General features: G+C 38.5%; 2 protein-coding genes across 2 annotated transcripts; one reads left to right on the top strand and one right to left on the bottom strand.

The window, feature by feature from the left end:
• Positions 1-9,797: 9,797 nt before the first annotated feature.
• On the bottom strand, positions 9,798-17,281 carry LOC114622504 (zinc finger protein 431-like). The gene is given in 5 exon segments (XM_028768922.1): positions 9,798-10,125; positions 10,128-11,401; positions 12,482-12,542; positions 12,733-12,859; positions 15,519-17,281. Coding segments are annotated over 5 exon segments (1,710 nt in total). The 5' UTR covers positions 15,612-17,281; the 3' UTR covers positions 9,798-9,970.
• Positions 17,282-50,260: 32,979 nt separating this feature from the next.
• Positions 50,261-70,362, top strand: LOC114622505 (zinc finger protein 431-like). The gene is given in 5 exon segments (XM_028768923.1): positions 50,261-50,387; positions 65,268-65,394; positions 65,586-65,646; positions 67,026-68,375; positions 68,377-70,362. Coding segments are annotated over 5 exon segments (1,659 nt in total). The 5' UTR covers positions 50,261-50,384; the 3' UTR covers positions 68,495-70,362.
• Positions 70,363-72,089: the final 1,727 nt, after the last annotated feature.

The following is a 72,089-nucleotide window of genomic DNA, read 5'->3' as shown; positions in this document are numbered from 1 at the left end:
TTCTTCACATAGTCATAGAGCCTTTTGCCATCTCAAATAAATTTCGCCTATCCCCCCCCTTTGGAAAGGGTTTTATATTTATATTCTTAATACAATTTCCCAGTATCACTATATCTATAATTTAGTTAATGTACTTAAATTTAATTTTCTGATAATGAACAAATCTTTAGATCAAGATGACTAGATGGAAGTTTTCTTTTTTCTTTTTCTCTTTTCTTTTCTTTCTTTCTTTCTTTTTTTTTTGTTTTGTTTGTTTTTCGAGACAGGATTTCTCTGTATAGCCCTGGCTGTCCTGGAACTCACTCAGAAATCCACCTGCCTCTGCCTCCCAAGTGCTGGAATTAAATGTGTGCGCCACCACCACGCGCCTGACAACAGTTTTCAAAAGCAGACTCCGTTAACTGTGAATGTGTGCATCTGAAAACTACTCTCCTAATTTGCTGATACAAAATTGCTGAGCACACTTCAGAGAAATAACACTTTCTAATTTAATGCTTACAAGTGAAAAATTTCATGAAATAACATATCGAAAAGTGGTTTTCCTGTATAATGTGCTTCCTGTGAGTTAGATAGTCAGGAAGTAATACTGAGTAGCCAGAACAACATAGTTGAGTTAAACTACACTCAATGTACGTAAAATTGTGTAGTAATAGAATAGTTGAATGAATAGTAATAGTAATAGAATAGTAATAGAATGGTTGTGTAGAACCCAGACACATTCTCCTTACACTGTAAATCACTTTAGATGTTTTAAAAAATTCTTAGGTAGATGGATGGAACTAGAAAATGTCATCCTGAGTGAGGTAAGCCAATCACAAAAGAACACACATGATATTCACTCACTGATTATTGGATATTAGCCCAGAACCTTGAAATACCCAAGATTCAACTCACAGGCCACATTAAGCTCATGAAAAAGGAAGAACCAGTGGGGGTGCTTCAGTCCTTCTTAGAAGGAGTAACAAAATACTCAAGAAAGCAAATATGGAGATAAAATGAGGGACAGAAACTGAAAGAGGGGCCATATGGAGACCATTCCACCTGGGTATCCATCCCATGTCCAGTCACCAAAGGTAGATGCTGATGTGGAAGTCAGGAAGTGCATGTTGACAAGAGCCTGATATAGATGTCTCCTCAGAGGTCTGCAAGAGTCAGACATATTCAGAGGCAGATGCTCACAGCTAACCATTGAACTGATCATGGGGTTCCCAATGAAGGAGTTAGAGTGAAGACTGTAGGAGCTGAAAGGGTTTGCAGCCTCATGAAGAGAGCAACAATACCAACCAACCAGAGTTCCCAGGGTCTAAATCACCAGCCTGTGAGCACTTAGGGAGGGATCCATGTCTCCAGCTGTAAGGGAGGATAGCCCTGTCGGGCATAGGTGGGAGAAGAGATCATTGATCTCATGAAGGCTGGACATTCCAGTGGGTAGGAATTTGAGGGTGGTGAGGTGGGACTAAGGGGTAGGTAGAGGCACATCCGCAGAGAAGCAGGAGGAGGGGTGATGGGATAGGGGGTTCCTGGGTGGTGGCGGGGAATGGGGTACGGGGATAACATATGAAATGTAAATAAAACATCCAATAAAAAAAGAGCAGAAAAAAATCAATATAATATTGATTCTAAGAAAACACATTGAATTATTAGGAAACCAGGTTAGCTGTTATTCTTCCCTTAGGTGTCCCATTATATTCTGCTTTCCATATTTTGTAATAGATATACTGAAGGGTTAATAGAAATTTTACTTCTAGCAGACTAACAATAAAAAGAGCCAGAAGAGCAGCTCGGCTAGTTCTAGGGCTTTGTGCTCCAAGAACAAGAACTTGGCTGACCACAGAGTAGATGACGTAAATGATATGGTTGAATAAGATTGAGCCTTGAGAAAAAAAAACCTATACTTCCCCATAATTGTTCCTCGAACACTGTCATATGCTGAGGAATGGGCTGGCACTTCCCCCATGATTGTTCCATGAACCCTTGCGCTTTTCACAGTTACCCCTCCCCACTACCCCTGGGTTGTGTTTTTTTCCTTTAAATACCCTAATCTCCCCAAGCTGAGGGTCGAGCTCCTCTGCCCTTGCGTGGGTTATGGGGTCTTGGCCTCAGCGTGCTGATTGAAATATACCTCTTGCTGTTCCATCAAGATCAGTGTCTCTGAGTCTTTTGAGTGGTCATGAGTTCTTGTGGCTTGAGTGGGGGTCTCCCCTCCCTGGGAGCCTTTCAATACGTACTTGGAGCCTTTTTAGAAAGAAGCTGTCTCTTTTTCCTAATCTGAAGCTCCTGGAAGTTTCTTTGAATTTGATGTTTTGTTATTTCTCTGATAAAAGCAGCTCACTTTGCACTTTATTTTAGTTTTGTTTATATATGACTCATGATTTGTTTGCAGTCTGAACTATTAAGACATAGTTTCTTCAAACATTGCTTTTACCATTCTTTGCTTTCCTTGCTAGTCTCTTTTCATGTTGAATCTTCTCTTTATTTTATGCGTTTTGTTATCCATTTCATTTTTCTATGGATCTATGCTCCATTTTAATTGCACTTGTGTGTGCATACAGGTGTGACTCTCTCTCTCTCTCTCTCTCTCTCTCTCTCTCTCTCTCTCTCTCTCTCTCTCTCTCCCTCTTTCTCTCTCCCCCCCCTCTCTGTGTGTGTGTAAACCTCAGAAGTGCATGTAGAGAGCAGATGAGTTGAGGAAGTTAGTCCTCTCTTTTCACCATATGATCCCAGGAATTGAACTCGGGTCATTAAATTGGGTGGCAAATGGCTTTAACTGACCTAGCTTGCTGTCCCTGATTAAACACTTTATTGCACCTGATATTTTTTTCAAGACAGGATTTCATTGTGTAGTCTTGATTTCCTGGAACTCGCTTTGGTGAACATGGTGGCCTCCAACTCAGACAGATCCACCTGCCTTTGCTTCTGGAATGCTGGGATTAAAGATGTGCGCCACATCACCTGGCTACAACAGGATTCTTAATTCTTAATTCTTTTGCTTACTTTACAGCCAAAACATGACTCAGCTGCAAATACTTACCAGATAATGACATACACTTTATCACTAGAATATATTTTTATGTAGACAGGTACTATAAAATCCTGACATAAATCTATGAGCCTATGACTTTAATGGGACTACCCATTTCTTAGGGAACATTCACTGAAGTCCATCAGAGTCTTTCCTTGGAATATGTTAATCACTTCTAAACTAAAGCTCTAAGTTGTAGTATTAAAAACAATTTGAAAGGTATGAGTCTCCTTTTCTCTTGCCTTGAAGTCTGTTGAATACAGTCATCTCTAGAACTTCAGTTCAAAAACTTTATCCACTATAACTTTCATGGAAGTAAAAACATCCTTTCTTCTTTTAAACAGGGCAGCATAAGACATGCACAAGCAGCTTAATAACATAAGCAGTTGTTATTAAATGGCTTCACAACTGTTTAAGTTTTGAAAGCAAGTGTTGTTTTACCGTGTAATTATAGGGTGGATTCATTAAGAAACATTATCAAGGGCTGGAGAAATGGCTCAGGGGTTAGGAGCACTGACTTCTCTTCCAGAGATCTGAGTTCTATTCCCATATACATCATGGCTCACAACCATCTGTAATGTGATCCAATGCTCTCTTCTGGTATGTCTGAAAACAACAGTGTACTCATATGCATAAAATAAATAAGTGAATCTTTTAAAATTGTTCTTTAAAAAAAGAAGCATTATCGGACCTATTCTCAAAGCTATTTGGTGTCTAATAATGACACCAAATAGTGCAGCTCTTTCTGTTCAAAAACACTGTACCCCTAAACTTCAAAAGGAAAAAAAACCTGCACTAAAACTTTGCGATTGGTAAGCCACTGATGTGATATGCAGCAGGGCAGAGTAGAATACGATAGGGGTGAATGAACTTTCCCCTCTGCCCTCTGAAGGTTTGATGGAATAAGATGTCTAAGATAATTTAAATGGGAGAAAAGTGTGTAAATGCGTTATTGTCCTTAAGTACAACCCAACATGATTCAGAAGCTTTGGGCCCCACTCGTTCTAGGGGAAGTGAAATATAGGAAATGTCAGAAAGCAACATGCTGCGTTTTTCTCTTGTTGTTGTTGAGCTTTTTGTTTTGTTTTTATTGTCAACCTTACACTAGTGAGGGTAATCTTCAAAGAGGACTTATTAATTGAGGAAAGGCCTCCATCACACTGGCTTGTGGGCAAATATACTGGGCACTTTCTTGATTAATTATTAATGTGAGAAAGCCCAATGAATTGTGGGTAATGAGACCCCTGGGTAGGTAGTCCTTGGTCATATGAAAAAACAAGCTGAGCCAACCAAGAGGAGCAAGCAAGTAAACAGCATTCTTCTGTGGTCTCTGCTATAATTCCTGCTTCCAGGTTCCTGCTTGCCAGTGTTATTACCCTGATCTCCCTTCACAATAGACTATAAGTTGTAAGACAGAATAAATAAAACTTTTAAGTTGGTATGTTGTGATGTTTATCACAGCATAGAAAACAAATTAGAACAAACAATAAAAATCATTTAGGGACAGTCACAGGCTTAAAGAATATACAATAGTTTGGGACAACACGTATTTGCTATGCAAACTTGGTGGGCAATATTGTGCTCAATCTTTGACAACATTCCACCTGAGGGATGGCTCCATTACTACATCTGATGAAAATCTGACAGAGGGCTGAGGACAGAGGGGTACCTTGTTGCACTGTGCATGTCTTCTAGCTCTTAATTGCTAGATCACAAACTGTATTTTTTTTTAAGCAGCATCTGTTGTTTTTGATACAATTTTAAAACATGCATTCCTTTATTCACTAAAAGAAGCAGTTTTGAGGCTGGAGAGATGGCTCATTGGTTAAGAGCACAGACTGCCATTGAAGAAGACCAAGACCTGGTTCCCAGCACCCACGTTGGAATGTTCACAACTGCTTCTAACTGCTGCAGGGGACCAGACACTTCTTGTCTCTGAGGATGCCCCCATACTCCCACACACATACTAAAAATAAATAATTTAAAAAGAAAAAACAGTTCTCAGCTTGCCTTAATGTTGCATTTATATGATATTTTTGCTTTTAAAAACGGTTAAAAAGATGGGTTGAATATTAGCAAAGTTCAGAGTTAGCAAGACCAAGTGAAAATGATGTTATTGAAATCAATCCAATTGAAACAGATGGCTATAAGCTAATGTCAACAGGCAGCTTTTGTGGAAATTTATAAGCCTGAGTAGTCATAGACCTTGTAAATAGGTAGCCTTGGCAGACAATATCAACTTAGATAAGGACAAGCGAGTCATAGGCAGAGTCATAGTGAATTGTCCCCTGAAACTTCACCTAACCGATACCCGGTTCTGAAGATATCTGTATTCCCCCTGAACACCCACAATCCAGTGTCATTCCCTTCCCCACATCCTGCCTTTCTGTGTTTATAACCCCTGTGTGAATTAATTACGATTTGAGAAAAAAGAAAAAAAGAAAAAAAAAGAAATACATTTTATATCAAAACCTAAAAAAAAAAAAAGAAACTGTGTATCCATCTTAAACACCACTTGCTGTTAATAGGAACCCTCAAAGTTTGAGGTTGGGGCAAGTGCCTGTACTCAGATGTGTTCTGATTCTATCTTAATTTCCCCAATTAATCCTCAGTTGTGAAATCTAACTTTGACACTCCACTCCCTCCTGTCTCAGGACAGTTACCCCAGCCAGTCCCATATAAACATCTCTCAGAACCATTTCTGAATCCAAGGGAACATGGGTGGCAGGATATATATATATATATATAGTGAGTGTGTGTAAGTCTTAGCATTATTATAGCTTACCTTCCCTGACTTTAAATAAATTGCCTGCATCCTTCAGAAAAAAAAGTCAAAATTAAGTTGCTTTTAATTTGCTCTAATAAATTTTATATCAATCATGAAAAAAAAAGAAATCAATCCAAAATGCTAATTGCTAGAGTTGTCTTAGTTTCAACCTCTCATTATTCCTAATGATGTGGGGAAAGAAAAACAAAAACAGTTTACCAGTGTGCACTTACTGTTGTCACCTATAGGCTCTCTAATACACTAATACCAGTGATAGAAATAGTAACTAATGTTTATTTAGTGTCTGTTAGGTGACAGGGCCTGCACAGTTTAACACATTTCACCCTTAATTTTGCAGAAATCATGAAAGGTATGTGCTATTTAGTCAGTTTTATAGATGAAGGTTCTAGGATGCTGTCTAGCACTTCATTGGTCTGGGACTCAGAGCTAGAATTTGAGTCACTCAATTTTGAATGCTAAGCGTTGTGTTGGTTACTGCTTATCCTGTCTTGAGGTTGCTTGCTATTCTAGGAGTAATAAACTGATGTTTGTTACATGAAACTTTAGTCTAAATATCTTAAGAAGCACTGAGCATATTCTTATGTTAGCATGAATTTAAACATCTCTCCACCACCAAAGATGACACAAACATTTAGTGAAGAAAAAAAATCCTTGCATGTTGCAGGTCACCACCAGTGCAGCTAGGGGTTTCACACACCCTAGCCTCAGTGACATACTTAAAAAAAAAAAAAAGACATTTGAGGACAGAAGAAGCATCTAATGGTGGACTTCTTGTGGAAGTACATGGGATTAATCAACCCAAACAGATAGCCATAAAATTTCATTCTGTAAAGCTTTAGAAAGGAAAATAAACTAATTAAGTACTGCCTGGGAGTTACTGCTGTGCAGAGCACTCAGGCTTCACTATGATTCTGCCTTCTTCTCAGCACTTCAGAGACAACAGCTGCCTCTATTACACTAAGTCACTCAAAGGAGTGTCCTTTGAGATTTCAACAGATACCTTAGAAAAGACCTTGGCATACATTTTAATGTTACTTTATTGTTAAGATACAAATATATAAATGCAGTGAAACAGTTAAGAAACTGACCAAAGTAGACGAACATTGGTGTTACTGAGTTGCAGCTATACGGGGACTAGCCTCCCTATCACTTTATGGTGAGGGGGGACCTTTTATTTATTATTCTTGTAAAATATACATAATATGAAAACTATCATTTTTATCTTTTTAAGTTGATAGTTGAATGGCACCTTATTGTGGGATTATGATTCCCATTGATCACCAGAATTCTTTTACCATTTTAAACTGAACTTAGCCAATAAATACTAACTCTTCACTTCTCCTTCTCATAGCCCTTGGCAATCACCATGCTACTTTCCGTTGCTACCAACTTGATGTCACTAGGCTCCTTGTATAAATAAAATCATATAATATTGGTCTCTTGGCCACTGGGTTATTTCTTTTTGTGTAAAATTCTTGGGGCATCTATGTTTTGGCATGTGCCACAGCTTTTAGTCTGAATTATGCTCTATTTGTATATAGTGTGTGTTCATGTATGTTTGCATGCATCTCTTGACCTTGGGTATTGTTCCTCAGGTAATATCCACCTTGTTTTTGAAGCTGGGTCTCTCACTTGAGATCAATAATTTAGGCTAGGCTGTCTTGACAATGAATCCCAGAGTTCCACCTGTTTCCACCTCACCAGAGCTGGGATTACTGGCAGAACATCATATGCCTGACTAGTGTTTTGGAGTTTTGTTCGTATGTGTGTGTATGTGATTGTATATGCTTCTAAAAACAGCTTGGATCTAAAGTTTTCAAAAATGTTTTAATAAATATTCATTATATAGAATAATTGATTTTATTATTGTGTTTTATGCATGTATGTAATCTATTTTGACAATATTTCTCAACCCCCTTAATTTCTCTTGGAATTGCACTGAATCTGTAGATTGATTTTGGAAGTATGGCTATCCCATGAGCCTGTAAGGTCTTTCCATCTTCTAGTGTCATAATTTCTTTCTTTGGTATTTAAAGTTTTCATTATAGAGGTCTTTCACTTCCTTGATCAGGTTTAATTCAAGAGATTTTTTTTTTTTTTGCTTAGATTTTTAACATGTTATGAATGGGACTGTTTCCAGATTTCTTTCTCAGTATATTTTTCATTGGTTTACAAAAAGGCTACTGACTTTTATATATCATTTTTGTGTTCTGCCATTTTGTTGAAATTATTGATTCTTTTGGTTTTCTGGTGGAATCATTAGTCTTTAATGTATAGAATTATATTAACTGCAAATAGAGGTACTTTGACTTCTTCCTTTCCATATCATACTCCTTTTATTTGCTTTATATTGTTCTAAGATTTTTTTCAGTACCATCTTGAATGAGAGTCAGGAAAGAGGGAACCCATGGTTTCTGCATTTAATACGTCATCTATAGGCTTGCCATATATATTATTATGGTGAGATATGTTTCTTATATTCTGACTTTCTTAGGGATGTTTGACATGATTGATGTTGGTTTTGTCAAAAGTCTTCCTTGTCTATCAAGATGTCATATAATTTCTATTCCATCAAAAACCAGAGATCATTTATGAAATTTATAAAATTTATTGACATACAGAACCAGCACTACAACTCTGGAATAAACCAGCTTGATCGTGATGATATTTTGATATATTATTGAGTTTGCAAATATTTTAAAAGAAAGTTTGCATATATATACATATACATATATATATGAGATTGATCAGTAATTTTTTATTATCTGGTTTAGTATAAGACTAATACCAGCTTTATATAGAGTTTGGTAATGTACCCTTACTTAGTATTTAATAAAATAGTTTGAGAAGTATTTGGATTAGCATTTCATTGAACGTCTGGTAATTTTTGTTATTGGCAAATATTTGACTTCTGCTTCAGTTTTATTGCTTTCTAGCAAGCTGTTCAATTTATATATATATATATATATATATCTATATATATATATATATCTTCATGATTTACTTTTGGTAGGTCAAATACATCTAGAAATCTATGTATTCTATTTTAGAGTTTTCCAATTCATTGGAATATATAAGTTTTATATATGAGAATATATAAGGTAAGACCTAACAATTTTTCTGAATTTCATTAATGTGTGTGGTAATAGCTCTCCTTGACCTCTGATTTACTTTGAGATTATTCACTTTGATTTTTTTCTATTTGTTTTGAGAATGTGTGAACACTATATTTATATCATTTTCATCCCTCCCTTTCCCCAACCTCCCATTTATACTCTAAAATGCCTGCTTTCTCTCTCTCTCTTTCTCTATTTTGTCTTTATTACCCTAACGGTAAAATTAGCCCTAAACCAAACCCTAAAAGGAATCACTGCTGGGATTTCGTTTTTTCTTTTCCCCATAACCCTAACCATAACCCTTAACCCTAACTGCCCCCTAACCACAACACCCCTAGCCCTAATCCTGCTAATGCTAACCCCTAACCTTAACCCTCCTAAATCCTAACCCCTATACCCTTACCCCACAACCCTAACCCTCTAATCCTAAACCATACCCCTAACCCTCAATCCTAACTCCTTAACCTTTAACCCCAATGCCTAATCCTAACACCTAACCTTTTAACCCAAACAGCTTGATTACAATAACTCCTGGCATTTACTTTGACTAGGTGTTTGAATTGTTATGGATCTATGGAGATTTTAAAACAGACTTTGTCACACTCTGCATTCATAAGGCTTTTCTCTAGTATGTGTTATTTTCTACATTGAGAGATAACTGTGAAAGGCAAAGGCTGAACATTGCTTCCATTCACAAGGTTTCAGTGAATGGAACTATAAATACTTCTATTGTAATAAGAATTATAGAAATGTACAAAGGCTTCACCATATTCAACACATTCACAGTATTTCTCTCCAGTGTGATATCTTTTATGCCTTTTGTCTTAGTTTGGGTTTTATTGCTGTGAAAAAGATACCATGACCAAGACAATTCTTATAAAGGACAACATTTATTTGGAGGTCCTGTACAGATTCAGAGGTTCAGTCTATTATCACCAAGGTAGAAAGAATAGCAGTGTCCAAACAGACATGGTGCTGGAGAAGCTGAGACTTCTACATCATGATCAGAAGGCAGCCAGAAGACTCTTCTGCCCTGGGTGGAGCTTAAGCACAGGATCTCAAAGCCCACTGCCACACTTCCTCAATAAAGGCCACAGCTCCTAATAGTGTCACTTGCCATGGGCCAAGCATATTCAAACCACCAAACCTTTGAAGATCACTGTGACCTGTAAAGGCTCTATCACATTGGTTACATTCATAGTATGTGTTCTTTTATGTCTTTGGAGATGACTGTGTCGTGAATAGGCTTTATCACATCCATTACATTTGTAGGGTTTCTCTCCAGTATGAATTATTTCATGACTTTGAAGTTGGCCATGAGAGGCAAAGGATTTACTACATTGCTTACATTCATAAGGCTTCACTCCAGTATGTGTTGCTTTATGTATTTGGAGACTAGTGCTACACACAAAGGCTTTACCACATTCATTACATTTGTAAGGTTTCTCTCCAGTGTGAATTCTTTCATGTCTTTTAAGAACATTCTGACCTGCAAAGGCTTTACCACATTGACTGCATTCATAGGGTTTTTCTCCAGTATGTGTTCTTTTATGTACTTGGAGATAACCAGGATATGCAAAAGCTTTACCACATTGATTACATTCATAAGGTTTCTCTCCAGTATGTATTCTTTTATGTACTTGGAGATAACTATGAGATGCAAAGGCTTTACCACATTGATTACATTCATAGGGTTTCTCTCCAGTATGTGTTCTTTTATGTACTTGGAGATAACGATGAGCTGCAAAGGTTTTACCACACTGTTTACATTCATAGGGTTTCTCTCCAGTATGTGTTCTTTTATGGATTTGAAGATGATCATGATAAACAAAGGCTTTACCACACTGATTACATTCATGGGGTTTCTCTCCAGTATGTGTTCTTTTATGTACTTGGAGATAACGATGAGATGCAAAGGCTTTACCACATAGATTACATTTGTAGGGTTTCTCTCCAGTATGTGTTGTCTTATGTCTTTGAAGATGACCATAATATACAAAGGCTTTACCACACTGATTACATTTATACGATTTCTCTCCAGTATGTGTACTTCTATGTATTTGGAGATTACAGTGTTGTGAATAGGCTTTATCACATTGATTGCACTTGTAGGGCTTCTCTCCAGTATGTATTATTTTATGCACTCGAAGATTACAATGATGTGCAAAGGCTTTCCCACACTGATTACATTTGTAGGGTTTCTCTCCAGTATGAATTCTTTCATGATTCTGAAGTTCAGAATGGTATGCAAAGGCTTTACCACACTGCTTACATTCATAAGGTTTCTCTCCAGTGTGTGTTCTTTTATGTCTTTGGAGATGACTATGTTGTGAATAGGCTTTATCACATCGATTGCATTTGTAGGGTTTCTCTCTAGTATGTCTTTTATGTATTTGGAGATTATGGTGATATACAAAGGCTTCATCATATTGAGTACCTTCAGAGGGTTTCTCTCCAATACAACTTCTTTCATGCCTGCAAAGATAATTGGCATATGTGAAAAAGGAATCACATCTTAAGATTTTTCGCTTTGTTTGCATTCATGGTTTCCCTTTCATTATGGTTTGTTTTGCATCTTTGGAGATACCTGAAATGGTAAGAGTGTTATTACAGTGCTCACATTTGTAGCATCTGTTTTCTCTATGAGATTTTTCACATATTTGAAGAAAAATGGAAGATCTCAGAGCTTTACCACACTGAGTACATTCATAAATTTTCTTATATTGTGAAATACACTACATTTGCATACTACATTGGCAATGTGAACCAGGACAAATAGAAAAGAATTTCCACATTTCTAGTATTAATAGGGATTTTTTGCAGTGTGAGTTTATGGATATATTCCCAATGAAGTTGGAAAACCAACTTATTATAAACTTGTATCACACTGAGAAAGTCTACTCGAATAGGGACTACTACATATATTTTAATTATTCTGGGAGAGAGAGGTACACTGCTTCTTTCAATATCCCTACATTCACATGGCTTGTATCCATTGTGACACATGGTATATCTTTTAAAAGAAAAATAACAAATGAAAGATTTCCACATTGCATTCTCAAAGTTTGACTTTTTGTTCATCATAGACATGTGGTATAGGGATGAAGGTTTCTCCCCAACAACATTCTTGATTCTTATAAACTGCCCCTCACACTTAAACTTAGCAATATTATACTATGTAATATTTGATTATTAGAAACATATACTTATCACTTATTCTGTCTATCTATCTATCTATCTATCTATTGAAATATGTGAGTGGTATGAAACTAAATATAGATTGGCAGTTCTACAGAGTAGCTGTAATGTGGCTATGATTCAAATGGTAATATCTGTTAAGGCATTTTTTTCCTTGTCTTCCTTCACAGAGGAATCCCTTGCAAACACAAATCAAACACCTGACATTGCGGTACATGATTTGTGAGAATTTAATCATCATCAATACACTTAAACAAGTACTTTTTTTTACACTGTTGTTGTCTTTCTTTAAAACTTCTGGGACATGTTAACATTTCTTCTGAGGCACATTCAAACTAACTTGCACATGAAAATTACCTTCCACGTCTTCTAGAACTGTGACAATGTTCTTCAATATTATGGTATCCCCAATTGTATCCTAAAAACAGTACCAGAAAATAGATGATATATTATTGGAAATTAGGCAAAATTTAAGTTACTATCTTTAGTGAACCTGATTTATTCACCTCATTCTTCCTCATTCTCAATTGAACTTACAGAAAAGCATCAGTAACAAAGAAACAGTTGTTCGCGTATTTTAAAAAGTGAAAGAAAATACACTATCTTACCTATAGCAGTGAGGTTCTTGTAGGTCTCCAACATCACATCTTTGTAAAGACTCTTCTGTGAAGGATCCAGCAAATCCCATTCTTCTTGAGTCAAGTTCACATGCACATCATCATAGGTCACTACATCCTAAAATATCCCATTTATTTGTACAACAGAAACCATTATTCCAACATCACTGTAAATGAATGCATCATTGATAATATATTTGTAAGATTCTGGTGCCTCCTCCACTTATTTCTTGACCCAGAAGTTCTAATGTAATTACCAAGTCATCTTAGAAGGAAACTGAATAATAATAAGGTTCACCTTTATCATGTCTTTGCCCTTTGAATAGGATATAAACTTGCAAGAGAAATGTTAATTAACAGAGAGAGGGAGAGAGTGAGTGGGAGAGAGAAACAAGCAGTACTGAGCACACATCAGAGAAATTATGTGAACAATTATTAACTAGAAAAAATGATGGGCAAGCTCAGTGTACTGGTTCATGGCTTTAATCCTAGCATTCCGAAGGCAGAGGCAGGTGTATCTCATTGAGTTGGTTGCCAGGCTGGTCTATTCAGGACAGCCAGAGGTACATGTTAAGACCCTCTCTCCCCTGTAAAATCAAACAAACAAGAAAGACAGAAAGAACTTTGAGGTTTTTACTGAAGTTCCTACAAATATTTACACATTCACTCCAGTTCTGTATTCATCTTCCAGAATCCCAAAGTGCCCCAGTTTAAACTGTAACAGTAACGAGCTTACTAAAATAGGATGCATCTTTAAACAGTTACAAATGAACAGATGAAAATATTGGCAATGTAAATTTTGAACCTAACTAGGACAGGAGAGATGGCTCAGTAATGAAGAGCTCTTACTGGTCTTGCAAATAATTAGGCTCAATTGCCAGTTGCTTCACAACTATCCATTACTCCAAGTTCAGGAATTCTGAAGCCATCTTCTGACAACTATGGGGACCAGTCATACATGATGTGCATATTCATGCACACAAGCAAAATACTCATATTCATTTAAAAAAGTCAAAACAAACACAACTGGACAAATGAATGTTATGCACCTGCAACTCAGTGTCTCAGAAAGCTCATGCAGTATTAATATCATGAATTCATGTCATCCTGAGAAATAGAATATCCTCTCTGCCAAATTTCAAAATTCACAATGTGGATGAAGATAAACACAACAGCATATGCTTGACATGTATCAAAACCTACATTCCAGGCCCATCAGCCAATGATATAAAAACAAACAAAGAAAAAGCCAGGCATGCTGGCCCACATTTAATTCCAGCTCTCTGGAGCCAGTGTCAGGTGGATCTGCATGCTCTACACACCTACTTTCAGGATGGCTAGAGCTACAAAGAGAAACTTTGTCTTTAAAAACAAAAACAACAAAATTAAAAATATAAAAACACCAGGCTCGCAAAATAGCATAGCACTGAATAACAAATTCTTCAACTGCATCTTATGCGTTTTAGGGATAGTCTATAATGGTGAAGGCAAAACAACATGAGAAGGAAGCTGACTGATCAGGTCCAACCACAGTAGATAGACACACCATACACACACACACACACACACACACACACACACACACACAAACAGGAAATGAGTGTATAGACACTCAAATCTCATCTCCAACAAAGAATCTAGAAAGGTTCCTCTTACAAAAGTTTCTACTGAGAGGACTGAGTTGGCCAGATCCAGGCTGACTCCATGACAGGCTGCAAACTGGCAGTTTGGGAGACTATTCCTACGTTTCTGTTTCCCAGAATGGAAGAAGTCCAAAACAAGTGAATTCCAGAAAAACCACCCCTCACTCAGCCAATCAGGAGCTGCTCCTGTCATCAGACCTGACCCAAGCCTGAGCCAAGAAGAGTTAATCAGCATTGGTTCTGGAAATTCCCTCAAATTCCCTAGATCCTTGACCAATCCCAAAGACACTCATACCCCTGGAAATTGAGCCAACCAATCAGGACAAAGGTCACTTACTCCTCCCTGGAACTCTCCTAACTGGCGTTAAACTGAACTTGCAAAGCTCACATGTCTGATACATCCTAAGTGAATGGTAGACCCCCTACATGCTAGAATTCTGCAGAATAAAATGTACTTAGCTTTTGCATACTATTCGAGTCTGGGGGTCTTTCTTCAAAGATTCTTGGACCCTAACATTACAAGCTCTCTCATAGAAAGCTAAAAAGGAGAGACAAGTGTTCAAAAACATCACTCTATCTGGCAGCTTTCTGATTCAATCAACAAGATTCTGACCCTGGTCACTATAGGTTCAACCATGATGAAAATGCATTTACTTTAACTTCAATGATCCTAAGAGTCTGCAGCAGCCTGCATGCTCTTCATATATCCAAAGTCTGTTCTAACACTTAAGACAATCTCTTGATTGACACATCTTATAAAATCAGAAAGCAAGTTATATCATTCCAATACACAATGGCACAGAATACTCCTTCCCATTCTAATAGATAGGGAATATATAATGTGTATATAGGGAGGGAATATTGGATCAAAGCAAGAAACCCAGCAGGAAAAAAAAAAAACAAATCCTGTAGCTCTGCCTCAGACACACAGGGCCTCAGTTTCAAAAGGTTTAGATGATGGCACTATCCCTGTAACCTCTCATACACCTCTCAGTATAGTTACTTCCACTCCCTATATGCAGCTCTCCATGGCAGGTGTCTCATAGCTTAGGTATCTCAACATCTTGTGGTCTCAGAATGCAACTCAGGCTTCATTCTCACAAGTTCATGCAATGCACTCTCACAGTATCCTACCTCACTGGGGCTCTGACTCTGCCAAACTCGGATGGCTGTAACAGTGCTGAAATGAAACCACAGAGGAAGAATCCATGACCTTAAACTTTGCATCTTCCCTATTTCCGGAACTTGGGTGACCCTATCAAGTTTGGACTCTAAATTGGGATGGACCTTGCTAAGCTTGGACCACAGCTGTAGCAAGTTTTATATGAAGTTCCTTCCTGAGTCTAGGAATCACTTTGCCTACTCCTTCCATTCATTGAAGGCTTAGGAGGAGGGAGTGTTTCCCTTAGAGCCCCTTCTTAGGCTTTCAATCCTGACTAATTCCTTCCCCCACCCCTTCTCTCTCTCTGTCTTCTTTTCTTTCAGTTTTTGTGGTTTTATTTTAACACAAAAACCGTGCATACAAGTCATTGATTCATTTTCTTTGCCTGGTGTTGGGATTGGTCACTCTTATTACCAGCTGTGCTGCTCTTTCTACAATGGCTTTTCAGTTCTTAAAACAAACATTGTGAGTGATCTCAGCTTAGTAAGATTTGTTGAACACCAACAGCACTCCAGCTCCTTGAGATCGTAGACCAAAAATTTCTGGAAGCTGCTCAACAGCATGTGACTGGTTTTCTTCTTGCTCCCATATCCAGTGTTGGGCATAAGGGCCTGCCCCTTGAATCTTCTTCACACTGTTGTCAATACCTCTGAGTTTGTCTAATTTTGACATATCGGTGTGACTGGTGCCTGATGAAGTTCTTGGTCCTCTGATAATCTTATGCTTCACCTGAGGGTGAAGAGCAGCCATGATGCTACAAAACAGATAACAGGTACCTCGCAGGTAGTGCTGAGGAAGAAGGAAGGGGCTAGGACCTTCTCTTTAGTGGTAGTAAATAATCTCTTTGAAAAGTCATGATTCTGTTTCAGCATTTGACAGCTATCTGAAACTTCCCCCGTGCTGTTTTCTCTATAAGCCACAGACTTTGCATTTATTTCTGCCCCATGTATTGCTTTTTTCCACCGTTGTCTTGAATGAGTTACTAGCAATAATCATCTAACAGATTCAATATTCCATCTAAGAATACAGCCAATTATTTTTTAAATTCTGCCTTACTCAATTTCTCGGGGCATGGGCAGAATAAGAAAGATTTTGGGTAAATAAACAACACAAATTACCTCTAGCTAAACTTTTCATGGAGTCTATTTTCCACTGATATCCTATGACCTCAACTTCTGTCTTCATTACTAGCAATGCTCTGATCTTCGGGTGCTACAAGAACAGCTGATTAAGCTCTGAGTATAACTTTCTATGCTGTTGGCCATCTCAAGTCCTGATATTTCCCACATTCCTCCAAAAGAGAACATTTCCAGGTTCTGTTTAGCAACAATATTATTTTTTTGTTGTTGTTGTTTTAACTTGCTACTCTGCTGCTTTGATTCAATCCTCTAACCAAAAGCATCTCAGGTAATGACCGGTTCACTTGTTTGGTCCTGTCAGATCACAAACCATCATTTTTGGGAGCTTAGGATAGAAACTCAAGCTTCAAGAAAATAAGGCAAATCCCATGGCCAAAATATTGTTTCTTAGCTTGTCCTCTTGCCTAGTCACTGTATCATACTCAGCCAGCTTTCTTTACCAGCCCAAGCACAGTTGCTTAGGGATACTGCTACCCTCTGTGGAAGAACCTTCTCACATCAATCATCACTGAACATAATCTCTCACTAATACAGCATCCAGCCATTTTGATGTGGGCATGCCCTCAAGTGAGGCTCCCTCAGATGACAGTAGGCTCTAAAATGTTCATGACTGAAGCTAATTAGGACACAGAGACAATAATATATCAGAAAAATTTAAAAAACTAATAAATGTGTTAACCATATCAATCATTTAAGTAGCAAAAACCCAAAAATTGATGATTGTAACAACTGGACAACTCAGAGTAGCCAAGAAATGAGGAGAGGCAAGCCTTCAGGATCAAGAAGAGGAAACTAAAACTGTTTCCCAAACTATCAAAAACTCAAGAAACTCATTAACATAATAAATTATGAAAAGACAAAAATAGGTGAAGGCTTATCATGTTCCAAAGAAAGAATATAATTAGATTATAATGAATAAAATAACACAACATAGATGGCACCACAAATAAAAGGAGACAGAAAGACAGATGTGTAAGTCTTTAAACATGAACTACAAGACTATAATAAAAAAAAAATCAAAGAAATTACAGGCCAACACTCATCCTGTGCACTCTGTTTCTCTTCTTTGCCAATAATAGAAAGTGGATTAAAAGTGGCAAAAATCCAGTCATTTGGACAAAGAGGCAGCCTAAAGAATGGAAAAAGATTTATTTTTCCAAATCCACATCTCATAGAGGCCTAATATACCAAATATATAAAGATCTCAAGAAACTAGACTTTCCAAAGCAAAAAATTCAATTAAAAAATGGGGTATAGATATAAACAGTCTCAGCAGAAGAATCTGAAATAGCTAAGAAATGCTTAAAGAAATCATCACCATCTTAGCCATTAAGGAAATGTAAATCAAAACTACTATGAGAATCTATCTTGCACCTGTCAGAATGGCTAAGATCAATAATACAAGTTACTGCTCATGCTGGCAAGGATGTGGAGAAAGGGGAGCAACCCTAAATTGCTTGTGAGTGCATACTAATACTGTCACTATAGAAATCAGTATTTCCTCAAAATCATGGTTCCTCAGAACACTGAGAATCCATCTACCTCAAAACTGAACTATACCACTCTTAGGCATCTATCCAAAATCTGTTCCATCCTACCATAAGGACATTTGCTCAACTATGTTCATAGTATATTTATTCATACTAGCCAGAAACTGAAAACAACCTAGAGGTACCTCAACTTAAGAATGAGCAAACAAAAACAAACAAACAAACAAACAAACAAAAAATGTGATACATTTACACAGTGGAGTATCTATCACTCAGCTGTTTAAAAAAAAATGACATCATGAACTTTCAGGCAAGAGAACGCACCTAAAAAAAAAAAATTGAGGTAACCCACACCCAGAATGACAGATACGGTATGCATTCACTTATAAGTGGATATTTACCTATTACTTAAATAATAATCAAGCTGTATTCCACAAACTTGGAGGAAGGAACAGGGAGGTGCCTCTGGATAAGAACAGATGTTCTGTGTATATTTCAGGAAACTGTTTCTGTTAGTTTTTGTCTTTGCTTCCCATGGTACTGTGAAATATAAAAAGGCTATGAAAAATTAACTCAAGGCTGCTGGTTGTTGTTGCTGCAGTATTAACCAGCAGTCTTCCTAAATCTAACTCTTGGCTTTGCATCTTCTTTCTGCCTTTCCTTTCTTTAATCCTTGCTCCTCCCTCAGAGACTGCTCAACTCATAACGACAGCTCCAGTACTAGGAAAAAAATTAGATTCAAGGATCTTTCTCCACTATTCTTGCTTCTTTCCTATCTAACGATAGGGGATGAAACCAGGGGAGGGGGAGGAACATGGAAAGATAAAGGGTAAGAAAAAGAAGAAATCGCAAAACAGCAAAGACCATCTACACTGGTTAATGTGAAAAGAAGCCAGCCTAGGATGAATTTTGCATTCCACATATGCTGTCACCCTTCAGTCTATTTTAGGTTCAGGTTCCAGGTTGTTTTGAACAATTTAAATATGGACTGGAGACTGCAAGTTTAGCCACTGAGACAAGTGGGAAATTTACACAGCAAAGATATCCCCAAGATTATTTCTTAAGTACACCAGTGCACTAAAACAGCAGGCTAGTGACAGTGTCCTAAGGGGAAGGTCCCAGACAATGAAAAACATAGGAAAAGGATAAGATAGAAAGTATAAAAGCTGGAGTGGGGAGGTCTTGCACAAGCTATTTTTCTTATGCTAAGTAAGCTTCTTATGAAGAATACCATCTTGTATACTACTTACATGAGGGAAATGGAAGGAAACAGGAGACTTCTATGAAGTCAGCAGAAACATATGAAGAAACAATGAAGTTAGCATAAAAATCTCAAAAATATCACTCACCAAGCCTATAATGGGCCTTGGAACTGATAACCATAGTCCTATATGGTAGAAACTTGTGTTCTCAGAATCTGAGGCAACTCCTCCCAAAGGCCCTGGCCCCAGACAATTACCAGCTCTCCCAAGCATATTCCTGGTTTTAGAGAAGGAGCTGTGTTTTATCTCTACACCTCAGGACCTTAGGAAAAGCTCCCAAGGCCTAGGCCCTGCTACTGGCTCTGAAAGCACATTCCTGGGTTTGTGGTAGAACCAATTCATGCTTTTCCCGACTAGCTTACAAATAAATGAGACTCAGACTATGGTTATCTTATTTGGCTTTGACAATTACTCGGGAGTAATACATAATCTGCTTTTCTAATCGCTGGCCTGGCTATCTCCCCAGTGATGTGTCCCAAAACCTTGCTGTTTCTCCTGGCTAAGTGCCCATGGTACCTCTGCTCTCCTGGCATTTTCTTCTCTCTCCTCATCCTCTTGCTCTCCACCCAACCAGGTAACTCAAAACCCACCTTCTGGTAATCTCCCCACTAACTGGTTGTGGCCAGTTTTTTTTTTTTAACCAATAGTATACATTTATATATAAATCAATAATATAATATATAGTTAGTAAAATATTAACTATTTTATTTAACCAATAGTTTTACATTAAAAACAAGATTTGTACATCAAAAGCTTGTAATGGTGAGAATTCACTTATAGGCTTAGATCTTCCTATACAGAATTTAGCTTTACAACACATAGCAACAGACCAAACCTCAATGGGGTTGCAGAAGAAGCTATGCCAATCTCTATACGTGGGGACCTCTAGGAAAGACTTGCTTGTTCAGGCCAGCACTCAACACAACAGTGTTTTGTTTACCTTTTCAAATGGTTGTCACCTGGTATCATCTTGCCCATGTGGCAGAACTATGCTTTTCTCAAAAAGAAAACGGAACCTTTATGGCACACCAGGACTTAATGTTGATTGTGATCCTGTAATGCCCTAGCAAGCAGCTTGTTAGAGGCCTGCTCTTTAATATGGGGATGGGCCTAGTGGCTGGCTGTAAATCAGAGTTGTTTCCTTTGTTATGGTTTACAGCCATATTTCTGGACAATCTTTGTGAACAAACATACCCTAACATTCTAATCTCTAACAGGCCTGGTTAGCATACTACTTATCTGTGGGGTGTTTTACAGGCACTCCTCCTCCAGCTAAATTATACTTGATTGACTTACTGTATTATATCCTAACCATTAGTAAATCCTTTATATCATTAATTCTACTCTTCTACATCACAGCTTGATGTTAGATTGCTACCCCAACATATGAGATACCTTTTACAACCTCCACAAAATTAACTCCAAATGGATCGTGCACCTTAATGCTAAGTGCTAAAAACAGAACTTGTAGAAACTAGGGCTCTCCGAGTTTGGCATCATGCCAAAGATGTTTCTACACAGACGCTTGAAGTTATTCACAGGCTATCCCTGGATCCAGCGAGTGGTTAGGACAAGGGACCTCATAGGTAGCCGCATCTGGCCGCCGGTTCCCGCCCAGCCCCAGGAAGCCTGCTCCTCCCGGTCGTTGGCAGTGACCCTGTGCTCACCATATCGCAACTTCGGAGCTTGCTTGAGCGCGCTTCACAGCATCAGGACAGAAAGCACTTCACACAAGAGCTCTCAAGTCGACTCAGCGACTAAGCGGAACCTGCAGCACAGAACCCGGAAGAAACTGCCTCATCTTCTGACTGGCAGGTCCTCCTGCAGGCTCTGATTGGTCAGTGAGTCTTGAGTGACATGAGCACTTACCTTAGAGTTAGAGTGTGTAGAAACCGCACAGTGTAGAGATTCTCAGACCAGGCTGCCAGTTCAGGGCCAGACCTTTCCCAGATCCGCAAGGATTTGGGTTTCAGTAGCATTTGTGCTTGTTCTCTAATAGCCTACCCATCCGTCTCCTCACCCAGCTCCAGGGAGGACCCATCACCCCAGCTACCACAGCTCAGCCGCCGCCTGCTCCTCCCCTTTGTGGGCAGTGACCCAGTGCTCACCAGGTCCTGACTTCAGGTCCTCTCCTCACAACACTCAATAGGCACTTTCCCTTCTTCCTCCTGCAATCAGGGTAAATAGCTTGCATAGCCCATCACTCAACTTACAGTAGAGTTATCAATCTGTCCCACAAGTGGAAGAGTGCCCAGGATATTAACAATTAAAGAGAGATTTGGGGAAAAAAGAGTTTTGTTTCGTGGCTGTTGGGATTCAGACTTGGGACAAGCAGCTGATGTGCACATTGCACACACCAAAGCTGGCAGGACCTGCAGATTCTCCCAGCACTCCTCAGTCCCCACCTGTTAGAGGGTTTGTCTGGCATACCCTGCCTTGTATCCTGAACTTTCCAGCCCAGGGGCTGGGCTTTCCCTCCCCCAAAAGCTCTTCCTATATAATTTAGACATTTTGTGCTCTTTGTCTCTCTGTTTCTCTGTCTTTGTGTCTCTATCTCCCTCTCTCTTTTCCTCTCCTTCCCCCTCCACTTTCTCTGTCCCTCCCTTCCCCCACCCTGCATTTTTCTCTCCCTGCTTACTTTGCTCATTCTTTTCTCTCTTTCCCCTGCCACCCCCCAATTCTCTCTCCCCATAGCAAATTTTCTGACCTCCTTGGGACTACTGAACTCTCTGGTTTATAGGGATCAGTGAACCCAGTAGAGAGCTGCCCCCAGTAAACTGGCAAATACTCTAATTTGGCTTGGATTGAGTCCTTCATGCTGGGCTTAGGTAAACTGCTGCTAGTTTTCACTGATAGGTATGAGAACCTTGGGAGAAAAACAGGAAACAGATGACAAACCCTGTGGAGCACTATTGTTAGCCAGCACATCTTCCTCAGTGGGAAGGTGAACACACATTCTCAGAGCTGTATTAGTAAAGGCTCTCTAGATGAATCGACCTATTAGGATATGGCTTTATTAGAATATTTCACCAATGGTGGTCCAGCTAGACCAATAATGGCTAGCTAATAGTGGTTCACTCCATTTTGTATGTCTCAGCTGCTCTTCAGTATATACCAGAATTCTGAAGTAGATTCTGATAGCAATAAAAAATGAACCTGTTAGCCAGAGGTAGGGCAAGCAGAAAACAAGAGTTACTGTCTTCAATATATATAATCTGTGGCCTAGATCTTATCACTTAAAAAGAGCCAGATTGAAGAAGGCCATTTCAAAAGCTATAATTAAGAAATGTTTCCCACAGTACCCACCCAACTTGTTAGATTTTAGTTTGGATATAGTCAAGAATAGCCATCACAAAAACCAAGGCAAAAGAACTGAGATATTTTTCCTGTGGCAGGCAAGGAATGCATGGGAGTCCTTTCCATAGCAATACTTTTCTTCAACAAAGGAAGCATTAAGTAAAAATTACTATTTGATTTAAAAACTAAATAAAAATAAATTAAAAAAAAAGAAAAGGAGAACACTCACTAACCATTTGTACTCATCTCTCTGCCTCTGGACCACAGATGCAATGCTCCTGGCCGTATGCTCTTTCCACCAAGCCTTCTCTCCACAACTAAGGGCACTCATTGGGAACCAAAGACACTCTTCTCCCAGATGTTGTTGCTGTCAGATGTTTTGTGGCAGCAATAAGAAAAATGACCCATATAACACAGAACAAAATGGTGGGTAGGGAAGAGTCTACTGCTATCCAGAAGCATATAAGGACATTCTCTTCAATGGGCCACTGTTGAAGTGAGTCCAAAAGATCACCACAAGAAGGAAGGAAAGGACATTTCACTGAGAAGGACGAGCAAACATGCTATCATAGCAGGAAAGATGATGATGAATCAGAAACAACTATAAGAAAGGACATGGGGAACCTCAAATTTAAAGGCTTGCCACAGTGATAGCAAGCCTTTTTAGTCCACTATGATTGGGTTAGATATTGCAGTATATTCAGGTTAAGATCTGTATAATACAAAGTAAGATAGTGGCAAGAAGTTTGATTTTTTGTTGTTGTTTTTTGTTTTGCTTTGTTTTGATTTTTTAAGTAAGAAAAATAAGAGAATGATTCAACAGGTGCATTGAATAAGGTATAACGTGGGAAAGCCAGTAAGGGGAATTTACACTGTAATAAAATGAAATTGCAGGTTTATAACTGTGTTTAACATAATGCAAAATATCTTCAACATAATAAAATACTTAAAATTCAAATAAAAAAGATTTTATTTATGGAATCTGGATAACATACAGGTTTGCCTATTCCTAAGCATGCTAAGTTAAATTCTAAACATGGTCACAATGTAAAGGACATTCTTAATTTAACGTCAATAGAAACATATGTAAATTATAAAAACGATGGACAGAAATGTCTCTGGAAGGTTTATTCACCTTATACTACAAGGTCTTAGCTGAAAATCAAGTAAATATGCTCAAATATATGAATACAACTTGCTGAGTCTATTTCTGTTGGTTGTGTGTATATGGTTTCAGGACTGACCACATTGCATTGGATAGCCAAATAGGGACTTCATCTTAGCCCAAGGCTAATTCTCCCACTTACAGGAGTGTTCCACTCTTGTATGAGCAAGAAAATGTTGAGAACACAAAGGTCTTTGTATCCATAGATCACTAGGGAAACCATGGATGTTAAGCACACAGGGTCCTCCTCTCAATGAAGGAGAAAAAAAAATACCTTCATTCTATCCAAAAGGTTGAGAGTAAATTGTGTTAATGACCATGTGGTCTCTGCTTTCTGTAGAGGCATACCTCACTTACCTTTTGCTATAGAGGCAGACGTAACTCAAATTCCCCAGAATTGCTCAGTGATCTTCCTGCCTCTGTGTTCTAAGTGTCTTGATTTAAAAAACGCATTACTATTCCCTGCTTGAACAATACATTTTATTTGAACAAGTTCTCCCTGTCTACCCCCCCCCACACACACACGCATGCACACACACAAGAATTTTGGTTTTCTTTTATATGTATGAGTGTATTACCTGTATGTGTGTCTTTGTACCCCATTCATGCCTGTTGGCCAGGGAGACCAGAATATGGTGTCAGAACTCCTGGAACTTGAGTTACAGATAGTACTGAGCTGCCTTATGTGCTGAAAATGAAACCTGGGAGCTCTGGAAGAAATTTCAGTGCTCTTCGCTTCTGAGATATTTTTCACTTCCAAATTTTCTATTCCTGATAATGTTTCCTGTCCAAGGTATTCTAGGTCACTTAGGGGTCAGACTTGTACTGAGGGGATCCCTGCAGGGACAGGGAAGCACTAAAATGTTTACACTAAAATATGAGTATGAAAGCCCTGTGTAGATTAACTTGAGGGACCAGACTGAGGGACTCTAATACTAGGCAATTCATTCTCAACATATTTAAAACACAGTAGAATTTGGGAAAGACTTCCAGGCAACAATCAGTCCAATCAGTCTAGTTCCAGGTGCATAATATAGCTTAATATGTGACTTCATAGAAACTCTTTTACATAGTACATGTGACTATGAGAATGGGATTTATAGCTGAAAGACCTAGAATTTAATGTGATCTCTGACCAATAACATAGAGGTCAGCTGCATACTCAACACAATCACACACACACACACACACACACACCGGAAAATAAAAAAGCAAATCTAAATAATACAGATTAAAAGAAACATTAGGAAACGTGGACAATACAATATCTCTTAAAGTCATATCAGATGTTTGTCACCAGTGTCCATACAATTATTTTCAAAAAATAAACATCGACAAGCATGATAACACATGTCATTAATCTTATTATTTTGGAAGCAAATTCAAATCTGTGAGTTTGTCACGCTGGTCTACATAGTCACTTCCATAGATAGCACAAACCATTTCAAAAAGTCCTAAAAGTTTGAGGTAGGGGAAAAAAAAAGGTGAATCAGCCCTGATTAAAAGCAGGGGAGCCTGGAGACTGAACCACCAAACAAAGAGTAAGCATGGGCTGAACCTAGGTCCCCTGACCATATGTAGTAGATGTGCAGCATCCCCCCAAAAATGAAGCAAGGGTTGTCCCTAATCTGTTGCCTGCCTGCCTGTGGATTTCATTCCTCTAACTGGGCTATCTTGTCTGGCCTCAGTCGAGAGGATGTTCCTAGTCCTGCAGAAACTTGATGTGTTGGGGGTAGGAGGGTAATGGGGGGTATTGGCGGGATGATACACAGAGGGGGCTTCCTATTCTCAAATGAGAAGTAAGGAATGGGGGAAGGATCTGCATGAGGGGATACTGGGAGGAGAGGCTGATATTGGGATATCGATATTCACTAAGTACACTGTAATGTATAATACACATTGAATCTGTAATAAATAACAGTATTTATTTAATCCTGTGCCTTTGGACCATCATTACTAGCATGATAGTCTTCTATTCTATAGAAGAGGGATCTGAGAATTTATTTGATATTGGTTTGGTTAGAAGTAAAGAAAAATATTCTTGACAAGGTTGCTTCTATATGGAATCTTGGGATCCTCTCAATCTTGAGATCACTTCTAACCTCAATGACAGGGGATTGATGTTAGCTGCTCTAGAACAAAAGTTAGAAAATATTTCCTCCATGGATTCTATAGTTGGAAGGAGAGATTTTCTGTATTCTGATCTTCAACAGAACACTTCTGTAGAATTATCTTTTTATTGCTGTCATAAAATACATCATGGCCCAGACAAATTATAATTTAAAGTATCAAATTAAGCTTATAGTTCCAAAGGGCAAGAGTCAATGATGGCAGTATAAACACATGGCAGCAGGAAGAGCTTATAGCTTACCTTTGAACCACAGATAAGAGATAGCAAACACAATGGGCATGGTCAGAAGCTTTTAAAGCCTCAAAGTACACTCATGTGCCACACTTCTTTCAAAATGGCCATGTGTGTGCTCCTTACCAAACTGCTCTACCCACTGAAAAATAAGTATTCAAACATACGACTCTACGGGAGCCATTCTCATTTAGCCACCATATCTTTCTTCACTTCTTAGTGAAAAATACTTTTTATCCTACCACACTCTACCATATCCTTAAATGAGACTGTTATGTTTTAACATACAATAACACAGAAAAAAACAATTCTATTCCACAAAGAATCAGAGCATAGCAAAGAATGAACAGACCAAGGCAAGACCAAAATCCAGCAGGAAAAATGTCAAATCTTGTAGATCTTTGTTCAGCTACTTGATATTATAATGAAATTACCAGGAATCCAAAAGACTTAGGTATGCCTACACTTCAAACTCTGTCAACTACAGCACACATAATATCTTTTAGGTTAACCCCACTACCTGACTGCAGCTTTCCTCAGAGCTGGCCCTAGAATCCCAAGTATCTTGTGTATGGTATTCTATTTATTTTGTTGAAAGTGGGTTGGTGGGGCTAGAGATCATTCAGTTAAGAGCTCTGTTAGAACCAGTTTCATTCCTAGCACTTACACAACAGCTCACAACAGTCTGTAACTACAGTTGCATAGAAACCACATATCTAAATGGTTGGGTACAAGCTGGTACCTAGCATTGATTTGGGTGATTACATAAATGATATAAAAATATACTTCTGTCTTATAAGAGACCATGAGAGAGTAGTTTGAGTTGCTGTCTTCTAACAGTAACCGATAACATGTGAAGTAAGGAATGAAAAGTATAATCTAGCTGATAGTTCCAGGGAAATAACTCAATTGTAGTAGGAAGTATTTGGGAATAGTGTTAGAAATCTAGCTTGATAATTAGCCTGAGGTCAGGAATTAGAGATCAAATAGAAACTTACAACAGATTTAAACCTTGAGTACTTGATAATAATTCATTCCTCAAAGAAGGCTCCATTTCCTAAAGGTTGCACAACTGCATAACAGCATTGCCAGCTTGGGATCCAGTGTTCAAACACATGACCTTGGGGGCATCCTTTATTCAAATCATATTAGTATCATATCATTTACCTACAATAAAAGAGCAAAGAAAGTTATTAGTAAAAGCATTTAAAATATATTAGTGGAAGAATGACATAGACATGTAACGTCAAAGTGGGAAAATCCCTCTTACAGACTTCAGATTGGATTTCTTCAAAATGTTAGTCAATGTGTGAACATTAAGGTAGATCAGAAATGGAAACTATGAGCTTCCTATAGGTTATATGGACTGCAGGAATAGATTACATATAGATTGACCAAGAAATTCAATTTTTGTTTGCTTTCTTTTTAGTGTGCTTTGCCATCACAGAAATACAAATGAAAACCACCTAGAGATTTCATGTAAGAATGTAAGAATGGCTAAAGTCAATAACATAAGTAATAGCTCATGTGGGCAAAGATGTGGAGAAAGGGAAACATTCCTCTAGTGCTGGCAAACTAATACATCTACTATGAAAATCAATATTGTGACTCCTCAGAAAACCCAAAAAAGCTTAGTTGATCTCAAGACCCAGTTATACCACTCTTGGGCATATACTCAAAAGATACTCCATCCTACCACAAAGACATCTGCTCAATTATGTTCATAGTAACTTTACTCATTATAGTCAGAAACTGTAAACCACCTAGATATCTCTCAACAGAAGAATGGATAAAGAAAATGTCATATATTTATACACTGGAGTATTACTCAGTTGTTAAGGAAAATGACATTGTGAAATTTACAGAAAAATAGATGTAGCGAGAAAAAAATCACCCCAAGTGATGTCACCAAGACCCAGAGCGTAAATATGATATGTATTCACTTTTAAATGGGTATTAATTATTAGGTAAATGATAATCAAGCTACAATCCACAGACTCAGAAAGGATAGGTAAAAAGGAGGGCTATTAATCTCCATGGAAAGGGGAAATAGAATAGATTCTCAGTGGAGTGGGGATGATTGGAGACAAGAGTGGGAGGCGTCAGTTGGGAAGATAGAGAGAGTGTTCATTCTTGACCCTGTATAGATCTGTGAAATCAGAAGTTTTGCTCTCAGCAATGTGAAATATCTATCATCTAGGAAACAAACCCAGGTCATTTTTTTATGTTAGGTTTTACTACTTTGGATTGTGGAATTACAGAGCTTCCTGCTCATTTAATTCCAAAAGAGCACTCTCATTTCTCTTTAAGTAAAACTGTTTAAATAAATATTCAAATAATAGAAATACATACATAATATTAAACATTATATTAACAATATATATATAAATATAAGTATTGTTACATTGTTAATATACTAAATAAATACAAACTGACAAATAAAAATATTAAATGTTTAAACACATTCTCCAAAGGAAAGATAAAAATGTCACTGTCTAAGGTGGATTATTTGATCAAAAGAAAACAAAGAGATGAGTCATTTGTCTAAGCCTATTACATTATTTTTTTAGGATTTTCTTTTTTTTCTTTTATTTATTGGATGTTTTATTTACATTTCTTTTTTTGCCTTTCTAATGCATGTTTTATTAACTATCATTTTCATAAATTTCACTTTTTATATAATTTATCAAGCAATTATTGTCAGACGTCTAACAGTAATAGCTTGTCTTAGTGAGACTAAGAACGTTATCTGTAAATGTATGGTAACATTTATGCATATTTGTCATTTTTTCTTTTTTAAATTTATTTATTTATTTTTCTTTTTCTTTTTTTTTAAATTTTTTCTCAAATCATAATTAATTCACACAGGGGTATAAACACAGAAAGGCAGGATGTGGGGAAGGGAATGACACTGGAGTGTGGGTGTTCAGGGGGAATACAGATATCTTAAGAACCGGGAATTGGCTGGGTGAAGGTTCAGGGGACAAGTCACTATGACTCTGCCTGTGACTCGCTTGTCCTTATCTAAGTTGGTATTGTCTGCCAAGGCTACCTATTTACAAAGTCTATGACTACTCAGGCTTTTAAATTTCCACAAAAGCTGCCTGTTTACATTAGATTATAGCCATCTGTTTCAATGTTTTTCCACTGAGACCCAAGACTTGGTGTTAGTATACATGTACGACAGGCCTATTGCTGATTTTAGGACTATGGCTCATTTTAGGCCTTCAGTGTGTAAGCAGGGCTGCCCCTGACATCTCCTCCCTTCTCTAAGTATAAAAGGGCTGTGGCAAGTCTAAACTTGCGAAGGCGGGTATAGAGGACTGACCTCCAGTATTTGAAGGGGACCTTGTAATGGCTCCAGTCCCCCTGTCATTGTCCAGTGAGGCATGAGGGCCATACCCATCCCCATGTCTTTTTCCTGGAGAGGGGATACTTTTGACATCAACCCCTATGCAGTCAGGCTTGTCCCTCAGGGAACCCAGATAGATATTTTTATCTTTTATTGATATTCCCTTGCAGTGCTTAGCCTTGCAGACTAAGTAAGAATTCAGATCGCATGACAGAGGGGTTTCTGGGTGGCCCCTCTCTGCTTGGTCTAGGGGCAGAAGTCCCCCCTTTTAGGTTGGGTGGTTTTCTCAGCATCTAGTGAGATGATCATGTGGCTTTTTTCTTTGAGTTTGTTTATATAATGGATTACATTGATGGATTTCTGAATATTGAACCATCCCTGCATTCCTGGGATAAAACCTACTTGATCATGATGGATGATTGTTTTGATGTGTTCTTGGATTCGGTTTGCTAGTATTTTATTCAGTATTTTTGCATCGATGTTCATAAGGGAGATTGGTCTGAAGTTCTCTTTCTTTGTCAGGTCTTTGTGGGGTTTGGGTATGAGTGTAATTGTAGCTTCATAGAGTGAATTGGGTAGTGTTCCTTCTGTTTCTATTTTGTGGAATAGTTTGAAGAGAATTGGTATTAGGTCTTCCTTAAAGGTCTGATAGAATTCAGCACTAAAACCATCTGGTCCTGGGCTTTTTTTGGTGGGGAGACTTTTAATGACTGCTGCTATTTCCTTAGGGGTTATGGGACTGTTTAGATGGTTCATCTGTTCCTGATTTAACTTTGGTACCTGGTATCTGTCTAGGAAGTTGTCCATTTCATCCAGGTTTTCCAGTTTTGTTGAGTATAGGCCTTTGTAGTAGGATCTGATGATTTTTTGAATTTCCTCAGTTTCTGTTGTTATGTCACCCTTTTCAGTTCTGATTTTATTAATTTGGATACTGTCTCTCTGCCCTCTGATTAGTCTAGCTAAGGGTTTATCTATCTTGTTGATTTTCTCAAAGAACCAGCTCCTGGTTTTATTGATTCTTTGGATAGTTCTTTTTGTTTCTATTTGGTTGATTTCAGCCCTGAGTTTGATTATTTCCTGCTGTCTACTCCTCTTGGGTGCATTAGCTTCTTTTTGTTCTAGGTCTTTCAGGTGCATTGTCAGGCTGCTAGTGTATGATCCCTCCTATTTCTTTTTGTAGGCACTTAGAGCTATGAATTTTCCTCTTAGCACTGCTTTCATTGTATCCCATAGATTTTGGTATGATGTGTCATCATTTTCATTGAATTCTAAAAAGTCTTTAATTTTTTTCTTTATTTCTTCCTTGACCAAGTCATCATTGAGTAGGGAGTTGCTCAGTTTCCATGTGCATGTGGGTTTTCCATTGGTTTTATCATTATTAAAGACCCGTCTTAGTCTGTGGTGATCTGATAAGATGCAAGGGATTATTTCAATCTTTTTGTATCTGTAGAGGACTGTTTCATGACCAATTATATGGTCTATTTTGGAGAAGGTATCATGAGGTGCTGAGAAAAAGGTATATTCTTTTGTTTGAGGATGAAACGTTCTATAGATGTCTGTTAAGTCCATTTGGTTCATAACTTCTGTTAATATCAAAGTGTCTCGGTTTAGTTTCTGTTTCCATGATCTGTCCATTGCTGAGAGTGGGGTGTTGAAATCCCCCACTATTATTGTGTGAGGTGTAATGTGAGTTTTAAGCCTTAGTAAAGTTTCTTTTATGTATGTAGGTGCCCTTGCATTTGGAGCATAGATGTTCAGAACTGAGAGTTCACCTTGATAGATTTTTCCTTTGATGAGTATGAAATGTCCTTCCTCATCTTTTTTGATTACTTTTGGATGAAAGTCGATTTTATTTGATATTAGAATGGCTACTCCAGCTTGTTTCTTGGGACCATTGGCTTGGAAAATTGTTTTCCACCCTTTTATTCTGAGGTAGTGTCTGTCTTTGTCACTGAGGTGCGTTTCTTGTATGCAGCAAAATTCTGGGTCCTTTTTGTGTATCCAGTCTGATAGTCTGCATCTTTTTATTGGGGAATTGAGACCATTGATGTTAAGAGATATTAAGAAAAAATGATTGTGGCTTCCTGGTTTTTTTCTTTTTGTCATTAGAGGTAGAATTATGTTTGTATAGCTATCTTCTTTTGGGGTTGTTGGAAGATTACTTCCTTGCTTTTTCTAGGTTGTAGTTTCCCTCCTTGTGTTGGCATTTTCCATCAGTTATCCTTTGAAGTGCTTGGTTTTTGGGAAGATATTGTGCAAATTTGGTTTTGTCATGGAATATCTTGATTTCACCATCGATAGTGATTGAGAGTTTTGCTGGGTATTGTAGTCTGGGCTGGCATTTGTGTTCTCTTAGGGTCTGTATGATGTCAGTCCTGACTCTCCTGGCTTTTATAGTCTCTGGTGAGAAGTCTGGTGTAATTCTTATAGGTCTGCCTTTATATGTTTCTTGACCTTTTACCCTTACTGCTTTTAGTATTTTTTCTTTGTTTTGTGCATCTGATGTTTTGATTATTATGTGACGGGAGGTATTTCTTTTCTGGTCTAGTCTACTTGGTGTTCTGTAGGCTTCTTGTATGTTTATGGGCATCTTGTTCTTTAGGTTAGGGAAGTTTTCCTCAATAATTTTGTTGAAGATATTTACTGGCCCTTTAAGTTGGGAATCTTCATTCTCATCTATACCTATTATCCCTAGGTTTGGTCTTCTCATTGTGTCCTGGATTTCCTGGATGTTTTGGGTTAGGAGTTTTTTGCATTTTGCATTTTCATTTACAACTGTGTCAATATTTTCCATGGTATCTTCTGCACTTGAGATTCTCTCTTCTATCTCTTGTATTCGGTTGGTGATGCTTGAGTCTATGACTCCTGATCTCTTTCTTAGATTTTCTATTTCCATGGTTATCTCACTTTGAGCTTTCTTTATTATCTCTATTTCCATTTTCAGATCCTGGATGTTTTTGTTTAATTCCTTCTTTGTCTTTTCTTGCAGTTCTTTAAGGGATTTCTGTGATTCCTCTTTCAGGGCTTCTACCTGATTACTTGTACTCTCCTGTATTTTTTTTTATTTTGTGTATTGGTATTTTTTTTTATTTTTTTATTGGATATTTTATTTACATTTCATATGTTGTCCCCTTACCCCATCCCCCACCCACCCGGGAACCCCCTACCCCCTTACCCCTTCTTCTTCTCTGTGGATGTAACCCCTACCTACCCCCCCACTCCCACTTTCCCACCCTCAAAATTCCCACCCCCTGGGGCGTCCAGGCTTCATGAGGTCAAGGATCTCATCTTCCACCTATGCCCAGCAGGGCCCTCCACTCTTAAGTATTCAGCTGAAGCCCTGGATCCCTCCCTAAGTGCTCCCAGGCTGGTGGTTTAGACCCTGGGAGCTGTGGTTTGTTGGTATTGTTGCTCTCCTCACAGTGCCACAAACCCTTTCAGCTCCTTCAGTCCTCACTCTAACTCCTCCATTGGGAACCCCATGATCAGTTCAATGACTAGTTGTGAGCATCTGCCTCTGAATATGTCAGACTCTTGAAGGCCTCTGAGGAGACATCCATATCAGGCTCTTATCAGCATGCACTTCCTGACTTCCACATCAGCATCTGACTTTGGGGACAGTCAGGTCACAGCAGCTACCCAAACCTCGCCCCTCTGGAATTCCACTTCCATTCTTCCCCTGCCTGGTCCTTTGGGCTGGGGCAGACACAGAGTTGGTCTGCTCCTGTGGAGAAACTGACTCCCGAGTCATCCTAGAGGAGCCACTGCACTCAGAGCAGCCGGTAAGAACTCCATCTCCTGTATTTTTTTAAGGGAGTTACTTATGTCCTTCTTATAATCCTCTATCATCGTCATGAGAAGTGATTTTAATTCTGAATCCTGCTTTTCAGATGTGATGAGATGTTCAGGGCTTGCTATATTGAGAGAACTTCGTACTGATGATGCCAAGAAACTTTGGTTTCTGTTGCTTATGTTCTTGCACTTGCCTTTTGCCATCTGGTTAACTCTAGTGTTACTTGCCCTCACTGTGTAAGACTGGAGTCTGTATTTCCAGTTATCTTGCTTGTGGCAGAACTCCTCAGAGTCCAGATGTCTCTGTGGTCTTATGATCCTAATCTCCTGGGTGAAAGAACTCCTGGGACCCAGGCCATCTCTTGGATCTGGAAATCCTTCTGCTCTGGGTGCAGTGGTTCCTCTAGGATGGCTCAGGATACGATGTCTCCCAAGTGCAAACCAGCTGGGTGTCTGCTGCTGTGAGTGCAGTGGCTCCTTGGCTGCTCTGAGTGCCTTGGCTCCTCTAGGATGGCTCAGGATTCAGTATCTCCACAGGAGCAGACCAACTCTGTGTCTGCCCCAGCCCAAAGGACCAGGCAGGGGCGGAAGGGAAGTGGAATTCTGGAGGGGTGGGGTTTGGATAGATAGTGTGTCCTGAATGTCCCTGGCTTCCAGATGTAACTCTGGGGCTTAGGGAGTGAGATGGAGTTCTTACAGGCTTCTCTGAGTGCAGTTGCTCCTCTAGGATGGCTCAGGATTCAGTATCTCCACAGGAGCAGACCAAGTCTGTGTTTGCCCCAGCCCAAAGGTCCAGGCAGAGAGCCTATTACATTTTTATCAAACTATAATTTATTGTCATTGTTTAAATTCAAAGAAAACAAGTCTGTCTGTTTCTTAACTCCATTTTTTACTTTTGTAAGGGTCCATGATTCATCAAAGAATGATACTCCAGACTCAAATAGTATGTAAACTCGAAGAGTGTTTTATTCTGCAGGTGGCCACCATGCTAGGGTCTCCCATTACTAAGATAGAGAGACCTTGAAGTGAACTAGTGGGCCAAACTTAAAACACATAATCCTGCCATGTGGATTATGGCACAAGATGTGGAAGTTGCCCTATCTATCTACCCAACACCATGTACACCTAGAAAAACTCAATATCTCAGAAGTTCCTTTGTACCCTGAAGTTTAATTTCCCTGAATGATGCCATTGTAGCTAGTGGTAGTAGAAAAGTAAAAAGATTGCGATCAAGTATTGCTGAAGGATGATCTCCACCACCTCTTTCTACCCACTTTCAAAACTATTTATCAAATTTGTCAAACAGACTTAAATGTAGAATGTAAGTTTCAAATTTTCTATAAACCAGACCTTTAGTTTTCCTATCTGTCTTCCTCCTACAAGCAAAAAGCCATACCTATGTGTGAACACTGGATAGTGATATTATAAGCTTTCCACTGTCAGTGCTATGGAGTGAATCCCCAATGCCCCTCCCTAAAAACAAAGAATTCACACTCAGGGAGGGTAAGAGGTCAAGGACCTCTACCCAGGTCACCATATGAACCAACAGAACAACAGTTTCACCTGTAGGCCATCTTGGTCCAAGCAGATCAGACTCTCAGAACTAAGCAGACCTGCTCCTCCTGGTCTGGGGATATTCACCCCCATACACATCATGGCATGGCTTGTGGTCTCCCTCAAAGCTCTCTACAACTCCATCAGAGGAAAATCCTGGAAAGAGCTTGCAAGCTACTACCCACCCACTGCTCCTGACTCCTAGACCTTCCCAGAGTCCCTCATTAGCTCAGACAACTCAGCTGGACCTCAGGACAGTAGGAGCTCCTCTACTGGTGGAATCAGAGATCAAATGACTCAGACAGCTGAGGCCTTCCCAGTTCTGCTCTTCCACCCTAGGGACAGACAGAGCCCTAGTCTGGAAAATTTGTATTTTAGTAGAATTTTCCAGTCTTCCAGAGCACTTCCTGTTATTCTTCCAAGGCATAGGGCCTTTTGTGTTTGTATTCCATTACAGACTCAATATCTAGTGTAGCCATCTCTACATCATAGCTGGGAAATCCTGTAGCCAAACTTTAGTCAAATCAAATAGCAACAACAATCAAAGCAAAAGGTGGCTATGAGTTTGAAACCAAGAAGTGGTCAATGGGAAGTGAGTAAAAAAAAAAGAAAAAAGAAATGAAAAGGAAAGGACATGGCTGATCCAGGAATGGTGGAGTAGAAAGTTTATTATAGATAAAAAGGAGAGCATAGCTAGGGGCAGGAACATCCAGGAAAGTGCAGAGTGGGCTTGACCCTGAGCCATGTAAGGAGAGAAGAGAGAGGAGAGGAGAAATCCAGACCAAGAGACTAGGAAGATAAATGATAGATAAAAAAGACCAAGTCACCAAAATGGTTGGATTACATAAGGAAGAGCATGTGGGAAAAGGACAGCCCAAACCCTGGACTAGAGGGTAGGGTATGCCAGGCATATACTGTAACAGGGAGTGAGGAATGCTGAGGAAACCTGACAGCCATCTCTGCTTTGATTTGTTAAACAGGTATCTCAGCTATTTGTCCCAGGATTTGAGTCTTAATAGTAGGAGAAAATAAGAAAGTTGAAATTATTTAATTATAATCTCAAAAAATATTTTTAAAAGTGAAGCCAGGCCTTATTGTCCAATATTCTTCTGGGACTAGGGATTTATATTAGGGCCAAGAATTCATATCTTTCTCTCAGACAGGAAAAATAAAATTCCTCTTACATGCAGACACACCAGTTTGTCCAGGTTGTCTGTGTTGGGTGAACTAGTATAACTACAGAAATTTGGTTTCTAGAAATAAATTCAGTTCCTCATCCAGATTCTTGATTGCCCTGGCCTATGAACCCCCAAAATGGCCAGTTTCGACTTTTAGTGATAGTCTAAAATTGATTACCAGGCTACTTACTGCTAATGCCAACTGTCAAAACCGGAAAGCTCTCCCCTTCCTTCCTCCCTGTCCATTTCTGTGCTGTGACTACACCAGCTTGAAAGTTGGTCAGTGAACTCACTTCTTACAAAAGTCCCTGTTTATTTGTAATCACCCCCCAAAAGTCAGGAGGATAGGAGGACACTCATTCACTGGTCTCTCTTTCTTTGCATTGACCAGTCAGGGTCTAGCCTGAAAGGAATTGCAGGACTGTCTTCCAGGCACTGGGCAGTAGGGGCAGGATTAGGTGCTTAAAGCAAGTTTTAACTACATAGGATGAGGAAAGGCTGAGCTACAGGAGTTGTTGCTCTAAACAGAAACAAATATGAAAGCACTTGAGAAAAAGGAATGAAATTCTTAATGATGATCCAAATTCCACCCAGAGAGAGCTGGTCTCCCAGGAGTGCTGTCACTCCTAAGTTCACAGGTGGGACCACCACTTTTGCTATAATAACTTGCCAGAGGGGCCAATGGAGCCCACATGACACAGGAACAACAGAACTGCTGGGGACAGGATCCTTCTGGTCTCCAGCTGCGCCCTAGAGTGAACCCTGTAATACAGCTCTCTACATCCAAATCATGCCCAGAGAGAACTGGTTTCCCAGGAGCGCTGACACATCTAAGATCACAGGTTCACAGGCTTATAGGAGGGACAAGCTACAGTCAGAGACAGCAAGACCAACTAACATCAGAGATAACTAGATGGCGAGATGCAAGAGCAAGAACATAAGCAACAGAAATCAAGGCTGCTTGGCTTCATCAGAACCCAGTTCTCCCACCACAGCAAGTCCTGGATACCCCAACACATTGGAAAAGCAAGATTTGGATTTAAAATCGAATCTCATGATGATGATAGAGTACTTAAAGAATGACATAAATAACTCCCATGAAATACAGGAGAACACAGGTAAACAGGTAAAAGCCTTTAAAGAGGAAACACCAAAATCCCTTAAAGAATTACAGGAAAACACAACCAAACAGGTGAAGGAATTGAACAAAGCCATCCAGGATCTAAAAATAAAAATAAAAATAAAAATAAAAACAATAAAGAAATCACAAAGGGAGACTACCCTGGAGATAGAAATCCTAGAAAAGAGATTAGGAGTCATAAATGCAAGCATCATCAACAGAATACAAGAGACAGAAGAGAGAATTTCAGGTGCAGAAGATACTATAGAAAACAGTAACAAAATAGTCAAAGAAAATGCAAAATGCTAAAAGCTCCTAACCCAAAAAATCCAAGAAATCCAGAAGACAATGAGAAGACCAAACCTAAGGATAATAGATATAGAAGAGAGTGAAGATTCCCAACTTAAAAGGCCAATAAATATCTTCAACAAAATTATAGAAGAAAACTACCCTAACCTAAAGAAAGAGATGCCCATGAATATACAAGCAGCCTACAAAACTCCAAATAGATTGGATCAGGAAAGAAATTCTTCCCTTCACATAATAATCAAAACACCAAATGCACAAAACAAAGATAGAATATTAAAAGCAGTAAAGGAAAAAGGTCAGGTAACATATAAAGGTAGACCTATCAGAATTACACCACACTTCTTAACAGAGACTATGAAAGCCAGAAAATGCTGGGAAGATGTCCTACAGACCCTAGGAGAACACAAATGCCAGTCCAGACTACTATACCCAGCAAAACTCTCAATTACCATGGATGGAGAAACCAAGATGTTCCATGACAAAATGAAATTTGTACAATATCTTTCCACAAATCTAGCCCTACAAAAGATAATACATGGAAAATGCTAACATATGGAAACTACACCCTAGAAAAAGCAAGAAAGTAATCTTCTTTCAACAAACCCCAAAGAAGATAGCCACACAAACATAATTCCACCGCTAACAACAAAAATAATAGAAAGCAACAATCATTTTTCCTTAACATCTCTTAACATCAATGGACTCAATTCCCCAATAAAAAGACATAGATTAACAGACTGGATATGTAAACAGGACCCAGAATTTTGCTCCAAACAGGAAACACACCTCAGTGACAAAGATAGATACTACCTCAGAGTAAAAGACTGGAACAAATTTTTCCAAGCAAATGATCTCAAGAAACAAGCTGGAGAAGCCATTCTAATATCAAATAAAATCGACTTTCGACCAAAAGTTATAAAAAAAAATAAGGAAGGACATTTCATATTCATCAAAGGAAAAATCTACCAAGACAAACTCTCAATTTTTAATATCTATGCACCAAATGCAAGGACACCCACATTCATAAAAGAAACTTTACTAAAACTCAAAGCACATATTGAACCACACACAATAATAGCGGGAGATGTCAACACCCCACTCTCACCAATGGACAGATCATGGAAACACAAACTAAACAGAGACACAGTGAAACTAACAGAGTTATGAACCAAATGGATTTAACAGATATCTATAGAACATTTCATTTTAAAACAAAAGAATATACCTTCTTCTCAGCACCTCATGGTACCTTCTCCAAAACTGACCATACAATCAGCCACAAAACAGGCCTCAACAGATATAAGAAGATTGAAATAATCCCATGCATCCTATCAGATCACCACAGACTAAGGTTGATCTTCAATAACAACAAAAACAGCAGAAAGCCCACATACACATGAAAGCTGAAAAATGTTCTACTCAATGATAACTTGGTCATGGAAGAAATAAAGAAAGAAGTTAAAGACTTTTTAGAATCTAATGAAAATGAATGCACAACATACCCAAACTTATGGGACACAATGAAAGCAGTGCTAAGAGGAAAGCTCATAGCTCTGAGTGCTAAATCAGGATCAGATAAGCCATCTAAACAGTCCCATAACCCCTAAAGAAATAGAAGAAGTGATTAAAAGTCTCAAAAAAAAAAAAGCCTAGGATCACACAGGTTTAGTGCAGAATTCTATCAGATCTTCAAAGAAGACCTAATACCAATACTCTACAAACTATTTCCCAAAATAGGAACAGAAGGAACACTACCCAATTCATTCTATGAAGCCACAACTACACTTATACCTAAACCACGCAAAGACCCAACAAAGAAAGAGAACTTCAGGTCAATTTTCCTTATGAATATTGATGCAAAAATACACAATAAAATTCTCACAAACCGAATCCAAGAACACATCAAAACAATCATTCACCATGATCAAGTAGGTTTCATCCTAGGGATGCAGGAATTGTTCAAAATATGGAAATCCATCAACACAATACACTATATAAACAAACTCAAAAAAAAACCCCACATGATCATCTCACTAGATGCTGAGAAAGCATTTCACAGCATTCTACAACCCTTCATGTTAAAAGTCTTGGAAAGATCAAGAATTCAAGGCCCATATCTAAACATAGTAAAAGCAATATACAGCAAACCAGTAGCCAACATCAAACTAAATGGAGAGAACCTTGAAGCAGTCCCACTAAAATGAGGGACTAGACAAGGCTGCCCACTCTCTCCACACCATTTCAATATAGTACTCGAAGTCCTCACCAGAGCAACTTTTTTTTGTACCCCTTATCAAAGGGATACAAACTGGAAAGGAAGAAGTCAAAATATCACTATTTGCAGATGATATGAGAGTATACTTAAGTGATCCGCAAAATTCCACCATACCTTCTACAGGAAGTTGATAAACAACTTCAGCAAAGTGGCTGGATATAAAATTAACTCAAACAAATAAGTAGAGTTCCTCTACTCAAAGGCTAAATGGGCTGAGTAAGAAATCAGGGAAATGACACCCTTCTCAATAGTCACAAACAATATAAAATATCTTGGTGTGACTCTAACCAAACAAGTGAAAGATCTGTATGACAAGAACCTCAAGTCTCTGAAGAAAGAAATGAAAGAAGACCTCAGAAGATGGAAAGATCTCCCATGCTCGTGGATTGCAGGATTAATATAGTAAAAATGGCCATCTTCCAGAAAGCAATCTACAGATTCAATGCAATCCACATCAAAATTCCAACTCAATTCTTCATAGAGTTAGAAAGAGCAATTTGCAAATTCATTTGGAATGCTAAAAGACCCAGGATAGTGAAAACTATTCTCAACAATGAAAAAACTTCTGGAGGAATCACCATCCCTGACCTCACGCTGTAGTACAGAACAATAGTGATAAAAACTGCATGGTATTGGTACAGTGAAAGACAGGTAGATCAGTGGAATAGAATTGAAGACCCAGAAATGAAACCACACACCTATGGTTACTTGATCTTTTACAAAGAAGCTAATAATAATAATAATAATAATAATAATAATAATAATCCAGTGGACAAAAGACAGCATTTTCAACAAAAGATGCTGGTTCCAAACTGGCAGTCAGCAAGTAGAAGAATGCAAATTGATCCATTCTTATCTCCCTATACAAAACTCACGTGTAAGTAGATCGAGGAACTCAAAGTGGAAGTGAGGAAAAGCCTGGAACACATGGGCACAGGGGAAAATTTCCTGAACAGAATACCAATGGTTTATGCTTTAAGAGCAATAAATGACAAATGGGACCTCATAAAATTACTAAGCTTCTGTAATGCAAAGGACACTGCCAATAGGAAAAAATGGCACCCAACAGACTGAGAAAAAAATTACCAATCCTACATGTAATAGAGGGCTAATATCTAATATATACAAAGAACTCAAGAAATTGGACTCCAGAGAACCAAATAACCCTATTAAAAATGGGGTACAGAGCTAAACAAAGAATTCTCAACTTAGGAATATCAAATGGCCGAGAAGCACCTAAAGAAATGTTCAACATCTTTAGTCATCAGGGAAATGCAAATCAAAACAACCCTGAGACTCCACCTCATACCAATCAGAATGGCTAAGATCAAAAACTCAGGTGACAGCAGATGCTTTTGAGGATATGGAGAAAGAAGAACACTCCTTCACTGTTGGTAAGATTGAAAGCTGGAAATCATCTGGGTTATTCCTTAGAAAATTGGACATACTACTACCTGAGGACCCAGCTATACCACTCTGGCATATACCCAAAAGACACTCCAACATATACCAAGGACACATATTCCACTATGTCCATAACAGCCTTATTTATAATAGCCAGAAGCTGGAAAGAACCCAGATGTTCTTCAACAGAGGAATGGATACAGAAAATGTGATAATTTACACAACAGAGTACTACTAAGCTATTAAAAATAATGCATTCATGAAATTCTTAATGAATAGATGGAACTAGGAAATATCATCCTGAGTGAGGTAACCCAGTCACAAAAGGACACACATGGTATGCACTCACTGATAAGTAGATATTAGCCCAAAAGCTTGGAATATCCAAGATACAATTCACAGACCATGTGAAGCTCAAGAAGAAGGAAGACCAAAGTGTGGATGCTTTGGTCCTTCTTAGAAGGGGAAACAAAACACTCATCAGAGGTAGAGAGTGGGAAGGTCTTGGAAGGAAGAGAGGAGGGGAATTAGGGTGGGTTATGGGAGGAGACAGGGATGATATTCAGATGGTCAGGAATTTAAACAGAGGTGTGTACCAATGTAGAATGGGGAACTGGAGGTAGCCACCAGCAAGTCCCTGATGCCAGAAAAGCAAGAGGCTCCCAGGACCCAACGAGGATGAGATTAGCTTAAATGCCCAAGAAAGGGAAGGGAGAACCTGTAGATACCATATTCAGTGATTAGGCAAAGTTGGGGGATCGGGCCACCTACTCATCTCCGAGTTTTTAACCTGGAATTGCTTCTATATAAAGGCAGTACGAGGACAAAGTGTGGAGCAGCAACTGAAGGAAAGCCCATCCAGAGACTGACTTACCTGAGGATCCATCCCATATACAGACCAAACCCAGACATTATTGAGGATGCCAAGAAGTGCTTGCTGACAGACTGATATAGCTGTCTCCTGAGAGGTTCTGCCAGAGTCTGACAAAAACAGAGGCTGATGCTCACAGCCAACCATTGGACTGAGCATGGGGACCTCAATGGAGGAGTTAGAGAAAGGGCTGAAGGAGCTGAAGGGGTTTGCAGTGCCATAGGAAGAACAACAATATCAACCAACCAGATGCCCCCGGAGCTCCCATGGACTAAACCACCAACCGAAGAGTACACATGGAAGAACCCATGGCTCCAGCTGCATATATAGCAGAGGGTGGCCTTGTCGGGCATCAATGGGAGGAGAGGCCCTTGGTCCTGTAAGGGCTTGATTCTCAAGTGTTGGAGAACGCCAGGGCAGTGAGGTGAGAGTGAGTGGGTGGTTGGGGGAGCACCCTCATAGAAGCAAGTAGAAGGGGGATGGGATGGGGGGTTCTGGAGGGAAAACTGAAAAGGGGATAACAGTTGAACTGTAAATCAATGAAAAAGTAAATTTAAAAAAAATGTAAAAAAAAAGAAAAAAAGAAGTTCTTAATAATAAGGAAACATTAGGGAATAGAAACACAAGATTAGAGTAGTAGTACATAAAAAGAATGAAATTTTAAAAATAATACCAACAATTGACATCTTAAAAAGATAAATATAATTGAAAAAACACATAGGTCCTTCTTTGTAATGTTGACCCCTGCAGCAGACTCCCTTAAACTTTAGTTTGTGATCTAGCTATTGCCTACCCTGTTTCACTCCACAGTGTGCACAGTAAACTGTTCCTCCTGTTGTGGTCTGAAATAAGAAGCCATTCTCCACATGCAAATCCTTTTCCTGTTACTGAAATGGAGAGTTCATTAAATGACTCAAGTGAATAATTTTAAAGCTCTGTTGTGGTACAGCCCAATAACTAAAGAATTTAGGACTTTTCATCAAGTGGAAAGCAAGGTTATTGACCTGGGAAGCAACAGACTGCAACAAGGTAACCTGAATCAACATAGCTTGTCTCAGAAACATTTTTCTAAAAGGCTGAAGATTCAGCTGTTCTAGAATTAATATGCTTTCCCAAGGAGAAATATCTCCACACACAACTAAAGATTAACAAAGGTATCTTTAATGTCAGCATGCATTCAGTTCTGGGTAATGCTCAAGGAAGAACCAGCTGAGAAGAGGTTTTTGCACTCCACATATGCTGTCACCCTTAAGTCTCTTTTAGGTTCAAGCCCTAGGTTATGTTTTGAACAATTTAAATATGAATTGGAGACTTCAAGTCTAGCCACTTAGACAGATGGGAGATTTACACAGCAAAGATATTCCCAGGAGCAGGTCTCTCTTCAATTACAGGGTGCTAAGTGGAAGGACCCAGATGATGAAAAAGATAGAAAAAATAGAAAAGTAGAAAGTATAAAAGATAGTGTTGGGAGGTCTTGTATGAGCTACGTCTTATACCAAGTAAGTCTCTGAAGAATACCATCTTGAACACTATTTACGTAGGGAAAATGAAAAGAAATGGGAGACTTCTATGAAGTCAATAGAAACTATCATACAATGTGATATATGTGGGAGGAATCTAATAAAACAATGCTGCACAAGGGATACACAGGGTATCTCAAAAACATTACTGACCAAGCCTAGAGTGGCCTTCAGAATGATAACCATAGCCCCATGTGGTGGGAAGAATTGAGTTTTGAGGATTTGAACCAACCCCTCCCCAAAGGCCCTGGCCCTAGACCATTACTAGCATAACACACTGAACCATCAAGCCTGATCAGCTATTGGGAAGGTGCTGAATGACACCTGGATGAACCCTCCTAGTCTTCTCACTGGCAGATGTGACTGGAAGCTCTGATTGGCCAATGAGTCTTGTAGGGTTAGAATGTGCTAAAGGATCATACCATATTGGTTTCCAGCCCAGGTTTACAGTCCAGGGCCAGACCTTTTCCAGATCTATAGTGGTTTGCACTCTAGTAGCACTTGTGCCTGTCCTCCAATAGCCTACCTACCTGTTTTCCCACCCATTCCCAGGGAAGGCATACCACTTCAGCTCCTAAGGCCTGCTCCTTCCCTTTGTGGGAAGTGATCCTGTTTTCACCAAGTAGCAACTTAGGAGCCTGGGTGAGCTTCCCCCATAGCACTCAGTAGGTATTTCCCCTTTTTCCTCTTGGAATCAAGGTAGATAGTTTGTATAACCCATTACTCAACTTGCAGTAGAGTTATCAATCTGTCCCACAAGTGTAAGGATGCCCAGAATATTAACAATTAAAGAGAGATTTTAAGAAACAAGATTTTTGTTTTGAAGCATAGGGTTAACTGAAGCTATTTCTCATGATTGGTGAGCCACTGGTGTTCAGTTCAGTTCTAGGTTATTCCCCACTTTCTCTTCTATTAGATTTTGTATATCCAATTTTATGTGGAGGTCTTTGATACTCCTGGAATTGAGTTTGTAAAAGGTAATAAGTATGGATCTATTTTTATTCTCCTATATGGAGGCATCTGGTTAGATCAGCAATATTTGTTGAAGATGCTTTCTTTTTTTCATTGTATGGTTTTGGCTTCTTTGTAAAATATCAAGGGTCATAGTGTGTAGGTCCATTTCAAGGTCTTCAATTTGATTCCATTGATGAATCTATCTGTTTCTATACCAATACCATGCAGTCTTTATTAATATTGCTCTGTAGCACATCTTGAGATCAGGGATGATGAAGGGCCCAGCTTAACGTTACAAACTCAGATTCCAGTTTATGATTAACTTGCCCTCAGAACAAACTCAGCTACTGGAAAAACAACTCCAACTCGTTCCAAGAACCATATCACCCTGGAAATAATCACAATTCCCCGGGCAAATAGCCACTACAAATCAGTTCTTAGGGGGAAAATACCTAATGTCCTAAAGTAGATTGATTAAGCTAGCAACCATTGTTCATACCAAACTGAAATTATTACTAGCCAATAGAAATGTGCCAAGCAAATGTCAACAAATCATGTAACTCCATGTTGTAATTATGATAAATAGGTAAGGTTTGCACCAGCTCAGCACCTTCCACTCCTTCCACTGTGCTGGAAAGGTTGGAGGTCTGAGGTCTAGCTTGAATAAAGACTCGTTTCTGCATATAAGTTGGACTACTGATGTTCTCTGCTGGTCTGTGGGGACCTCATAATCTGAAAATAACAGTTGATACTTCCAAAAGTTCTTTTATTGTACAGGATTATTTTAGCAATCCTGGATTATTCCTTTTTCCATATGAAGTTGAGAGTTGCTCTTTCAAGATCTGTAAAGAATTGTGTAATTTTGATGAAAATTGTGTTGCAATTTTGATGGGAATTGCATTGAATTTGTAGACGGCTTTTGATAAGATGGCCATTTTTACTATGTTAATCCTACTGATCCATGAGCATGGGAGAGCTTTCTGTCTTCTAAGATCTTCTTTAATTTCTTTCTTTAGAGACTTGAAGTTCTTGTCATACATGTCTTTCACTTGCTTTGTTAGAGTTGCACCAGGTATTTTATATCATTTGTGGCTATTGTGAAGGGTTTCCCTGATTTCTTTCTCAGCCAATTTATTGTTTACATAAAGAAGGGCAACTGATTTTTTAAAATTAATTTTGTGTCCAAACACTTTCCTGAAGGTGTTTGTTTATCAGCTATAGGAGTTCTCTGGTAGTATTCCCTTGATCTCTTTTAGTCATCTTATTGCTCTGGCTAGCACTTCAAGTACTATATTAAAATGATACTGGGAGAGTGTACAGACTTGTCTTATCCCCAATTTTAGTGGGATTGCTTTGTGTTTCTCTCCATTTAATTTGATGTTGGCTGTTGGCTTGCTGTATATTGTTTTTATTGTGTTTAGATATGTGCCTTGTATCTCTGATATTTCCAAGACTTTTAACAAGAAGGGCTGTTGGATTTTGTCAAAGGCTTTTTCAGGATCTAATGAGATGATTATGTAGTTTTTTTCAGTTTGTTTATATGGTGGATTATGTTGATGGATTTTCATATATTGTACCACCCTTGCATCCCTGGGATGATGTATTTGATGTATTCTTGAGTTTGGTTTGTGAGAATTTTATTGAGTATTTTTCCATCAATGTTCATAAGAGAAATTGGTCTGAGATTCTATTTTTTTGGGTTGGATCTTTGTGTGGTTTAGGTATCAGGATGACTGTGGTCTCATAGAATATGTTCGGCAATGATCCTTCTGTTTCTATTTTGTGGAATTGTTTGATGGGTATTGATATTAGCTCTTCTTTGGAAGTCTGGTAGAATTGTGCATCAAAACCATCTGGTGCTAGGCTTTTTTTGGGGGGCGGTAACTTTTAATGACTGCTTCTATTTTCTTTGGGGATTATAGGACTGCATTAACTTTGGTAAGTGGAATCTATCAAGAAAATTGTCCATTTCATTTAGATTTTCCAATTTTATGAAGTACAGGCTTTTGGAGTAAGACCTAATGATTCCTTGGATTTCCTCAGTGTCTGCTGTTATGGCCCACTTTTCATTTCTGATTTTGTTAATTTGGATATTGTCTCTCTGCCTTTTCATCAGTTTGGCAAAGTGTTTGTCTATCTTGTTGATTTTCTCAAAGAACCAGCTCTTGGTGTCATTGATTCTTCGGATTGGTTTCTTTGGTTTTATTGATTTCAGCCCAGAGTTTCATTATTTCCTGTCATCTACTCTTCTTGGGCATGATTTTTCTTTTTGTTCTAGAGAATTCAGGTATGGTGTTAAGTTGCTAGTTTGGTAGCTCTCCAGTTTCTTTATGAAGTTTCTGAGTGCTATGAACTTTCCTCTTAGCACTGCTTTCCTTGTGTCTCACAAGGCTGGGTATGTTGTGTCTTCATTTTCATTGAATTTTAGAAAGTATTTAATTTCTTTATTTATCTCTTCTTTGACACAGTGGTCATTGAATAGAGAGCTCTTCAGTTTCCATAAGTTGGTACACTTTCTGTTGTTTCTGTTGTTGCTAAAGTCCAACTTTAATCCATGGTGTTCTGAGAAGATTCGAAGGGTTACCTCAGTCTTCTTGTATCTGTTGAAGCTTGTTTTGTGACCGATTATATGGTCTGAAGTATTTTCCACTCCAAGTTTTCTATTCCTGATGTTTCCTATTCAAGGCATTCTAGGTCACTTGGTTGTCAGACTTATGTTGAAAGCACCCCTGTAGGTGTCAGACCAAGAAATGAACCACACTAAGAGATGATAATCCAGTGTAGAGTGACTTCATCAATCTGAATTAGACTTGGGGGAGTCTACTACTAGGCAGTTCGTTGCTAGCATACTTAAAACACAGTACAATTTGGGAAAAGATTTCCAGGCAATAATCAGTCCAATCAGTCCAGCTCCAGGTGAACAATAAAGGTTAAGGTGAGATTACATAGAAACTCTTTTACAAAGTACATGTGACCATGAGGGTGGGTTTTATAGCTAAAAGGCCTAGAATTTAATGTGGTCTCTGACCAATAACATAGAGGTTAGCAGGCCATAAAGGCCATACATGTAAAGTCTTCCCTAAAGATGGATAACAGTCTAGGGAAGAAAGAGTCTGGGATAACCATTCTTGGAAATTTGGTTAAGATCTGCCTTTATGGCAAAAGAGTGACCAGGACAGTAACAAAATCCACACTCAGCCTTTTGGATAGAATGCAGATATTTTATCTCCTTCATTGAGAACATGTCCCTGTGTGTTTGACATTTCTAGTTTCCGTAGTGATCTGTGGGAACAAGGACCTTTGTGCCTTCAATAACCTGTTGCTCATTAAAGAGTGGATCGCTCCTACAAGTGGGAGAATTAGCCTCAGGTGAATATGTGCTCCCTATTTGGCCATCCAATGTAGTGTTGTCAGTCCTGAAACCATATACACACAGCCAATAGAAATGGATTCATCAAGTTTTATTCATATATTTGAGCATACTTACTCACACATACTTGACAAAGAAGAAATTGGCTGGGAAGAATTAGGGGAAAGATGGAGAAAGGACTGAAAAGGGGAAAGTGATGTAGTATATTTTAAGTAATATGCATAAAAATAAATGTTCAATAAAAAGTTGCTAGAGAGATAGCTTAGCAGTTAAGAGCAATTGGGTATTGTTATTGAGGACCCAGTTTCCATCCCCAGAAACCACATAGTAGCTGTTTGCTAGGCCTCTAATCCAGGCATCTCCTGGCCTCTTCTGGCCGCTGTGGTACTGCACATATCACATGTAGGCAAACACACACACACACACACACACACACACACACACACACACACTAAAAATTTAGAATTCTATATAGTGATGTCACAGCCCTAAGACAAAGAGCAGTCAAAGCTAGTTAAAATGAACTCTTTCTGGTCCTGCATGTAAGCAGCTATGGCCTTCCTCTGACCCAGTCTGCTTAGAGGCTATTGAGTTTAGAATAGCTCACCAAAGCTACTTCTCTGAGAAAAGTATCCACACTTCTGATAAGTGACTTTTCTTTAGTGTTTTCTGAATTTGTGTTCTTTGTCCTTTGTATATATGTGAATTGCGGCAATGATACATCTATTTGCTAAATCATACATCATAATTGACAGGTAGCATTGACTCCTGAGCAATCTACTTTCACAGTATTGTTTATTTGATATTTCAGCTAAGACCTTCTAGTATAAGGTGAACATTCCAGAGACATCTCTGCCTATCATTTTTATAATTTACATATGTTTCTGTTGACTTTGAGTTAAGAATATCATTAAATATCTCAACTTTGACATTGTGACCATGTTCAGGACAGAGTTTAACTCAGCATGCTTAGGAGTAGGCAAATCTATATGTGAACAAATCCAGATTCCCTCAGTAAAATCTCAATGCTTCCTTTGTTGAAGAATTGTTTTGGAAATGACTCCCATGCTCTCCTTGCCTGCTACAGGAGGCAAAAACTCAATCTCAGTTTTTCAGTCTTGGCTGATATGATGGATATTCTTGGTAGTCAAACGGACTACATGTGGAGTTAACTAAAACGGAAGGACTTTGGGTATTGTGCAGAATTGTTCTTAATTATAGCTTTAATATGGGAAAGCCCTTCTTTAATCTGGATCTTTTGAGGTGATAAGATCCACCTTTAACCTAGGGCATCTTCTGGTAGCAGCCTACATTGAAGGTGGTAGTTTTTTCTATTTGTCTGCTTGTCCTACCTCTGCCTAGGAAGGTGTTTTTGTTTGTTTGTTTGTTTGTTTGTTTTTTAACTTACATTAGAGCCTACTTTTGAGATTCTGGTATATACTAAAGACTGTCTAACTGAGACATTAAGCCACATAGACTGAACCACTATTGGATTCTTTATTTTTCCATTGGTAGACAGCCATTATTAGATTCGTTGGACAACAGACTGTCAGCCATTCTAATAAATCCACTTTCTACATACACACAGAGAGAATCATTCTCTCAGTTCTCTTCATCTTGAGAACCTTTACTAATACTGCTTTTTTTTTTTTCACCTTCCTACGGAGGAAGATGTGCCAGTTAACTATAGTGCTCCACAGTGTTTGTCACCTGTTTCCTGCTTTTCTCCCAGGCTTGTCTCATACCTACCAGGTGAGAAGTAGCTGCAGTTTACTTGAACCTAGTATGAAGCCACAAAACAACTCTTATTTCCAAAAATCTCTCTAATTGTTGATGTCTTGCACACCCTTCTACTTGTGGGACAGATTAATAACTCCGCTGCAAGTTGAGTAATGGGCTATGAAAGCTATCTACCTTGATTCTAGGAGGAAGAAAGGGAAGTGCCTACTGAGTGTTGTGAGAAGATCTCAGGCAATCTCTGAAGTCAGGACCCAATGAGAAGAGAGTCACTGCCCAAAAAGGGGAGGAGCAGGCGGCTGAGCAGCGGGAGCGGGATTGATAGGTCCTCCCAGGCTGGGAAGACAGATGGGTAGGCTATTGGAGGACAGGTACAAGTGCTACTGAAATCTCTGAAGTTCTGGAAAAGGTGTGGCTCTGGACTGGAAGCCTGGGCCAAAAACCGCTACACTGAGTTACTTCTGTACACTCTAACAACAAGGGAGGAACGAATGTCACTCAAGACTCACTGGCCAATCAGAGCATTGAGGGAGACCTGCCAGTCAAAGAGGAGGCGGGTTCTTCCGGGTGCCGTAAGGTAGAATTCCGTTTAGTACCTAGGCAGACGTGAATGGTTGTGTGCGTTTAGCAGTGAGCCCTCCTGTTAGGTGCTGTGAGGCAAGCTCAGACAAGCTCCGAAGTTGCGACATGGTGAGCGCAGAGTGCTGAGCAGCGGAAGCTGCTGTGGGTCCTTCCCGGGGTTGGGTGGTAACTGGCGGTCAGATGCCTTGTGAGGTCCCTTGTGGTCCTGGCCACTCGCTGGACCCAGCGGAAGCCACTGAATAACTTTACTATAGGGGCTGCAACTGTGCAGAGCTTTTGGAAGAGTGGCTTGTTTGTAGAAACATCCTTGGCATGATGCCAAACTCGGAGAGCCCTAGTTTCTACAAGTTCTGTTTTTAGCACTTAGCATTAAGGTGCACGATCCATTTGGAGTTAATTTTGTGGAGGTTGTGAAAGGTATCTCATATGTTGGGGTAGCAATCTAACATCAAGCTGTGATGTAGAAGAGTAGAATTAATGATATAAAGGATTTACTAATGGTTAGGATATAATACAGTAAGTCAATCAAGTATAATTTAGCTGGAGGAGGAGTGCCTGTAAAACACCCCACAGATAAGTAGTATGCTAACCAGGCCTGTTAGAGATTAGAATGTTAGGGTATGTTTGTTCACAAAGATTGTCCAGAAATATGGCTGTAAACCATAACAAAGGAAACAACTCTGATTTACAGCCAGCCACTAGGCCCATCCCCATATTAAAGAGCAGGCCTCTAACAAGCTGCTTGCTAGGGCATTACAGGATCACAATCAACATTAAGTCCTGGTGTGCCATAAAGGTTCCGTTTTCTTTTTGAGAAAAGCATAGTTCTGCCACATGGGCAAGATGATACCAGGTGACAACCATTTGAAAAGGTAAACAAAACACTGTTGTGTTGAGTGCTGGCCTGAACAAGCAAGTCTTTCCTAGAGGTCCCCATGTATAGAGATTGGCATAGCTTCTTCTGCAACCCCGTTGAGGTTTGGTCTGTTGCTATGTGTTGTAAAGCTAAATTCTGTATAGGAAGATCTAAGCCTATAAGTGAATTCTCACCATTACAAGCTTTTGTTGTACAAATCTTGTTTTTAATGTAAAACTATTGGTTAAATAAAATAGTTAATATTTTACTAACTATATATTATATTATTGATTTATATATAAATGTATATTATTGGTTAAATTAAAAAAAAAAAAAACTGGACACAACCAGTTAGTGGGGAGATTACCAGAAGGTGAGTTTTGAGTTACCTGATTGAGTGGAGAGCAAGAGGATGAATGGAGGGCCCATGAGGAGAGAGAAGAAAATGCCAGGAGAGCAGAGGTACCATGGGCACTTAGCCAGGAGAAACAGCAAGTATTTGGGGTGGATCACTGGGGAGGTAGCCAGGCCAGCGATTAGAAAAGCAGATTATGTATTACTCCTCAGTAATTGTCAAAGCGAAGTAAAATAACCATAGTCTGAGTCTCATTTATTTGTAAGCTAGTCAGGTAAAGCATGAATTGGTTCTACTACAAACCCAGGAATGTGCTTTCAGAGCCAGTAGCAGGGCCTAGGCCTTGGGAGCTTTTCCTAAGGTCCTGAGGTATAGAGATAAAACACAGCTCCTTCTCTAAAACCAGAAATATTCTTGGGAGAGCATATAGTCTGGGGCCAGGGCTTTTGGGAGGGGTTGCTTCAGAATCAGAACACAAGCCTTCCCACCACATGGAGCTGTGGTTATCAGCCCCAGGGCCAATATAAGGCTTGGTCCGTAATGTTCTTAAGATACCCAGAGTTCCCCTTGTTCAGTACTGTTTGATTGGACTTTTGAGTGTGTCTCATTGCATGATACTTTCTGTTGACTTCTTAGATGTCTCCCATGTCCTTCCATTTCCCCATGTAAGAAGTATACGAGATGGTATTTTTAAGAAGCTTACGTAAGCTTGTGTAAGACCTACCCACCCCAGCTTTTATATGATGTTTTTCATCATCTAGGACCTTCCACTTAAGATCCTGTCACTGAAGAATGACCTGCTGTTTTAGGGCACGGGTGTACTTAAGAAATAATCTTTGGAATACCTTTGCTGTATAAATTTCACATTTGTTTCAGTGGCTAGACTTACAGTCTCTAGTCCATATTTAAATTGTCAAAACATAACCTGTGACTTGAACCTAAAAGAGACAGAAGATGACAGCATATGTGGAAAGCAAAATTTGTCCTAAAAAGAGACGGAAGGTGACAGCATATGTGGAATGCAAAATTTGTCCTAGGCTGGCTTCTCTTTTTATATTAACCAGTGTACCTGGTCTTTGCTACTTTAGTTTCTTCTTTTTCTCACTGCCCTTTATCCCTCCATGTTCCCCCTCCTCCCCACTGTTTCACCCCCTATTATTAGATAGGAAAGAAACAAGGATAGAGGACAAAGATCCTTGCTTCTATTTTTTTTCTTTTGTATATTCTTTCTCCACAGCTACTAACAAAACACAAACAACCTCTCTAAAAGACCAACAACCTCCCCCCACCCTGCCTATTGGGGTCCTCCCATTTATATACCCTCCAAAAATTTTCTGGAATTCCTAATGTGACACCATCAGAGAAATCTGTAGCTGATAAAACCATGCTTCTGCTAGAGCATAAGGCAAATCATGGTCAGTGGCTGCAGGCAGTCGAAGCAACCTCACATTACTACATCTGTGATTATAATGAAAGCACGTTCTTATAATATTCTTGTATTTTTTAAAGAAACCAAAATTCCAGAATTCATAAAAATATCACTACAAACCAGAGTTGGATGAAAGCTATTATTAAAGGGATTTTATTTTAAAATAGTCGTTTAATTGTGTGTGGAGTGATTTATCCCTGTGAAGGCATATCAGCCTTTCAGAAAAATGTTTCTGAGACTCAGGTTAGCTTGATCCTAATCTCTTGCTCTCCAAGGCAATGACCTTGATTTCCTCTTGGATTAAACTTCCTAAATCAAATGGTTAATTCAATTGAAGCATGTAATCAGCTGTCCATTGGAGCAACAGGAGGAAGATTTGCATGTGGAGCATGGCTTCTGCCTTCAGACCAGAATAGGAAGAATAGTTTACCATGCACACTGCAGGGTGAAACAGGGTAAGCAATAGCTAGACCACATACTAAAGTTTAAGGGAGTCAGCTGCAGGGGTCACCATTATGAAGAAGGACCTTATTCGGGTAGGGTGGTGATTTTGTAATATTAATTCATGGATATGAATGAAAACAGACCAAATTTGTGGCTGTACAATTTGTGGCGGTTGTATTGAGCCAGTGAATTTTGAATTTCCAATTAGGTGACTGTCTTATGGAGATATGTACAATCATCATTGACATAGTTAAGTCAGCTCAGAGGGTTGAAACATAGGCCTTTAGCTGTAGCTGTGTGTGTCAGGTTACAGGTTTTAGCAGCTAACATTGCACATGGTGGCAAACTCAAACAGTATCTTATTAATGCCATTTCATCTACCACAGAATGGCCTGTTTTTTTTTCTAAGGTCAGTATAGATATACATTTTTTTCAATTATAACTGTCTTTTTAAGAAGCCATTGTTAGTATTACTTTTTAAATTTTATTTTCTTAATACATCACAGCTCTAATTTCTTACATATTTCTACTCTCCAGTGTCTCTGGGTCATTAAGAATTTTATTCCTTTTTCTCAAGTGTTTTGATTATTTGTTTTTGCTTGGAATAATATCTTCTGTGGCTCAGACTTGCTTCATGTTATATAGTTAAAACATGCTTTAAACACCTAGTCCTTGCCTCTGCTGTCCAGTGCCTAGAAGACAGTCCTGCAACTCCTTCCAGGATTTGCGTTGGCTGGTCAATGAGAAGGAGGAAAGACTAGTGAATGGGTGTCCTCCTACCTCCCTGACTTTTTTAGGGGAATTATAAATAAAGAGGGGGGTTGGAGAGATGGCTCAGCTGTTAAGAGTACTGACTACTCTTCCACAAGTCCTAAGTTCAATTCTCAGCAACCCCATGGTGGTTCACAACCATCTGTAATGGGATCTGATGCCCTCTTGTGTGTCTGGAGATAGTGACAATGTACTCACATACATAAAATAAATAAATTTAAAAAAAAAAGAAAGAAAGAGGGACTTGTGTATGAATTGAGTTCACTGACCACCTTTGAATCTGGTGTAGTCACAGCACAGAAAGGGGCAGGAAGAAATTACTGTAGTTACACTAGTTCTAACAAAACAAAAGATCTTTACAAGCTGGTGTGGCTGTATCGAACAGCAACACTATTTTTTTTCCTGTCTGAAAGAGCACAGCATGAGAGAAAAGATGTGAGTAATACTTGATGTGCTCTAGTATATACATCTAGTCTCTGGAGAATATCGGATCATAAAGCTTGCTTCAACCTTTTAAAATAAATTTGAGATTATAATTAAATTATTTCAGCCTTCTCATTTCTCCCTACTCTTAAGTCTCAGACCCTAGGACAAATGGCTTAGGTGCCTGTTTAACAAATCAAGGCAGAGCTGGCTGTCAGGTTTCCCCAGCATTCCTCAGTCCCTACCTGTCACAGGGTATCCCTGGCATACCTGCCCTCTAGCTTAGGGATTGGGCTGCTTTTCTCCCAGCTGCCCTTTCTTATGTAATCTAATCATTTTGAATACCTGGTCTTTTCCATCTCTCATTTACCTTCCAGGCCTCTTATTCTGACTCTCCTCTCTCTCATCCTCTCCTTACATGGCTCAGGGTCAAGTTGACTCTAGACTCTCCCAAGATGCCCCTGCCATGGCTATGCTCTCTCTTTCCTAAATAATAAACTTTCTACTCTGCCATACCTAGGAGCAGCCATGTCTTTTCCTTTTTAAATTTCTGTTTTCATTCACCTCCCATTTAATGTTCCTTGATTCCAAATTCATAGCCACATTTTACTTCAGTTGTCGCTACTGTTTCAGTCTGACTGAAATTTGGCTGCAGGACTTCCCAGCTGTGAGGAAAAGGGATGGCTGCACTGGACATTGAGTGTATAATGGAATGCACACACAAAGAACCCTGTGCCTTACAAGACAACCAGGTCATCCTAAGGGAGTGGAAGATTCTACTAAAATACAAATTTACCAGAGTAGGGCTCTGTTTGCCTCTAGGATGGAAACACAGAGCTGGGAAGCCCTGTGCTGAGTCATTTAATCCCTAATCCTAAACTTCTAATGTCATGAGCCAATGAGGGCCTCTGGGCAGGCTAGTAATCAAAAGGAGCACCAGTGGGAGGTAGCTTGCATGTTTTTTTCCATATTCTCTTCTGATGCAGTTCATCAGAGAGCCGTGAGGGAGACCACAAGCCATTTTATGGTGAATGTAGCAGCCACCGGGAAGAGCAGGTTGGCTAAGCTATCGAAGTCCAATCTGATTGGAGTTGGATGGACTGGGAACCTGACTGTGGTTCTGTTGATACATGTGGTGACCTGGGTGAAGGGCCTTAGAATCTGAGCCTGGCTGAGTATGATTTCCCTTGGGGGTAGGAGGCTCTGCAGCTTTGGCCATAGGAAGCTCTGTTGCTTATAATATCAGTGCCCAGTGTGTACACACAAGTATTGGTTTTGGTGTGCAGTGGGAATACAGACTTCAAAATCAAAGATCTGGTTTCTAGAAGTTCTGAACATTGCATTGCACATTCAGTTTTGCGTGATAAATTTTATAAATCATTTTGAAACTGGTAGAGAGGAGGTGATGGTGATCATCCTTCAGCAATATTTGATTAAAATCCATTTACCTTTCCACTACCACCAGCCACAGTAGCGTGATTCAGGGAACTTCAATTCCAGGGTACAAAAGGAGCTTCTGAGATGCATAGGTTTCTTAGGTGTGTGTGGTGGTATGCTGGTGGGTAGGGGAGATTCCACATCATGTGCTATAATCCATGTGGCAGGAAGCAGACATTAAATTATTCTTCAACATTGGATTATGTGTGAGCTCAGTGGGGCTGGGTTTGTGTAAGATCACAACGGGGCAAAGAGGGCTGCTGAGCCATAGCCTACCTTTCTGATCACGTCCATTTCTAAAGAGAGTTCCAGAGCATGAGGTTTCCCTCTTTGGAAGAGAGATCAATAGTAGCTGGAGGTCAGAAATATAACAGTTTAGGGGTCATTTTGAGTTATTTTTGTGGGAGTTGTGATGTCTGTGTTTATTTAATTTGTATATACATGCAATCATAGGTAACACTGATCAAGTTCACATTTTTCCTGACCAAGTTTTCATAGGTCTTTTGATTAAAATTTGACTGTAATATGGGGCTTATGTTCTTGGCCTTTCCTTTGCATCCCTTTATTCTTTCACAAGTATGGTAAACCCTTTGGTTGTTGTAGTTTTGTGGTTAGTACAGAAGTCACATTGTGCCAAAATATGTGTTACTTCTTCATAATCCTATTGACTATTCTGAGGTTTTTCACATGGCACATAGCTTTAGAATCAGCTTTCCTGTTATAAATTGTTAGAAATTTTCTTTAGATTGTTTTGAACTTATGCTGCAAATTGAACATACCCAACATCTTTTATCTTTTTTTCTTTTTGGAAACATCACTTTCATGGTGTTGTTTACAGTTGTATAAATGGCTAAAAGATAGATATTCTACATAATCATTCATTTAGCAAACTATAGTAAGTGTGTGAAACTGAAACTGATATGAAATAATGTACAAAGCCATACAAAGAGGGCTGTAGTAGAGACTGTAATAACACAAAATACATTGTTAGGGTCACATAAATGGTATCTCACTAAGTGTGATTTGATTGAGAAAACAGAAAGTGAAAATAAAACATGGTCCAGAGTTGAACAATGATTCTTGATGTGACACAGGATTGTGTGTTACCATGCAAAATAAACTCTGATGTCAGTAAATTGGGATTTTCCACAGTTATCAACTAAAATTAGTTAAGACCATGTTGTGTTGTTATAGTTGATGTAAAGTTACACATACTTAATGTATGTATTCTGATACATTTGAATATAATACCTACATCCAAGTAACCCCGTCATACAAAGTTCTCATAAAAATGACAGAGTCAACATGGATCCATCTAGCAATCTTCTCGGTGTATTTTCTACAAACTTGAAATTAGCATTGAGATGTATCAGAATTGTCATGTTCATTGCAGTTATGTTCATGGTGGCCTAAATATGAAAATAGTCTAAATGCTCATTTGTTGAGGACAAGCTGGGTGCCTCAGGAGGACATTTTGCTAAAGGAATGATGACAATAGCAATGGTTAAAAGATTATGCACTTGTAAAGACTCTCACAGTCAGTGCTGTATTGGTCATAAAACAGCAGGTAATTACAGTTTATGCTGTATCAGCCTATTTCTTTCTCCCATCTGATTTTAATCTTTAGGGAACTCTTATTTGTCAAATGGATCTGAAAGCTTCAGCCATCTTGTCTACATTGCAGGTAGCAATATAAAATGGAGGACAGAAAGCACAGAATCTAGCCAAAGCATCACCTACAAAGGGTTTTTCTAATGTTTTTTTAGAACATTATGTAGAGAAGAGAAATTAAATACCAATCTTTTGTACCAAGAGTTGTTATAGAGATGAGAAGCAAATGTGCTATTATAGTGTACTGTAAAAATGCAGAAAGTGGCTTTTTTGGATGGCATGAGAACATTCTGCCAATGCATCGTACTGCAGGAAAAAGTAAAAATGAGCTTAACAAACAGACCAACTGTTTTGTTTGAATTTAAATAATGACAATAAGTTACAATTGAACAAAAATGTAGTAGTCTTAGATAAGTGACTAATCTCTTTGTTTTTTCTATATTAAATAACCTATCTTAGATGGCATCACTTTCATTTTTGCTTTGGAGAATGTGTTTAAACATTTTTTACATCAGTTTATTTTTAATGTATTATATAATTAATGTAGCAAATTTTATAACATCACATATTTATTTCTAATATTTGAATAGTTACTCAAACATTAGTTTTTGTTAAAAGAAGCAAGAGTATTCCTTTGGAATGAAATGAGAAGCTCTGTAATTCCACAATCTAAACTTGTAAAAGCTAACACAAGAAAGTGACCTGCTTTTGTTTCCTGTATATGTATTTCACATTGCTGATAGCAGAATTTCTGATTTTACAGATATAGACTGGGCCCAAGAATGAGCTTGTCATGAACTCCTGTGTTGCAGGATATTTGATCACATTGTGAACTCTGAGACTGTCTAATTTACTGGGGGAAGCAAGCTGTTTCTAATTGTGATGTGGCTCAGCACTTAGTATACACCTTTGCTCCCAAATGATTAAGGTAAAGTTAGTTTTAGAGGGAAACACCCGTGTTTAAAAGTGATGTCTGATTGAGTGGCTGACAAAATGATGACTCAGGGAAAGATCTGACGGAGTTTGATATACCCAACTTTCAAGAGGAGAGAGAGGAAAGAGAACAACATAAGAGGAAGCACCACAGAGGGTGAGAGGAGGAGGCAGTTTTACCTGGGGAGTTTTACAGACTTAAAGAGAAAACAAGCTATATACAGCCAAAATAAGAATATGTCAGAAGATGAGAACAGATTGCTAGAGCTTGTTTGAGGACAAGTATAGCAATTCAGTCAGAAGTGAAAGAAGCCAGTTTGAATCAGTTAGCATGAAGAAGAGTTTGAGCCAGAGTAGCTGAATTGACCAACCAGCCAGTGTTTAGAAAGAAAAAGAAAGGGTGAGTTTATTCAGCAGTAAGTCTCAGAGGCCAGAGCCGTTTTAGACCTAGATAAGATTGTATGGAGGGTAGAAACTTCCAGGACTAGGCCTAGGTTAGCAAATGGAGGAAGTAAGCCTCCCAGATGACAGTTAAGTCAGGTTAATAAAAGAAAATTTTATATTCCTGTGTGATGGTCACCTTCTACACAAACAGAATGAGAACTGTATCTATCACAATCATACTTTCTGTGTCCTTACTATTTTACTTTTTTTTGTTCATTATTTCTTTCCTTCTCCACATTTTCATTTAAGCAATATTGAATTAATTTTTAATTAAAAATATTATTCTCTCACACAGTATATCCTGGTCACTGTTTTTCCTTCCTCCACTACTCTCAGCTACTCACCACCTCCGCTACACTACTCTCCTCAAGATCTATCCCCCCTTCCTCCTCTATTTCCTTTTTAGAAAGGAGCAAACCTCTAAAAGAGGGCAGCCAAACAGGACAAAACAAGATAGAAAAAGACAAGGTGAAAGCCTTGATATTGAAGGAGGACAAGGCAACCTGATAAGAGGAAGAGAGTCTTAAGATCAAGCAAAACAATCAGAGCTATACCTGCTTCCATTGTTAGGAGTCCCACAAAAGCACCAAACTGACAGCCATAACGTATCAGCAGAGGGCCTGGCACAGACACTTAAGTCTCTGTAAGGTTCTTGGAAATTCAGGCGGAATTAGGCATGGAATCTCTCTCATGTTAAGGGCCTCAAGTTAAACCAAACATTGGTTGGCCACTCAAACAAGTTTGTTACCATCATGCCTCAGCTCATCTTGCAATTGAAGGTGGAGGGTTTTGTAGCTGGGTTGGTGTCCAGGTTTCTCTTTCTGTAGCCCCATCTCTGAGGACAAATTCCATACAATTCACTGAATGTAGAGATCATGCTGGATTGGTGTCCAGGTTTTTCTTTCTGTACCTTCTCTCCTCAAAGAGACTAGAGGTGAAGTCTCCAAACATGAACCCACATGACCTCTACATTCAGTGGACGTTGTGGAATTTGTTCTCAGAGATGGGTTCGTGCTTTCACTTTCTGAGAGCAATGTTTTGTAGTATCATCAGCATGAGTTGTTTAAGGATCTCCAAGGGACCTCCTTGGCCAACAACTCAACCAAGTTTAACCCGTTCTCAACACTGAAGCCCTGCCTAGCTACAAAAGATGGCCAGTTCAGACTCCATATCCTCCATTATTAGGGGTCTTCATTAGCATTACCCTCATAGCTTTCAGGAAATTGCCATTGCACTGGGTTTCTACACTAACCCCCAATTGTCTCCTAATTCCAGATGTTTTTCCCTGTGTTGTACTCTCTTCCTTTATCCTCTTCCCCCCCAACTGATCCCCCTCACTCCTGTTTCCATCAAACCACAATCTATTCACAGAAATTATTTCTCCTTTAGAGGGATATCTATGTTCCACACACACCCCAATATCCCTCCTCTTTACCTAGCTCTCTGGGTTTGTGGAGTGTAGCTTGATTATTATTTACCTAATAGGTAATATTTACTTATAAGTAAAGGCATATCATATCAGGGTTACCTCTCTTAGGGTGATTTTTTTCTAGTTGCCTTCATTTGCTTGTAAATTATGATGTCTTTTTTGTTTTTTAAATAGCAAAGTGAAGTGATTATTTTGTAAATATACCACAATTTGTTTATTCATTCTTCAATTGGGGGACATCAAAGTTGTGTCAAGTTTCTGGCTAGTATGAATATATATGCTATGAACATATTTGAGCAAGTGTCTTTGTGGTAGGATGGAGCACCTTTTGGATAGATACTCAAGAGCAGTATAGTTGGGTCATGAGGTACATGGATTCTCAGTTTTTTGAGAAACTAGAAACTAGAAAAAAAAATCACCCTAAGAAAGGTAACCCTGATATGGTATGCCTTCACTTATAAGTAAATATTACCTATTAGGTAAATAATAATCAAGCTACACTCCACAAACCCAGAGAGCTAGGTAAAGAGGAAGAATATTGGGGTGGATGTGGAACGTAGATATCCCTCTAAAGGAGAAATAGTTTCTGTAATATTCTGAGGAATATTTTGAGGAAATACTAATTTCCATAGTGGCTGTATTAGTTTGTACTTCCACAAGCTGTAGAACAGTGTTCTCCTTTCTTCACATCCTTGCTAACATGAGCTGTCACTTATATTATTGATCTTAGACATTTTGACATATGTAAGATGGTGAAGATTTCTTTAAGTCTTTGTCAGCCATTTGGGATTCTTCTCTTGAGAATTCTCTGTTTAGATCTATATGCCAGTTTAAAATGGATTTTTTGCTTTGGAAAGTCTAGTTTCTTGAGGTCTTTATATATTTTGTATAGTAGGCCTCTATAAGATGTGGATCTGGTTTTAAAAAAAGTCTTTTCTCATTCCTTAAGCAGCCTCTTTGTCCAATTGACTGGGTTTTTGCCACTTCCAATCCATTTTCTATTATTCGCAAAGAAAAGTGCACAAGATGAGTACTGGCCTATTATTTCTTTGATTTTTTTTATAGTTCTTATTTAAAAGATGTATAGGTCTGTCTTTCTGTCTTCTTTTATTTGTGGTGCCATCTATGTTGTGTCATTTTATTCATTATAATCTAATTATATTGTTTCTTCTCTGGAAAATGATAAACCATTACCAATTTTTGTCTTCTGAAAATCTGCTATATTATGCTATGAGTTTCTTGAGTTTTTGGTAGTTTGGAGACTTTCTGTTGAGAAACAGTTTTAGTTTCCTTGAAAGGCTTGCCTCTTTTCATTTCTTGGCAAAACTGTGTTTTCTGGCTGTTGCAATCACCAATGTTTGGGTTTTTGATCCTTAAGTGATTGATAAAGTTAGCACATTGGATTTTGGTTTTTAAAACTTTCTCATATATTATTGTCTCTGTGTCCTAATTAGGTTCAGTTGTCAACATCTTAGAGCTGTCAACATCTTAGTCATCTGAGGAATTCTTACTTGAGGGCATGCCCTCATCAAAATGACTGGATGCTGTATCAGTGAAAGATTGTATTCAGTGATGATTGATTTGGGAAGGCTCTTCCACAGAGGGTGGCAGTATCCCTAAGCAACTGTGCGCAGGCTAGATAAGAGAGCTTAGGTGAGCATGAGACAGTGATCAAGCAAGAGGGCAAGTCAGTAAACAATATTTGCTCGTGGTTTTTGTCTTCATGTTCTTGAAGCTTGAGTTTCTATACTAAGTTCCCAAAATGATGGACTATGATCTGACAGGACCAAACACAACTAAACCTGGTCATTACCTGAGAGGACTTTGGTTAGAAGATTCAATCACAGTAGCAAAGAAGCAAGTCAGAACAACAATAACAACATCAACAACAACAACATGGTATGCAAAAAGAGATTTGCTGTTGGACAGAATCTGGGAATGTGGAAACTATCAGGACTTGAGATGGCAAATGGAATAGAAAGCTGTACTCAGAGTTTAATCAACGATTCTTATAGCACCTGGAAGATCAGAGCATTGCTAGTAATGCAAACAGAATTTGAGGTCATAGGATTTCAGTGGAAAATAGACTCCATGAAAAATTTAGCTAGAGGTCATTTGTGTGGTATCTTTCTTATTCTGCCCATGCCCTGAAAAATTTAGTGAAGTAGAATTTAAAATAATGGGCTGACTTCTTAGATGGCATATTGAATTTGTTGAATGGTTATTACTAGTGACTTATTCAGGACTACAGTGAAAAACAAGCAACATTTGGGTAGAAATAAATGCAGTGTGGTTTGTGAGAAAAACAGCACTGGGTAATTTCAGATGAGAGTCAAATGCTGAATGAAAAGGATGCATTTTCAAAGAGATTATCATCATTACAGGATTTGAAGCCTAAGAAGGTGACCAAAGGGAAACACTCGCTCCAGCTAAGGCTTCAATTAATGGAAGGAGTAGGTAAAGTGATTCTTAGTCCCAGGAAGGAACTTCATAAAAAAACGTGCTACAACTGTGGTTCAAGCATGGCAGAGTCCATCCCCACTTGGAATTCAAATTGGCAGGATCACCCAAGTTCTGGAAACAAGAAAGATGCAAAATTTAAGGTCATGGATTCTTCCTCTGTGGTTTCAGTTCAGCACTGTTACAGCCATCTGTGTTTGGTAGAGTCAGAGACTCAGAGAAGGAGGATATTGTGAATGTACATTGCATGAAACTGTGAAGATGAAGCCTGAGTTGCATTTTGAGACCACAAGATGTTGAGATACCTAAGTTATGAGACTCCTGCCATGGAGAGCTGCATATAGGGAGTGGAAGTAACTAAACTGAAGAGATGTATGAGAAGTTGCAGGGATAGGGTCATCATCTAAGCCTTTTGAAACTGAGGCCTCATGTGTGAGGCAGAGCTACAGGATTTGGTTTTTTTTTCCTGCTGGGTTTCTTGCTTTGGTCCAATCTTCCCTCACTATGTACACATTCCTCTATTGGAATGGGAAAGGGTATTCTGTGCCTTTGTATGTTGGAAAGATATAACTTGTTTTCCGATTTTACAAGATATGGTGACCAAGAAATGGTGTCAGAAGAGAATTTGGACATTTAGACAGTGTCCAAGCTCCTGAAGACTATTAGGATCATTGAAGTTAGACTAAATAAATGCATTTTCATTGTGGGATGACCTACAAGTCTATAGTGACCAAGGATCAGAATGTTGGTGGTTGAATCAAGAAGCTCCCAGATAGGAGCACTTTGAACACTTATCTCTCCTTTGTGGCTTTCATTGGGGAGCTTATTGAAGCTTTTGAAGGAGTAACCTTTCTAGATTCCTTATTTGGGATGGGATTTGAGTATCTATAGATTCAACCTGTTTTCTGTTTTTATTTGTGTGTGTGTGTGTGTGTCTGTGTGTGTGTGTGTCTACTGTATTGTGGTTGAAATTGATCAGTCAGCTTCTGTCTCATGCTGTCATGCCTTCATGTTTATAGACTCTATCCTTGAATCACATAAGATGGGTAGAAACAATTGTTATTCAGCGCTAAGCTATTTTGCAAACCTGGAGTTTTTATAGTTTTCATTTGGTTGGTTTTGTTTTTGAAGACAAAATTTCTCTGTGTAGCTCTGGCTATACTGAATGTAGGTATGTAGAACATGTAGGCCTTGAAATAAAAGGTTCACCTGACTCTAGCTCCCTAGTGCTGGGATTAAATGTGGGCATTGTGCCTGTCTTTTTGTTTGTTTGTTTTTATCTTATTGGCTGATGTGCCTGGGATGTAGGTTTTGATACATGTCAAGCATATGCTGTTGTGTTTATCTTCATCCACATTGTGAATTTTGAAATTTGGCAGAGCGAATATTCTATTTCTCAGAATGGCATGTATTTATGACCTTAATACTGCCTACTCTTTACTGTCTGAGCTTTCTGAATCACTGAATTGCAGGTGCAAAATATTCTTCCTACCTGTTTGTTTATGTTGATTTTTTAAAATGAATATGAGTATTTTACCTGTGTGTATGAATATGCACCTCATGTGTGACTTGTCTTCAGAATAGTCTGAAGATAGCCTCAGAGTTCCTGAACTTGGAGTAATAGATAGTTTTGATCCCCCTTGTAAGTTCTGGCAATTGAGCCCAATTATTTGCAAGACCAGCAAGAGCTGGTCTCTGCTGAGATAGCACTGCTGAGCCATCTTTACTGCCCTGTGTTCCTTACTTAGGGTCAACATTTACATTGCCAGTATTTTCATCTGTCCATTTGTAACTGCATCCCCTTTTAGTAAAATCTCATTAATGCTACAGTTTAAACTGGGGCACTTTAGAATTCTGGAAGATGAATACAGAACTGGAGTGAATGTATAATTCTTTGTAGGAACTTTAGTAAAAACCCCTGAGTTCTTTCTTTCTTGATTGTTTGATTGATTTTACAGGGGATACAGGATCTTAAGTTGTACCTCTGGCTATCCTGGATAAATCAGACTGGCATCCAACTCAGTAAGATACACCTGTCTCTGCCTCCTCAATGCTAGGATTAAAGGCATGATCCAGTACACCCAGCTTGCCCATAGTTTTTTGTAGTTAGTAATTGTTTGTATAATTTCTCTGATATATGGCCAGTATTTGTCCCCCCAACACTCTCTGTTCATTGAAATTTCTCTTGCAAGGCTATATCCTGTTCAAAGGATGCAGAGGTGAACTTCATTATTCAGCTTCCTTCTAAGATGGCTTAGTGATTACATTAAAACTTGTGGGTCAAAAAATAAATGGGGGGAGCACTAGAATTATAAGAATATATTGTTGATGAAGTATACGTTTACAGTGTTATCAGTATCATGGTTTCTCTTGTACACGTGTGTGGGATATTTTAGAATGCAATGACCTATGATGATGTGCATGTGAGCTTCACTCAAGAAGAATGGGCTTTGTTGGATCTTTCACAGAAGAGTCTCTACAAAGATGTCATGTTAGAGACCTACAAAAACCTCACTGCTATAGGTAAGACAATAAATTTTCTTTCTTTTTTTAAAATAAGGAAACAACTGTTTCTTTGTTACTCATGGTCTTCTGTAATTTCAGTTGACAACAAGGATGAATATGGTGAACAAATCAAGTTCACTGAAGATAGTAATTTAAATTTTGCCTAATTTCCAAAAATATATCATACATTTTCTGGTACTATATTTTAGGCTACAATTGGGAAGACCATAATATTGAAGAACATTGTCAAGGTTCTAGAAGACATGGAAGGTAATTTTCATATGCAAGTTGGTATGAATATGCCTCTGAAGAAATTTTAATGTGCCTTGAAAATTTGAAAGCAACAATGTTAAAAAAAGAGCACTTCTTTAAGTGTAATGATGATTATTAAATTCTCACAAATCCATGTACCTCAGTATCAAGTATCTGATTTGTGTTTGCCAGGCATTCCTCTAAGAATGAAGAAAAGGAAGCAATGCCTTAACAGATATTACCATTTCAATCATAGCTCAATATAAGAAACTATTTGGAATAAGACTTCCATTTTGAGTAGGTGTCAAGTAAAGTTTAGGTTCCCAAGACTTTCCTGGAAATTGACATCCTACTTAGTAAAAAGAGACATGTATGTGGACAACTGATACCCTGGTTGGCAAGTTAGGACATGAATGTTAGACAAAACCCACCCTGGTTCACAAGTTAAGACATAATGTTAGACAAGGCAAGCCTCTTAACACAGTTGAATAACCAGTGGGAGGAGGATAAGTGAACAACCAATCTATTTAGTCTCAAGTCACTCCCATACTGCAAAAGATACACACATTGAACAGGTAATAAATATATATTTCTAATAAGCAAATATTCCAGAGTAAAGGTCGCATTACTTATATACTTGTAGTAACATTGCTAAGTGAGTGAAAGCAGCAGTTTATGAGAGTAAAGAATGTTGTTGGGGAGAAAACTTAATCAGTATACCTATCACATGTTTATGATGAACAAAAAGCCAAACTATGAATGCAGTGTCGAAATATTTCATTTGTTATTCTTCTTTTAATAGTTATATCATGTGTCACATTAAATACAAGCCATGTGAACGTAGGGATATTGAAAGAAACAATGTACCCTTCTCTCAGAACAATTAGAAGCATTCCCCATTTGAGTAAACTTTCACAATGTGATAAACATTTATAATTAGTTGGTTTTCCAACTTCATTGGGAATACATCCAAAAACTCACACTGTAGAAAATTCCTATGAGTACTAGAAATGTGGAAATTCTTTCCTGTTTGTCCTGGTTCACATTGCCAATGTAGTATGCAAATGTAGTGTATTTCACACTATATGAAGATTTATAAATGCACTTACTACTGAGTTCTTCAAGTTCTCTTCAAATGTGTGGAAACCTCATATAGAAAAGGGATGCTGTAAATGTAAGCCATGTAATAAATGTTCTTACAATTATAGGTATCCTCAAAGACACAAAACCACCTACAATGAAGGGGAAACCATAAATGTAAACAAAGTGATATAACCTTTAAGATCTGATTCCTCTTTACAACTATACCAAATTATAAAATTAATTCCTTCAGATAAAAAGATTCATCATTGTAATAAATGTGGTAAACCTTTCACATATGCCAATTATCTTTGCAGGAATGAAAGAAGTCGTACTGGAGAGAAACCTTACAAATGTAATGAATGTGATAAATCCTTTTCACAACACTGTAGTCTCCGAATACATAAAACAACACATACTGGAGAGAAACCTTATAAATGTAAGCAGTGTGGTAAATCTTTTGCTTCTCAAGGTCAACTTCAAAGGCATAAAATAATTCATACTGGAGAGAAACCTTATAAATGTAATCAATGTGGTAAACCCTTTGCATGTCACAGTAATCTCCAGATACATGAAAGAACACATACTGGAGAGAAACCTTATAGATGTAATCAATGTGGTAAAGCCTTTGCATGTCACAGTAATCTCCGAATACATAAAAGAACACATACGGGAGAGAAACCTTATGAATGTGAGCAATGTGGTAAAGCCTTTGCCTATCAAGATTATCTTCAAATACATAAAAGAACACATACTGGAGAGAAACCCTATGAGTGTAATCAATGTGATAAAGCCTTTGCATGTCACAATAGTCTCCGAAGACATAAAAGAACACATACTGGAGAGAAACCTTACAGATGTAATCAATGTGGTAAAGCCTTTGCAAGTCATGGAAATCTCCAAATACATAAAAGAACTCATACTGGAGAGAAACCTTACAAATGTAATCAATGTGGTAAAGCCTTTGCATATCATAGTTATCTTCAAATACATAAAAGAACACATACTGGAGAGAAACCCTACAAATGTAACCAATGTGGTAAAGCCTTTGCATATCGTTGTGAACTTCAAAGACATGAAAGAATTCATACTGGAGAGAAACCTTACGAATGTAATCAATGTGGTAAATCTTTTGCATATCACAGTAGTCTCCGAATACATAAAAGAACACATACTGGAGAGAAACCATATGAATGTCATCCATGTGGTGAAGCTTTTTCATATCTTTATGAACTTCAAAGACATGAAAGAATTCATACTGGAGAGAATCCTTACAAATGTAATCAATGTAGTAAAGCCTTTGCATGTCACGGCAGTCTCCAAATACATAAAAGAACGCATACTGGAGAGAAACCATATGAATGTAATCAATGTGGTGAAGCCTTTCCATATCTTTATAAACTTCAAAGACATGAAAGAGTTCATACTGGAGAGAATACTTACAAATGTAATCAATGTGGTAAAGCCTTTGTATGTCATAGTAGTCTCCGAATACATAGAAGAACACATAGAGGAGAGAAACCTTATGAATGTAAGCAATGTGGTAAAGCCTTTGCCTATCATGGTCGACTTCAAAGTCATGAAAGAATTCATACTGAAGAGGAACTTTACAAATGTAATCAATGTGGTAAAGCCTTTGCATGTCACAGGAATCTCCAAAAACATAAAGGAACACATACTGGAGAGAAACCCTATGAATATGTTTAAAATAGTGAAGTCTTTGCACACTTTTATAGCCCTTATTACCACAAAAGTATTCATACTGGAGAGAAACCCTATGAATTGAAGCTTCTCTCATCCATGTGGTGGGTAAACTGAGGCAGGCAGCCTTTGAGGGTCATTGTTTAGAACTGCTGATGGGAGTGGATCCAGATACTTACAGAGGCTGCTGTCAATGGCAGCCAGCAATTAGAGAAGTTATTCCACAGACTATTCTCTGAGGGAACAAAGCTTGATTTACTGGGGCCAGCACTCCTTCCTGGCCAGCAGAAAAACTATGAACTCTCTTTTAACTCCTGGCAAGAAAGAAAAGGAAAGAGAAAATTCACACACACACACACAGTGGATGAAAGAAAAGACAGTCCAATAACTTCATACACACAAATATGTATACATACATATATAAATACATACAGAACTACAGACAGACATATACACATTCACACACAGAATGGTTAGAGCAAAGCTCAAGCAAGCAGGTGCCAAGCATTTCATACACACATACATACGCACAATTGGTGAATGAGGCATGTTCCAACACATATCCAGACAAGCTTTACATATGCACATACATACACATAGTTGATGGGTAGAAGGAACAATGTGCCATCTTCAACTCATAAACTTTACACATATACATGCATACATAGTTGAGGGATGGAAGGAACAATGTTCCAACCCTCCACTCTTTATTTTTTTTCCTCCATAGCTTATATATCCCAGCAAAATCTTTCAAGCAGTATAGAATTGCAAAATGATTACATTTTAGTTTTCTTCTAGTAAATGATTATGGATAAACTATATTCACCAATACCTTTACAAGAAATAAAATTATTCTCCCAAACCTATGTACATTTATAACTAAGCAACTTGTTATAGATTAACAAAGTATAAGCAGGTAAGGTAGTTTTCTCGGCCAGTTTCTTTTGCAGGCAGCATTTTGCAGTTACAAAGAAAGTAATTATTTTATTATTTATCTTTAAAAGTAATCCTGTAAGAATCTTAAAAGAATCATGAATCTAATTTTTTTATAAAATCAATCATATCTACTTTAAATCCTCAGAATGCATATCTATTCATCAGTAAATCTTAAATCATATCAGGAAGCTGAGGGCAAAAAAGCCTCAATGAGAGTCATATCAGTCAATGCTGCCATTGTTCATGTTCCTTGACCATAAAAGGTTCCTAGCTTAATAAGAGTGTGCCTTTCTGGACTTCAGATTGTTTCCTAAAATTTTCTACATCAGAGTCAGCAGTAAAAACATCTCAACCTAGCTTCATTAATAATTTTATTTTTCCAAATGTTTTCTAAGGGTGGTGACATTGTTGACAATCTATATCTCTAAGTTCTGCTCTAGGATAGTGATTGGATCATTAATCTGCTCCAGCAGCAATGACTGAAAGAGATCAAACTATTATTGTGAGTGTCAGAAATACTGTCCAGTAAGTGACTAGAAGCTCCCTTAAGGTTTTCATATAATTCTTAGATTAAGAGGGGTGTGAGGGCAGCAAGCAGAGCAGAATTCCATAATACCATGTGGTCATAGTGTCCATGCCATATCGAGGCTCACCTACGTGGCTCTGGTAATCAGTGGGTCCTATTCCACCAGTGAGTTCTAAAGCCATCTGTCATTTCTCATGCATCGCCCTCAGCAGGGTGGTAGGGAAAGGAACCAACAAAGTAGCCAGATGCTGGCTACACAAGTGTCAGCAATCTATTCATATATTATGATTATCCTCTCTATTTTGTTTGTACTTGCAGACTCATGGACAAATGTCCTATGAATTTAAACAATAAGGTAACCCTTTTAGATCTCAGAATCTCTTCAATTTCATGAAATAACTCATCCATGTGTAAAACTTTATGAGTGTGTATCAGTGCCTTTTCTGTTGCTGTAATAAAGCATTGCATAATGTCTAATGCAACTAATAAAAGCGTTTAATTTGGTTTATGGTTCCAGAGGGATATAGGATCAATATGAAATTGGCATCACAAGTGTTGTACATGGCAGTATAGTAGGAAGCTCAGAACTCACATCCACAACCTGCAGCATGAAGCAGAGAGTAGGAACGAGAGATAGTAAATGCTCAAGCCTACCCCAAGTGGCGTACATCCTCCAGCAGGGTAGCATTTCCTAAAGCTTCAGTAATGATACCACTAACTCGGAAGAATTGATTTCTTTTACTTCAAACCTACATGCTTGCTTTCAGGTACATGAACCAATTCATGATGAAAAACTCAGTAGGTAAGCCTTTAGATGCCTCAACACCTGACTTAACAATGAATGACTTAGGAATGAATGCACAAAAAAAAAGCATTCATGAGTAAAAATGTATTTGTTTTTTATTACATGATTTCAGTGTGTCTCTGTGCATGCACATGTATGTGTGCATGAATGCTGGTTCCCAAGAAGCTTAGACCCTTGGATCTTCTTGTAGCAGGAATTATAGGAAGTTGTCAGAAATATTACCTTAGTCCTTGGAATGAACTTGTCTTAACTGCTTGACCATTTCTGTAACCCTGTAAATATTTAAAGCCATTATGTATCATCTTGATATCAAGAAATAGGAAAGAAGTCAAATAAAAACCCTACTCAAGTCAACAATTTGATAAAACTTTAGATATAGTTGTCTTCAGTTTCAAGGAAAAAATCTTATTTTATCTTTTTTTCATCACAGCTTAGGGATCTGATGACCCCTTCTTGCCGCTTGAGGTACTGTGCACAGAGACACATGCAGGCAAAACATTCATACACTTAAAAATAAAGCTTAAAATATGTAATTCTCTACAGTCATGTCATAGCCCTAAGACAGACAACACCCCATGGTGGTTGAAATGACCTCTTTTCTGGTCCTGCATGGAAGCAGCTTTGGCTTTCCTCTGAGCCAACCTGCTTAGAGACAAAAGTAGCCTTATTCTGATGTTAGAATAGCTCAGCATAGCTGTTCGTCTAAGAACTGCTATCACAGTGCTGATAGGTGCCATTTCCTTGATATTTTCTATATTTCTGTTCTCTGTCCTTTGTATGCGTGAGAACTGTGGAATTGCTAAATCTTTGAAATATATTTTTTAGATCATACAGTATGGTCTAGAAGATAGATTTGCTCTGTAAATAGCTATTTGCCTTAGGGACTAGACTTTCAGTCTTCTGTCTCTATTTAAATTGTTCAAAGTATAACCTAGGGCCTGAACCTAAAAAGAGACTTAAGAATGACAGCATATGTGAAATGCAAAATCTGTTCTAGGCTGCTCCTCTTTGAACGGTAACCGGAGCTGAATGCATGCCACCATTAAAGAGTTTTTTCTTTATTAATCTTTCAAGTGTGTGGAGTGATTTCTCCTGAGAAGGGATATTAATTCTAGAGCAGCTGTATCTCTAGCCCTTTAGAAAAAAAATGTTTATGATGTAAGCGCTACTATGTTTACTCAGGTGATTTTGATCCTAGTCTGTTGTTCCCCAGGGCAATAGCCTTGTTGTTCTCTTGATCAAGCTAACTAAATTCTTAAATTAAAGGGATGTACCATTACTCAGTTTTAAAAGTACACATTTGAGTCATATAATCAACTGTCCATTGCAGTAACAGGAAAAATATTTATATGTGGAGCATGGCTTTCTGCTTTCAGACCAGAATAGGAGGACTAGCATAATGTGTACATCACA

This window comes from Grammomys surdaster, unplaced genomic scaffold (assembly GCF_004785775.1).
Source record: "Grammomys surdaster isolate TR1022 unplaced genomic scaffold, NIH_TR_1.0 189, whole genome shotgun sequence".
Classification (NCBI taxonomy): Eukaryota; Metazoa; Chordata; class Mammalia; order Rodentia; family Muridae; genus Grammomys; species Grammomys surdaster.
This window is presented reverse-complemented; position numbering and strand designations above follow the sequence as displayed.